General features: G+C 43.5%; 1 protein-coding gene across 2 annotated transcripts; it reads right to left on the reverse strand.

The window, feature by feature from the left end:
• Nucleotides 1–266: 266 nt before the first annotated feature.
• Nucleotides 267–33986, reverse strand: LOC137157603 (inverted formin-2-like). Of its 2 annotated transcripts, XM_067554971.1 has the most exons (7): nt 33867–33986; nt 7175–7583; nt 5692–5807; nt 4877–5036; nt 3393–3426; nt 726–867; nt 267–590 (listed from the first exon to the last, which is right to left on the reverse strand). In XM_067554971.1, exons 2-7 carry the CDS (start codon nt 7569–7571, stop codon nt 336–338), a joined length of 1104 nt encoding a protein of 367 aa, XP_067411072.1. In that variant the 5' UTR covers nt 7572–7583; nt 33867–33986; the 3' UTR covers nt 267–335. The 2 variants fall into 2 exon arrangements, with proteins under 2 accessions (XP_067411072.1, XP_067411073.1); XM_067554972.1 differs by lacking the exons at nt 267–590; nt 726–867 and having other exon boundaries at nt 3389–3426.
• Nucleotides 33987–72089: the final 38103 nt, after the last annotated feature.

The following is a 72089-nucleotide window of genomic DNA, read 5'->3' on the forward strand; positions in this document are numbered from 1 at the left end:
AGCGTTCAAAAAATCACGCCCTCTAACCAACATAGCTATGCCAGCAAAAAATTTGGGAGAGATGCAACTATGTCAACAGAAGAGTGCTTCTGTAGGCTAAGTTAATATCATTCAGGGAGGTGGTGTACCTATGATGGCAGAACTACTTCTGTTGACCTATGCTGTATTTCCAGTAGGGGGCTCTGCTGCCAGAGCTATACTGGTAAAGGCTCTGTAGTATAGACAAGGCCAAGGAGTGAAATCCAGATTCCAGTGACTTCAACAGGGCCAGCATTTCACCCAAGGACTTCAGCATAGACTACATATTTATTTTTTCCTTGAGTTCTGTTCAATTCTTAGTGGATTCCATAATGGAAGTAATTTATATTTGTAAATTTGTAATTTAATACATTTGATTTTGGGGAGTTGTAAGGGGCAAAGCCTGAAGTATCAGTCAAGTTGTTCTTACTGTCATTTGCAAGCAAAATGGCTCTGTTTGCTAAGATTTCCAAGGATTCCCACAACAATAGGTTGGAGTGATGAGAAGGTTCCAAATGCAAAAGGGTCTGGAGAATGGACAGCAGTTGGATGGCGACTGGAGAGCTGCTTACCTGAAATGCAAGACAGTTTCCTATTAATTGAATCCTCTCCCTTTCAAACAGCATAAAGCACCAACTTCTGGTCTCCGGGGATGGTTCCTGTTATTGCCACTGCAGAACAGTATCCCCAAAGTAGGTCCTACTCACTTTATTGAAAAGACACGAAAAGACCTCATGGTGATTGTTCATGTCAATCCCATCAAATATCTTTAACAATTCCTCATCGTCTTCTGCCTTGGATTCCTCAAATGTCTCACACTGGATAAGCAGGTCCTCATCCTCGATATCTCTACAATATCACAACATTCGTTTTTAATTGGAGAGCATATAGCACCAATTCTAGTTGAAACTTCTCTGTTTGTGTTGTTTGTATTTCTTCACCCGCCAACCTGAGTATTCACTGCTGAAATTACCCTTCCCTTATTATTTAGAAAGGAGCCAATCCCACTGTGGAGGACCTTCCTCTGCAAGTAACCCCCTGAAATCAATGGGACAGCTTGCAGAGTAAGGTATTACACAAGGTAAAGAAGTGTGGCCAAATCTGATCCCATACGCATTTGTGAGCAGAGGCAGTAAAAATCTGCTTGGAGTTTTGACAATATTAAGACATTTCCCTTTTTAATTCTGGCATCAAGTGAAAGGGGAAATGCTTTGCAAAAACAATCTTTAAAACTGTCCCAGTTAAAACTGTGGTCAGTGTGGCTGTGGCAAAACTTGTTTTGTTTAACACCTCCCTGGCCCCAAATTAAAAACCAAAAAAGCCAGGTAAGCTAGGCTTTAAGCCATGTTGACTTAAAACTTCTTGAGTTTCATTTTACAACAGTTGCACCCTTTCTACACTAGCCAGGCAAGCCATGTTTAAAGAGTTACTGTAGATTGAAGAGGTTTGAAACAGTATTTAATACCATATGATTTCCATCCCTGGGTTATATGATCCCTGACTACAAATTCCAGTACATTCCAGTCAGGGCATAGGTGCTGGAATAGCGGAGCTGGGGGAAGGGGGATGGGCAGGTGCTGCCACACCCATTGGCTTGAAGTGGTTTCTATTATTTATAGTTTGGTTCATAGGCTCTCAGCAGCCCCACTATAATAAATTGTTCCAGCACTACTGAGTCAGGAGGGCCGGATCCACAGAAACAACTGTGTCTGAACATGGTGACAGCTAGCATGGGTCTGATCCTCTTGTTGGATGGGTCTTCCAGTCTACGGAATTGCAGAAAGTTCTAGAAAGTGTCTAAACTCTTGGATATATGGATTTTGCATTATTATTATTAGTAGTAGCAGTAGCATTCAGATTCAATGTGCTAGATGTTGTGCCGACATACTGGGAAAAACCCACATTTCTCACTCCACCTGTAGCTGTGAATTTTCACTATCCAGGTAGGTGGTAATTCTGTGCTAGGTGGTGATTTTTAGCTTATCTTTCAACAACACTAAAATGAAATTGTCTCTTAAAAATGGATTCCAAAATGAATGAAAAAAAAGGCAAAAAAAGATTTACATGAGTATTACAGTCTGAGTTCAATTTACCACCTCCGTTGGCTTTCTGTGTCACTGAGCCTGATTTTCTAGAGCAGGGGTGGCCAATCCGCGGCTCGCGAGCCGAATGCGGCTCTTTGGTCATACAAATGTGGCTTGCGGCTCCTTGAAATTGCCAAGCTTTTTGGTGAGGGTAAGAGAGGAGAAGAAACTGAAAAGGTAAATGTGGCTTTTTGCGGCTCTTCGTCTCTGACTGGTTGGCCATCCCTGTTCTAGAGCTTCTGTGCCATGGAAGCCTGATAGATTTTGAATCTGGAACCTCCTCTGTAGTATTTACAATGTGACAGGAACCAGAGTAAATTGGATGATGGGTTTCTCTCTCTCTCTCCCCCACGCCCTCCCTCCCTCCCTCCCTTTTATTTGTGGGATGTGGAGGAAGTATTCTTGTTGTTTTAAAGCACAACTGTGTTGATAAATCAGAAACAAGCCATAAAAGGCAAATTGGAGGGGTATGGCAAGGGAGAAAATCTTTTTAAAGGAAATCAGATTTTGGATTTTTAATCCATCTTTTTTATTAACTATGCAACACAAAAATACGTCAAAAGGTTGCCTAGAGCGAGAATCAAATCGTAAAAGGAAAACATTGATGCATCTGCCTCCCCTCACTTAGGGCTTAACCTGAAAGGTGCTGATCACTTTAGCTCCAATCCAGTAAAACACATCAGGACTGATTCAAAGCCTATGGAAGTCAATGGAAACATTCCCTTTGACTTCTATGGGCTTTGGCTTAGGCCTTTAAACATATTCTTAACTGTAAGAATGCAGTAGTTTGCTTGACTTTAACAGGACTACAGTCATAGGCTGAAAGCTAGGCATATGCACAGGATCAGGGCCTTACAACTCAGAATTTCGATCTGGAACTAGATTTCAAACACTCTGGAATTTGGGGTGCTTGGATCCTAGATTTTGATTTAGCGAAAGGAGCAATTTACAAAATTAAGATCAAGGTTCAGATCTGGAACACTGCAAAAGTTTGGGGTTGTGTGCTTCTTGGTTTTTTGTTCCGGCCCATGGTTAACATGAAGCGGGCAAGAAATTAAATACCACAGAAAAGTGAAAGGCAGTGGTTTTTATATCTCTAACCAGGAGAGAACTCAGAAAAGAAGCATTGAAAATATAGATAAGTCAAAGTTTTTATTTTTTAAAAAGATTCAAAATAAAAATAAAATGTGTATAAAGTGAAAGAATTGCTAAAATAAGTGCAAAGTATTTCTATGGTTGTATCAAAATGAATCACATTATAAAGTAAAGTTTAAAAGAAGAAAAACTTACCTTAGCTTAGTTAAAATATCCAACAACTGAAGGCCTGATGAAGGAAAATAAAAAGTGTTGTCATTCTAACCGACTGGCTGTTAGGCACTTCTATAAGGGGTTTGTATCTGAATAAAGCCTAACATTTCCCAGGTGCAAATGATTAAATTGCTATTTAAAGTAGCATTTTTAATTATTACCAAGATGCCTTAATTCTTCTCTTGGACTCTATAATCATTCTATATTGCAAAGCTGTGCAGAAAAGTTAAAAAAAATTAAGGCTCCTATTCTGCAAAGTACTACTGACTGCTGTGAGCAGTTGTACTGTCTTCAACAGAACTACTCAGAATGGGTAAAGTAAAGCATAAATGTTTGCAAAATTGGGACATAGAAAAGAGAATGTTCATTCAAAAGAGCTTTGGTCCCAATCTTGCAAATATTTGTACATGTGGGCAATACCCTTGAGCTAAGTATCTGCTGGATCAGGACTTTAGTTTACAATGTTGGGAAAAACCTAGGTGTATTATCCCCACGTGCACATAAAGTTTCTTAAAATGGAATATTTTAACATCTCTCTCATTGTATCCGACATTCCTTATGTTCAAGCAATTAGAGTATACTATATTCTTAAATCACAGGCTACACTTTATGGGCTAAACTGAGTCCTGGCAAAAGAAAGCACAACTCCCATTAACTGTGAGAGGAGTTGCATCAGATCTCAGTTTGGCCTTGTATTACCGAGGCCATGTCTACACTACAAAATTATGTTCACCTAACTTACGTCGGCTTACAGCAACCGCAGTTATCAAATCGCTTGTATCACTTGGCTCCTTGTGTCGGCGGTGTGTGTCCTCACCAGGAGCGCTTATATCGGTTGTATTGTCAGTGTGGGGCATTGTGGGACAGCTCCTGAAAGCCAGTCACAGTCGACATAAGTAACGCAGTGTCTCCACCAACACTGCATTAACCTAACTACATCAACTGTGACTCTATGCCACTCGGGGAGGGGGTGTTATTAAATCGGCACAGAGAAGCACTTACATCGGCAGGAGCCAGATTTAAGTGAAGACACTCCCACAACTAGGTTGACGTAAGGCAGTTTACATCAACCTAACCATGTCATGTAGAGCAGGCTTGAATAAAGACTGGGTTGCTCCAGATATGAGTTGATTATATTAGCTCATGGAATAGAGGTTACAGTATGTATAGGGTAGATTAAGCTGGAATTCTGTTAGCATACAAGAAGAAAAGATGAATTTTATGTGAAAAAGAAGAACAAAACTGGGAATAATGGGATTAAAGAAAGTTTATCAAAGCTAAAAAAAACAGGCAAAGGCTACTGCACTAGCTATAGGTTAGGCTCATTATTGGTGTCTCAGCAATTTGTGCAACTTTTTTTGTTTTCATTTAACTATTCACTGGTATTTTGAAAACCTAGCACAGAAGTGGCCCGTGTTTAAGGGTTTAATTCTTTTGATAAAGTTATATCCAGCCAACTTTCTTACCTATAAACTCATTTCTAAGTTGCGTCCTGGCTTTTAGTTCTTCAGTCCCCAGGATCACGGCATTAATAACACTCAGCAGCGTTATCATGTAAGGCACGTTATCCGTAGCTGAGAGCTCATTCATTATGACACTGAACCGATACTGCTGGTTCTTCACAGTCTGTTAACACACAAGTGATACTGTAGACATTCCAAATCCGAAACTTTTTTTCCCTTTAAAAGCAGACTCTAAAACAAAATCAGTATCTTCACTCCTCATTGGCATATCTCACTAAACATGAGAAAGGAAAATGTGTGGGAGAGACAACTCCTTCAATCACTGAGCAGACTTCTAGTCAGCAGAGAGAGTAAATGGAAACTGATCACTTGCATTGGAAAGCTTCTCTCTTTGACCTTTCGTGAGACTCCTTCCTGCTCCCGGATACAGCCATGCAGGGCTGGGTTTTGTAGCCACAGACACAGTATCTTTGCTCTTTTTGAGGGTTTTCCACTGATGCTGGTAGGCCTGCCACAAGGGTCCTTAAGACTTGCAGCCACCTGCCTCTAGCTGACATTGTGCAGCCACTCAACCTTCTGCTGACAAAGAAGGCAGCTTTTTTTTTTGGTGACTTGCTACAAAGCTCAGTCTTTAAGTCCCTGACTCTCTAACCAGAATGATGCAACTTGGTCCATATGCCTGTGCTGTGCCCCCAGGTGGAGGGGTGCATCCAACTGCAGGATCAGAGCCAAAATAAGAGATCCCCCTGGTCTACCTATCACATGGAGAACTAGATGATAACACTATATAGTACTCTATAAGGCAATAATGCACTTGCCTTATAATGGTCCAGAGCATCCAAAGCCAGGGCATGCCCATCCACTGAGTAAATGCAGAGTGCAGCTAGCAGGTCAAACACCTGTTTTTTGACCATGACATTAGATGTGTCCAGTGCTGCAAAAAAAGAGAAATTGTATATTAGTGTATACTTCTCTGAAACGCCATCAACATCCATAGTCTGTGACATACACCAGCAATAGACTTGTGGCTTGCATGGGTGCCAGTGGTACAGGAAGAGTTTGCAGTGAGATTCAAATACCTGGACACTGAAGATCTGTACATTTTATTTCAAATTCACAAAAATGGTTCGCTTTCTGGAAAAGCAGGAGAAATGTTGCAGGTTTTTGTTTGAACAGTCGTATTCTTTGAGTTTAAATGGGTCCACTATGAATTGCTCTAGTAAGCCATCCTATATTTCTGCTTCACCTTTCCCTGTGTGTTCCACAGTGCATTGGCCAGGATACCCTATTGATCTTTTACATCGCAGCAAAGAGATTGTTTTCCTGACTAACCCTACAAATACTCCTACTTCCAGTGAAACATGTCCATTCCTATATTTGTATTGCTGTTAGGAAGGACAAGCCTTTTCTTTTTTGGGAGGCTAAAAAGGAAGATCACTTTAAAATAGAAAAGCAGAGCAAACAAGCTTATCAAACAGTGGAGGTTTTAAATAGCTATAAGTAATGTGTTTCTAGATATGGCAATGATATTAGTAGTATAGAGTAACATTAGAGACCTGAGCTAAAATCAGGGCCTCCTTCTGGTTAGCACTGTACAAACTAATAGTAAGAGCTGCCTTGAAGAACTTAAATCTAAATAGCCAAGACACACACAGGAAGGAAGAAAGAATTATCCTAATTTTACAGATGTAAACTAAGGCATAGAGAAAGTAAGTGACTTTCTCGAGGTCACACAGGGAAATCTGTGGTAGCACCAGGTATAGAACTTGGATGTTCTGAGTCTTAACCACAGGGACACCCTTCTTCTTTGTCAATTGTAGCCATTTGATTAATTCTCCACACTCTGCTTTTTGACTTGATAAAAAAAAAGTGACAGATGTCTGCCTGCCAGATGAAGTTAGAGAGGTAAGAAACCACTAGTTCCTATGTTATCCAAGGACAGAGTATGTCCCTGACACTTTGTTGGCAAAACATGAAAGACTTTGGTGTGGAAATGGGTCCAAATATTTCTTCTCTGCCCATATACCAGAAATGGGGGAAAATGGTATTTAAAAGCAGTGTTTTTTAGAGGACAAAATCCCTGTTTTATTAAATTGGTAGACATCAGAATAGCCTCTAATGTCCTTGTGAGAAAGCTACTAAAGCCCTATGATATTTAAAAGGCAATAGAATGATACAAGTATAAAAAACTCTTTAATATGTGAAATAATATGTTCAGAGTGGAGCTGGTAACTAAGCAACAAGAAGCCTTATTGTGAAGCTGATGTGTGTATGTTTAAGAGGAACAATAAACGTTCTTACCTTGAGAGAGTTTTCTAACGTAGCCTTCATTGCTGACAATGTATTCGATCCCCTTGTGGGAGTTCATGAGAGCTCGCACACAGTTAATGCAGGTGAGCTGAAGCAGGGCATCAGAAATCCTGGATACTCCTCTTCCAGAGAGCCTGTCCAGGGCCTCTAAGAGCAGATCTAGGCCACTCAGCTCCAGGAACTGGACCATCCAGGTGTCATCGCTGCTCTCCAGTCGCTTCTTGAGACCAGAGTAGTTCACTACTGAGGGGATTTGTAGGAGGCGAATGCATAACTCTGGCTCTGCATTTTCCAGGTTGGCCTCTGACTGGTCAGTTTCCTGCGGCCCAAGTTTCTCCTTTATGGCAGCCCATTTCTTATGGGTACCTTCCTTCTTGAGAGACATCATGAATAATCTCTCCTTTAAAGGAAATGAAAAGACAAAGTGAGAAATATTTGGATTTGGCAACAGCTCCTCAAATTTAGGGCATTTCCCATGGTGATCAGAGACTTAAATCACAGATATTGAAGGTCTTTATTTATTCTCAAGCCAAGACTCAAGTGCCCAGCAGGTACACTGATCAGCTGGAAGAGTAGCTCTCTAGCTATTGGAAGAAGATACTATTGCATTTAATCCACTCACCTTACGACCAATCACTGCAATGTGTTCAGACTGGTTTAACCATTAGAACATCAAAGACAGTAATCCATGGTTTTAAAAGTAATTAATTTGCATCACTCCATAACCCCTTGCTAGGTTTCACACAATGGAAAAGATGGTGATGTAAGGGCTGTATTATCAGGTGTTGGTATTTTCCTTTAGTTTTGTGTTCTTGCAGAAGATTAAATGAGAGCATCTCCTAGGTTTTGTTGAAAAGAACTGGTTGAAGAATGTCTGGGTTCTCCTGCCCTTCTCCACCCAGAAAATTTTTCATCTAAATTTTCCACAGAAATTTTCTTGTTTCTTGGGCAAAAATTCAAATACTGAAAATTTCTGACAGAAAAGCAAAATATTAAGGGGGGCGGGGGGTGGGGGGGGTGGATTTTTTTTGTTTTTTATAAAAAATTTCCACAGAAAACAAACACTTGTTTTTGCAACACAAACAAACAAACAAAAAATCCCCCCAAATCCCACAGCTTTGGTCAAACCCTAATTTTCCATCATTAAATAGCTTTGATGGAAAAATTCTGACCAGCCCTCCTGCTGGATTTGTTTGGGTCAGATGTGGTCTTATCTATACTGTTTAAAAAAAAAAAAGAGTAAAAGAAAAATGCCAAATCTAATAATAGTTTATATTAATTGTTTTTAATTCAATATACACAAGGGTTTAGTATGTGGATTTAAATACCCCCCCCCCCCCCCCCATGGTGTTTCCAACCCCAATATTGCAGCATGGTGCAAGAGAATGAGAAATGAAAGCAGGTAGGTACTGGAGAGGGGTGAAGCCATTGTCCAAAACCCATGATGTGCCATATGGATTTGTGTTCTCCTTAGAGGAGACAGTGGAAAGAGGAACTGAGAGGGAGTGATGGAAACAGTGTAATGAAAAGCTGATCACACCCTCTCTAAAGGACACAGGCTGAGGAGGGAGTTCTCCTTCTCCTGATACATAGCACAGGCTTCCCTTCAGCTGGAGCAACATTCTTTTGCTTCGTTTTTTATATTTTTTTATATTTTTTTAATTGAACCACCCTTGGAAAACACTTGAGCTCAATTCTGAGACCTGCAACAGCTCCACTGTGCCACTCTGTTAGCACAAAGTGACTACATACCTGGCTTAAACTGCCAGCTGGGGAGTCTCCTAATGTAGAAAGAATATCAGCATGGTGTAAAGTGGACCTAGGGGATGTGCAGGAGCAAGGGGGAGTGTGGCCGGCTGTGCTGTGATCTGGCAGAGCATAGTCTGATGGTCACTGTATCTATGAGATAGTTTAGGCCAGGGCAACCTCATGGCTGTTCTAATCTATGCTGGGGGGCCAGACTTGCCCTCAGCTGCCTTAGGAGTAGCAACCACTTCCTTTATGGCTTCCCTACCTCTGCAACACTCAGCAGAGGTTGGACATAGCAGAGGATAGAACCCAGCAAGGCTTTAAATTACAGGGGAAAAAATGGTTTGTGAACTTCAACTAGTTTTGCAAATCCTCAAATAGATTTTCCAAATCTTTAACTCTACAAGGTTCATGCTTCCTTGCCAGAAAGAACAGTCAACCTGCTAAGCCTGGCTTCATTGTTCAAGCTAAGCCAAGTACACAAGGTAAACAATCAGCACAGACCTATCCTGTCTATTTGTCTGTCCATGCATTTATGAACATTGGAAAGTAAAAATTCTTTCAGTTCCAATAATCTCTGGTTATATTTCCATACATGCATAACTAATAATATGTTTAAAAATATATGATTATGGCATCTGAGAGTTTCCCTTTTACTGTTTTTAGATCCCACCAGAGCTGAGTTGTTTTACAGTTTGTAAGTGCTCAGAACATGCTCTTGAACTCAGTTTGATCATATGCTATTACAAATGTTTTCTATTCCTTTGTTTCTTTTTGACTGATATGGACAGTTAAGTTGGTAACGGTGTCCTAATGCCTTCCTCTTCTGTTCTAATTGGACATCACTTGCAAAATGTGCTATTTGCATATTATATGTGAAAGTGCAATGGGTTGTATGCTGAAGACCTGCACTGTCAGGATATTATAACAGCAGTAAGCCTTATGGGGTACCTCATTTTAAGGCTCTTCTACCATAAGGACCTAGTCTGCAGCAGGCATTCTATTTGCAGCAAGGAGGCAAAGAGATTGAATCCCCTCAGAGCAATGTCAAAATAGAATCAGGATCGAGTCACTCATGAGAGCATCGGACACCTTTTAAATGAGGTCAGTGGCTCTCAACCAGAGGTACGTGTACCCCTGGAGGTAGGCAGAGGTCTTTCAGGGGTACATCAACTCATCTAGATATTTGCCTAGTTTTACAACAGGGCTACATAAAAAGCACTAGCGATGTAAGAAGAATATCTGCATGGTGTAAAGTGGACCTGAGGATGTGCTGGGGCGTGTGTGAGAGGAGTGTGGCCGGCTATGATCTGGCAGAGCGTGGTCTGATGCTCACTGTATCTATGAGATAGTTTAGGCCAGGGCAACCTCATGGCTGTTCTAATCTGTATCTAATCTACATAATCAGTATAAACTAAAATTTCATACAGACAGTGACTCGTTTATACTGCTCTATACACTGAAATATAAGTACAATATTTATATTCCAATTGGTTTAATTGAGTAAAAAATGAGAAAGGAATCCATTTTTCAGTAATAGTGTGCTGTGACACTTTTGTATTTTTATGTCTGATTTTGCTAGCAAGTAGTTTTTAAGTGAGGTGAAACTTGGAGGTATGCAAGGCAAATCAGACTCCTGAAAGGGGTACAGTAGTCTGGAAAGTTGAAAGCCATTGTGCCAGATTAAAGAGTTTGTCATTTATGCTGCATTTTAGCAGGACAGTTCAAATCAAAATAATAAGGGAATTATCCACCGAGGTCACTGCAAGCTCCAAACTTTGCCATATGGAGTTTCTCTGGCATTGCTCTTGGAGGCCAGGGTTCAGTCCCTAAACTTGGCAGATCTCAGAGACTAATGCTGCCATACAGAGGCCCTGAGCCTCAACGCTGGCTTCTGGTTCCTCACCTGGCCTCCTGGAGTACCTCCCCGCTCGCTGGCTCCCCTAACAACAGCTGTGCTGCCAGGGAATCTCTACTACTCCCAGAATCCCACCTCCCTTGGATAGGGAATTCCATACAGAAAGAGGAAACCACGGTAAATCAGGGCAGTCAGGCCAACAAAATCGGGGAAAAGTGGGATGATGTTGTAAAGAGTGTTCCCCTATTCTAGTCCCTGATAGTTCCCCTTCAGCCACAGAGCATCAACTCAGTGAAACATCCGAAGGCTCACTTCCATACGAACGGGTGAGGGAAAGATGGCACAAAGGTAGCCCCCCTATGTCTATGCTGCTCCTGTTTCAATCCTCTGGGAGCTCATCCTCTCCACTCACAAAGGCAGAAAGACATCAGAGGCCTAGTTGTTTTATAATAATGGATGAAACAGTCACTTTGGTTACAGTAAGTAGCATTCTGTATCCCCACTCGCTAACGTTCTGCAGCACAGGCCACACGTCAGCTGCAGGGCAGCTAGAAACTGAACTGTCCTATGAAAAAATATATTGGGTTGCCAATTTTCGTGATTTGTACCATGTCTTGAATTATTTGAGGTTTCTCTTAAAGTCCCAGCTCCTGGAGTCAAATGATTATACAAGAATCTCCGCTTTCATTAAAATAACCCCAGCAAAGCAATACGGTTTTAGCTCTCCTGGTTGCGGACAAAAGTTTGAAAGCATGAGCCAAGTGTACCCTAATGATTCAAAAGGCAAATAAAAAGCACCCAACATTTATAATTGTTCAAAATAGTCTCATGATTTTAAAGCCAATCTCATGATTTTCTGATGCCTGACTTGTGATTTTTTGAACTTCTGAACAGTGATTACCCCTGTGTTCATTATGCCATTGTACATACAGCCAGGTTTTCAGATTCAGAGGGAACTTTATTGAGGTTGCCATGCCTTTGGAAACCTATATATGTATATATAATGTGTGTGTGTGTATTCACCAGCAACAGGCATTTAAAGCATGCTTTCAGATGTGTCTCCTTGCAGTACGGATGTGTCATTGGAATGGAATGTACTAGATTTGTAACTGCTTGAGCTTTTCAGAACTTTTCCACTTGGATTGACTTCTATTTACAGTAGAATAGCTCTGATTATGCAGCTTGCCAGCCACACCAAAGTCAAAATGTACCGCTTTTAAAACGCCATGCTGGTGAGGGTCTAAGAAGGTGGTGTCGCTGTGCGGAGTTTTACAGAAAAGTTCCCGATATCAATTGCTTATTGGAGCTACAAAGAAAATTTCAGCACTGCTTCATCTCTGTCCCCTTCTCTCTGAGTTCTGCTGACTGAAAAATCGATGGTAACATTGTGAAGAGTGAATAAGCCATTTCAGCACAAACTGTACAGCTAAAAATACACAAACACCAAAAATCCCTTTAAGTGCATCCAGCCTTTTATGATCTGTCATTAGCAACTGAATTCTGTAGTCCTAACTTGGGCAAAATTGCCATGAAATTCACTGGGATGAAGCATCTCCGTGTGCCTCAATTCCTGCCCTATGCTGTGCATCAAAACCACACTCCCTGCAGGGTCTGATGCTAAGCCCATGGAAAGGCTCCAGCTGACTTCAGTGGGCTCTGCACCAGGTGCCCGCTGCAGGCAGGGCTCTCTGTAGCTTTACAGAAGGAGGCAGGGTTCTCCCTAAGGGAAGTAAATAGATAAAAGCACCTCTCCAAATTGCCAGATGACCTCAGTGTTTTATACCGAAGCAGATAAAAGCAAGCCTGCCTCCTCTGCCTGCAAAGCAATGCTAATGGGCTATTGTTTTCCTCAAGCACATATCCTGCTGCTGCAGTGTCTCTTTGGGTGGGGAAGGGTGTGACAAATGGTTTCTGAAGAATTCAAACTATTATGTAAGTTTGTCTTGGCACCTGTAATTGCTACCCACACCTTAATGTTTGTCTAGCTCTAGTTCTGCACATAGAACTTCTCCTGGGAGGAAGGAATGGTCTAATACACAAGGCAGAGGGTGACAATCTGTAGATCTGGGTACTGTTCCTGGCGTTGTGTGACCATGGCTGAGTCTGTGATCTTTCTGAGCCTCAGTTTCTCTTCCTGTAAAGTGGCCGTGATAATACTTTCCTAGATCATCAGAGTGCCTTGAGATTTAATTCCTAAGCATCTGTAAAGTGCTTTGAGATCCTCAGGTGGAAGGGCAAACTCTTACAGTATTGCTCATTCCTATATTTCAGTAAAATGCAGCGTTTGTACAAAATGTAACCGATAATTTCCTTTATATGCCAAGCATATATCTGTAGGCCCAAACTATGCAACCCTTCCTTGGTCCTGACTCACGGGGTCTGACTCCCCTCTCCTTTATTCCAGGGTAAATCAAAACTTACTCCTTCATTGAACTCAGTGAAATTACATGGGGATAAAACTGCTGTTAAGGGAGAGAAGAATCTGTGGCATTGACTTTAATGGGAGTTTTGCGTGAATTAGGGTTGCAAGTTTTAACCCTTTATGTACAGTGTAGAGCCAAAGCTGTGCAAAGACTGGAAAATGAACATTGCACTGGAGATCTCCACAGGGCTCAGGGAATGAAATCTCTGACTCCACAAAGGGGCTGTGCTGTAGTTTGGTGCTACTCAGCCTTGTGGCTGCAGAAGCAACCAACCACCAATTCTGCAGATCCTCCTCTTTCTCTGTTAATATTACTCTCTTTTAAATTGGGTGTAAATGGCTTTTCTTTTCTTTGCACAGCAATAAGCCCTTTGATATCAAACCTGGAAATTAATGCCATTGTTTTTTATATATTTTTGCTTTATCTATCAAAATATATTGTTGTTATAAAATCAATTTAAAAATCATCCATAGAAGTCTGAAGATATCAGAATTGTGCTGCCTTTCTGGTATTTTCAAGTTAATATCTGAAGCTAAGCCAGCTCCAAGCTCAGTCAGGAAATCCTGATTACAGCTTCCTGTTTATCAGTGTTTTGCTCTTAAAGTATCCCTTCCTCCCCACCTGTGCTGCACAGATCTGCAGAGAAGACGTGCTTAGCACAAATCCAAACAAGTGCATCTGAAAAGCATAAAGTCTCATTGTTGTGCATTAAGCTGAAAAGTCTGGATTTATTAAAATAACCTCTCATCTTTAACTGCAATATAGTACAGGGAGAATAAACTCTTTCCATAAACCAGAAAGTGCCTGTTATTGTGTAAACATCTTTAGTTATAAAAAGAAGGGAATAAATATCCAAAAAATATGCTATGTAAATGGGAAGAGAACAAACAGAGAGGACAAAATGGTCCCATTATACTGATGATGTGATAAATGTGCTAACACAGATCACATCAATGAGATGTTATAAATGGACCGTCTTTCCATATTTTCCATGAAGTACCAGCAGTTTTTTAAATCCATTTAGCTAAAGAGCTCCTCGTTTTCCTTTTATCTCCTGAGCACAAGGGCAGATTAGCAGGTAAAAGATCTAATCAGTGGGTGATGCATGACGGATTAACAGACAGTACATATTTTTCATGTCCTCTAAGGAGAAGAAAATTGAGCTGTGTTGGCTGGATCAAGGAGAATTCCCTGTGAAAGGAGACAATATACCAGGTTTAGTTCTGCCTTGTTCTGCATGGAGAAAGGAGAGGAGCCTCATCTCTTCCTTCCTGGCCCTCACAGTGTAGACCCCGGCGGGATGAGGACAATACTGCTTCCTAGGTGCCGGACAGAGCAGGGTTAGTGCATCTAGCCGAGCAAGGTGGCTCCACGGCCCACATTCCATGCTGCTAGTGACTGGCACCAGGTATTTGGGGATGTAAGCAACACTCTACAGGGGGCTCCACTTGAGCTCTAGGAAGCATTCTACTGGTATCTCTGCCTTTCCCGACCACTTCTAGCCAGCTGGGCCAGCCTCAGGATATTCCCATTCTGAGAGTAAATGCAGTTGTGGTGGTCTCATGTCTCGCTCCGTATGGCCGGTTAGGCCCGTGTGCAAGAGGGAGCTCACAGGGGACGTGTCAGTGCAGAAATACTCTGCTAAGATGTAAAGAGCGTAGCTGTCCTAGTGTCCCTACTCCTGCGTGTATCGAGGATAGTGATGTTCATGGTGCCAGACGTTCTTCTGAGCAGTGGGGCTCTGCAAATCCATTAGGCCATGCTGTGTGCTCTGAGTCCAACCAACCCAGTTTGTTGAACCAACTGCCCGTTGTTCTCCCCTACTGACTCAGACTTAGTTGCCTGGAAGGAAATCCTTTATGTCCTGTGCTAATTAAACGTTCTCCTTAATACGAACCAGTGACTCACAGGGAGTTTATTCGTCACTGTCTATGGGAGGTAACTGGGGGAGAGAGAGGAGTAAACATTTCCTTCTGGTTCTGAGCTTGGGTTGGGGAGACTGGAGCTGCCTAGCAGAGGATCCACTCTGAGTCATTACGGGTCTCACTCATGGCGTGAGGGATGTAACAGCTGAGTAAAGCCACCTAGAAGGGCAGCTGGCAGCCAGCCTCTAGAAACTGAAGGGGATGGGACGTTGTAGGCTGAACTTGGTCTATTTGTTTCTTGGTCCTGATTCGTTCCCTGAACGCAGGGTCTGAACCTCCCATGACAGAAAGTCTAACAGGAGTGTGGGTGCAGCGCCGTGAGCCACCCACAATCCACACAGCTGGGCACCTGGAGTTTGCTAGCACAGCACAACCTGGAGGGGTCCCTTAGGTGTAACATGATGCACTCTGCTGTTTTAACCCTCAGAGGCCCCTCCAGCACATCACTGGCTGGAAACACCATGGCTACAGGCGGCTCTAACTACCAGCCATGGCGACTGTCAGTCTGGGGTCTGTGAACCACAGGGGAGGAGGGGCCCAAACCATGTGCTCTGCTAAGGAAGCCGGGGCAGCACAGAGACCAGCACAGCCAGCCATGCTGCTTCCTCTGCTGGTGGAGAAGGAGCAGCTCTGCACTGAGATCTTTGACCTGTCTTGCCCGGTGGATTTCAACCCTAAGTGCTGCTTTTCCTGCCTGTGTTCCCTGCACTCCTGCTCCCTCTTGTTCCTAATTGAGAACAGTGACAGCTCCTCTTAAAGGCCCAGATCTTTCCTAATAAGGCCTCCTGCGCATATTTAGAGCAGTCAGAACACCGCTCTGTTAAAATGAATTTTAATTATATGGTTTCTTCTGTGCAAACCCTGTGCTCATCCAGCCACAGAAAAGAGGTTGAACCCTTTTATTTTTCAGCATGCCAGACTACTTAGTCACGTAAAGGAAAATAAATTATGGCTTTAAGCTTTCTGTAAACAACTTCCACAGGCATGATGGACCTGAATCTCCTCCCCCTCGATTTGGAGAAGTCTGGCTTCAACGTGGCTAGCTAACAGAGCTTTAAACGTGTTATCTTAACGGGGTTTTTCAACTGTGTTAAACTAGTTCTCTTGAATGAGTCAGGTTGCAAAGAGTGAGTGGATTTCCTGCTAGCTGATCTTGCTGGAGGCTCTAACACTGGCAGGGTCAAACCCATGGTACCTTAAGTGGGAGCGGGATACCAACTAGGCCACAAACCCAATATCCCATTCCAACCTACCTGTAGTGCAACCCAGGTACCCTTAATGGGTTACCAATAGGAGGGAGCTGCACACACTTGAGGTGGCTGGCCGTCTAGGTACTTACGCAAACCAAGAAACCAACAAAATGAACAAATGCGGCTCTACTTAGCCTTGGTGTTGGGAGAAGGAGAAGATGATGATGATTGAAGTAACACAATCAAATGAAGCACACACTTTTCCCCATTAAGACACACCCACCATAACTCAGTAAGACACAGCCTCCTTCCTTCTAACCCTAAAGGCCAAATATCTTGCTGCAATGTTTAAGGACCATAATCTAAAATCTCACTCAAATCCCAACAAACTATACCATACATCTGCTGTATATAACCTGATTCCTTCCTTTCCCAACGCCCTCAGCATTCATTCTCTCTCTCTCTCCATGAGAATTTAATCTATATGTAACAAGGTTTAAGGCAGCCAGCATTTCAAGAAGCAACTTGTTACAGTTAATGTTTTGATCCCCTGAAGAAAATAAATTGTTTGTTACCCAGCGACATAGAAAGTGCTTTTGTAACTTTCTAAGACAATTATATTAATTTTGCAGCAGGAAGCCGTTGCACAAACACCTATTCAAACTAGTGCCACAAAGCATCTTTGGTAGCATTTTTACTCCTTGCAAAGGACGACGGTGAAACTGGCAGAGAGGAGGGAATTCATGTCCAGGAGCTGAAGCCAAATCATGTTGCAGTCCTTTTCTTACACTGAAGCCAATCAGCTTCCTTTAAAAAAGCTGTGTAAATTTTCGCTTCCAAAGCTCCATCATTCTTGCTCCGTGCCAAAGCAACCTTTTGCTAATAAAGTCTTGATCCCTGAATGTGTCTGCAAGCTGCACTGTATCAGAAAGAGTGGCAGGATATCGGTGCTTATGATTATGTAAATATCAGTCTTATAAAGCTTCATATGAGAGAAAGCAAGTTCCTTTCATGTAAGCTACAGGAAGGGCTCAATTTTGCACTCCGATTCACATCTGAATGTCATTTAAATTCCTTTCTGCCTCATTCCTTTCTGTAAAATAATGCCTGCCATACAGGCATGTTGTTCTTGTTTACAATACCAGCACTACAACAGCACAGTTTCAGCTATGCTACTGTAGTGTAGACACTTGCTACAGCGACAGAAGGGTTTTTTCAGTCACTGTAGTAAATCCACCCCCTTCAGAGGTTGTACCTAGGTTAATGAGGCTTAGGTTGGGCTTCGCTTCGTCTCCCGGGGGTCTTAGGTTGACCCAAATTTTAGGTGTAGACCAGGTCTTAGAGTGCTTTGAGATCTTTGGATGAATAGCACTATTTACGTGCAGAGTATTATAGTGATGACGGCTGACTATGAAGCCATTTCTGGCATCTGCAGCTAGAAGAGGCATGTAAAAAATATCCAGGATTTAGACAATGACCCAATTAGTCAGATCATGAATATGGGATTCCTATAGTTACTTTTGTACACATGGGAGTCAGATTGATTTGGTACACTGTGGACGTTTATGCCAGCACCTCTTTTGTAGTCTAGTCAGCAGCTGCAGAAATTAATATCTAATTTTAAAAGAAAAAGTTTCTAGCCCCTTGTGGCTGCAAATAAAACTCTCCAAAATGTGAGCAGGTGTAGCTGGAGAGAGTCTGAACCAATAGCACTTAAAGGCATGGAATGCATCCATTCATTTCATTGCAAGGTGTTAGCTGAAGCCTAATGATTATTTAAATATGAACACTAACTATTTCACTATTTATCATTTTAGCAAAAGCCTCCAGCTATTCTGGGACAATGGACTGTGGCTGTAGTTTGAGTGACATTTTTTCTTCCCCCAGTCTGACCCATCCCACTGAATGATAAAAGTAAAAAATTGGAGCATAATATAAATTCTGCTGATCTCATACTGCAAACATCTTCCTAACATTTCATGAAGGGCCAAAACCACAGCTGGTGTAAACTGACTTTAGGCCTCAACAGAAATACATCAATTTACACTTGCTGAGGAGCTGACCCTTTGGGCTAAATTCAGCCTATCTTAACCAGAGTTGAATTTGGCCCAGGCACTCTCTAAGCAGGGCAGTTTCACCCTTATAATTCAGGGAAATGACTTTGCAAAGTATTTCATCCTGCCATAGGAAACAGTCTGAGGCTTTATTTATACAACACAGGAAAAATGTTAATCCATGATGGATTTCACATCAGTAAATGTATTTTCGTTTTATGTTAGGCTCATTTCAGAGGTGTAATCCACAAATCCTGACAATGTTGACTGCTGAGCCGATTCTTAAAGCAGAATTAGTTTCACAGTAGATTATGTTGACAAAAAAAATGCACAGAAAGGAAAATTGACGTTGCAAATTCCATCTCTCACTTCTGCAAGAGAAATTTAAAGGGATATCAGCTACCAGGAGACCTCATTTTAATTCTGAATTGGTGTGATCATGCCAAAACCATTTGTGTTCATGCATGGAGGAGAACAAATTAATCCAAAAGCTCCATGGCTGTTGACATACTGCCACTGGCTTGCAAATTTCTCTCCCCCTGCACCAGGAGCACATATCCAGTGAAGGGACGCGCAGGGGACAGGGGTAAGGAACAAGAAAACAATCAGAGGTTAAAAATTGACCCCAAGCCTGTGGCTCATCAGTCAGACATGTTCCATTCTCGTGTCTCCAACACTGCCAGTATGACTGATGGCTGCCAGTACACTGACTATGCTCCGTCTCCTGTGATGAGTCACCAACCCTGGTTTAATAATAGAAGCTTCAAGCAACATCCATTGTGAACATGATTTTAATCTGTGATGGAAAAGTAGCATGCTCCTCTCACCTGCATACCTTACACCCCAATCCTCCCCCCCCCCCCCCTTTTTTTTTTTTTTTTTTTTTTTTACATGTATTGCCTGTTTAAAAGACACGGAAATTCCCACACTGGTCTACACTTAAAAATTAGTTTGAAAAATGAAAAATGTCACACCCCTGAACTCCATAGTTAGGTCGACCTAACTAACCCCTGGTGTTGTCATGGCTAGGTTGAAGACGGAATTCTTCCATCGACCTAGCTACTGATACTCGGAGAGATGGATTATCTGCACCGACAGAAAAACCACTTCTGTCAATGTAAGAAGAATCTACACTACAGTGGCACCGCCGCAGCACCGTAGCTGTGCCACTGCAACAGCTGTAGTGTAGACATGGCCTGAGTTATCTTAAGTTAAGGTTGCTCAAGTGATCTTCCTCTCAGCACAGTCACTTAGGGCTGGTCGACACTTAAAAGTTTTGCTGCATAGCTATGTCAATTAGGATATTGGAAAAGGGACACCCCCAACTGACATAGCTGTGGCAGCAAAGCCCTACAGTAGATGCAGTTATACTTGTAAAAAAGTCTCATTGTTCAGGGAAACAGTATATGCTACACTGGGAAAAGAACTCTTCTGACAGTATATAAGGTATGTCTCCACTCGCAGGGTTTGCCGATATAGCAAAACTGGTATAGCTATACTGGCAACCCCCACTATAGTGTAGACAAAGCTGAACAGTCAAAGCCGTCTACTGTCCTCTATTAAATCACTCCCTAAAACTCCCCTTTGCCGTGATGCCTACAAAAATCTCAACAAGGGTGAGGCAGCTGGTGTGCTGTGACCACCGCTTATGGAACCGCTTATGGAACCGACCACCGCTTATGGAACCACCTCCTTGCTACTCCCTCTGTCTGCTCTCGTTCGTCTCTTGTTGTACACTTGATTTCCAAGCTCTTGGGGGCAAGCACCATTTTTCTGTGTTTGCACGCTGCCTAGCACAATGGGGCCATGATTCTTGACTGGGGTCCCTGAATAAATACTAATAAGAGTAGTCAAAGAGAGCACCTGTTGAGGCAACATTGAAATCCAAACCCAATTCAATTCACTGGTCTTGCATCATAACAGCTACCTGAACTTAGGCACTCCTTAGCTCCACAATATTTATTGTTAGTAGTAGTAGTATTTATTAGTATTATTTTAGAGTCTAGGATCCCTAATCCTGGATCATGACCCCATTGTGCGAAGGGTTGTACAAACATAATAAAAAGACAGTCCCTGCCCAAGGGGCTTGCAATTTAAATACAAGACAAGTGACAACAGATGGAAATAGAATATAAGGGAGTACAAGGCAACGATGAGACAATACTGGTCAGAATGGGAGGCAATAGTCTCCCAAGACGCACTGAGCCCATTGCTCAAAATCACACTAAATCCATGACCTTCTCAAGATTAACATTTCTTACAAGGCGACCCACTTCTGTTAAATTCAGTAACACTTTCCTGCTGTTGAAGAAAACCTCAGCTCAGAGGTAAATTGCCGCTGCCTTGGTTCCCCAACTCCACGGCTTGAGTAAAACTCCATCCATTCCCTGACACCGAGAAACGAGGCAGCTGAGCTGGGAGCAGCACCCTGTGTGACGCAGTTCAGAGTGCATTGTTTATAAGTGAAGAAACAAATCAGACTGATTTTAGATAGCCAGATATCAAAGCTAGAAAATACCCCATCTTCATTATTGCCTCACCCCTGTAGCACAGACTTCCCTGTCACAGGCCATTCCCTATCTGTCACCCAACCAACTACTCTAAGGAGTTTCCTGCCTCCTTGCTCTTTCGGTGGGAATGCTAGAAAAGAAGTGCAAGAGTTATGGTGCCAAGGAGAGCTCATTCCTTCCCTTCCTTGCAGGTAGCAGGAGTTGCACCCTCGCAGTTTCCCCTCCATGCACATTTGCAGAGAAGGCACTTCATTTGAAAATAGCCCCGCTAGCACCACCGCTGGCCCTAATGGTTTCAGAGTCATTGTTTCAATGCTCAGTCAGAGAAAAGAGTGCCATCTACTGAAGCAGCAAGATTACTTCCTGCAACACCCCGGTTTTTCCCTGGTGCTCTCTTAAACAAGTACTTACTCAGTCTGACCTGGTTTACCCCTTAAGAGCCATAATGAGTAGCATTCCTATGGCATTGCTAAGGATTGGGTAGCTTGCTACAGAGAGGTTTAGGGAGATGTATATTACTTCTGTAACTCTCTAACTCCAATCTGGGCAAGTATTTGACAGCAGGTCAGTCCTCTGCATAGAACACCCATGTTGCATCTGCTGAGTTATTAGGTCTGTGCCAGCTGGAAATGTGCTATGCATCTAGTTTCTAAAATTCTTAACACTCAACCTACAAGAGCCATCTAAACCACTTGGACAGTGCTGGTTAGTCATGTAAATCTACAGTGGCAAGAAAACACTGATTGCTATAATTAGAAATAATCCAATTTTTAAAGGCAAAATTGGCTTATTTATATGTAATTAGTTTATCTCAGGTCATGTATCCATTGTGTAAGTGGACAACACAGTAAATTAGGGAGGCAACAGTGGAGATCCCACAGTTAAAGAAGTACCAGGATTTTTGTTTAAAGCAAGATTAAAATCTCTCTGTTTCACACATTGATGATTGAATTAAATTACCAAAGCCTACCGTAATTAGTGTTTAGAGAGCAAATACATTTTCTTCAAGGGCTTTTGGAAAAAATATTTGCTAACTTTTCCAGAGAAAACAATTAGAAATGAGTCACTATTGAAATGTATCCCTGCGTGTCTCACATTTTTGACTAAATAACCTCAAGCTCATAAATTTCACACACACACACACACACACAGATCCATTGTCATCATCACATCAGGGGGAAGGAGATCTGTAACCGGCAATTTGCCTGAAAAACAGTTTAAGCAGCCTACAGTCAGGCCTGATCTACACCTAAAAGCTTAGATCGACCTATCTATGAAAATGTTACATCTGAGCGCAGTACTTAGGTCAACCTAACCCCTGGTGTAGACGAAAGGATTCTTCTGTCAGCCTAACTACATCAACGGAAAAATCCCTTTCCATTGATGTAGGAAGCATCTATACTACAGTGCTACAGACTGATATGGGAGAACTGAAGGCGCTAAGGGTGTGTCTATGTGTATGTCTGTGCTACAAGCCTACAATGGCACAGCTACAGCGCTACAACTAGACCACTGTCGCGATATAGTGTAGACACTTACTACAGCGACAGCACGGCTGTTCCATTGCTGGAGCAAATCCACCTCCTCGAGGGGCAGTAACTAGGTCAGTGGAAGAATTCCTCCAATCGACCTGGCTGCGTCTACAGTGGGAGCTAGGTTGCCCTAACTGGAAAAGGAAGCCTGAAGGAGGAACATAGACGGGCTGTAAAGCCAGTTCTTCTCTGTTCCACCTACTGAATCTCTCTACCTGCTTTCACTTCCTTTGGAGATAGAACCCATGGAAAGCAAGGAGATTCTGACCTATGTATGTGCTTGTACCTTGGTAACATGACAACCCTCTCTTCACAATCATTTCTCCTGCCACCTTTGGGTAAACTAACTCTGTATGTAAGGAACAGTAGAAGAACAAATTGGGAAAATTCTTTATCTGATGGATAATTAGGACTAAATAAATTACAGTGGCTTTACTGCTGCCAGAACGTGCATGGACATTCATACAGAGAATAAGCCACTCCCCAAACATCACTATGAACAAAAAAAATATTTGTATGGATGTTCACAAATGAAAGGGGCACAAAGAGAATGGAGCCAAATAGCCACTCACAATTTGAATGAATATTTATGGACATTATATTGAATCAGATCTGTCGGTTATCTTACTTATAGTAAGTGGCTTAATTACACACGCCCTCTGAATACACACTTCCTGTTCAAACAAGAATGCCATGACACACCTGTTCTTTGAAGTGACTGGATGGATCCTTTCTCTTTTCCATCCACTTTATTGTTTGCAGTGCTGTTGTAGCTGTGTCGGTCCCAGGATATTAGAGAGACAAGATGTGAGGTAATATCTGTTATTGAACCAAATTCTGTTAGTGAAAGACACAAACTTTTGAGCTTACACAGACCTGAAAAAGAGCTCTGTGTAAGCTCAAAAGCATGTCTCTTTCAACAGAATTTGGTGCAATAAAAGTTATTTCCTCATCCACCTTGTCTGTTGAATGCACTTAATTGGAAGTTTTGTTTGCATAAGAACATTATGAAGAGTAGCTACTGAGCATGCTCAGCTGCTAATTTTAAAAGTGAAGCATCTGAGCTGTTTAAAAACATTTCTTTTATAAAGTAGAAAAGGAGTTTAGTATGGCTTAGAAACTAATCCCCTCCAAAAAGATTTTTAAATTAATCCAATTACTTTCTCTAGAGCAAAATGGAAAAGTTTGAAGCCAGTTTAAAAAACTTATTTATGTTGCAGTTCTGTAATTCTAAAACATCTTGGCCAATTTTAACTCTTCCACTGCTCTGCTCCAGAATTTATATCAATGGGGGATCAATTATTTCAGATATCAGTTTTGTGGGGGAACTCCTAGAATTGTGTATCTCAAACCATTTTTAAACAATCTAACCCAATGTTTTGTAACTGAGGTGATAGGCAGGGTGGATTGAAAGCAAAGTGGTTTATGAGTAATTTTTATGTTCAAGCTGGAAGCAAAATGTCTGCTATAAATATTGTTTAAAGTTATATACAGTGTGTTTCTATTAGTAATAATAACATCTTGCTCTTCCATAGTGCCTTCTATGCAAGGATCTCAAGCACTTCATAAACAGTTTGTTGGCATTAAGTTTTATTATACTCTGTCTTTGCAAATAAACTGAAAAGCGGAAAAGTTACCTTAGCCAGATCCTCAGCTGGTGTAAACAGGCAAAGCTCCATTGCTATTGTGGAGAAACAAAATGAATTCTTTGCATTGGTCTTCCCAGCTGAGGATGTGAGGGATTCCCAAACCTGAACCCTTTTTTTTAGGTGACAAATCTGTGTAAATGTCCCAGATTGAGGTGTCATTAGAAGAGGTTTTGGAACAAATTGATAAATTAAACAGTAACAAGTCATCGGGACCAGATGGAATCCACCCAAGAATTCTGAAGGAACTCAAATATGAAATTGCAGAACTATTAACTGTGGTATGTAACCTATCATTTAAATCAAGTTCTGCACCAAATGACTGGAGAATAGTTAATGTGACACCAATTTTTTTAAAAGGCTCCAGAGGTATCCTGACAATTACAGGCCAGTAAACCTAACTTCAATACCAGGCAAACTGGTTGAAACTATAGTAAAGAACAGAATTATCAAACACATAGATGAATATGATTTGTTGGGGAAAAGTCAACATGGTTTTTGTAAAGGGAAATCGTGCTTCACCAATCTACTAGAATTCTTTGAGGGGTCAACAAGCATGTGGACAAGGGTAATCCAGTGGATATAATGTACTTAGATTTTCAGAAAGTCTTTGACAAGGTCCCTCACCAAAAGCTCTTAAGCAAAGTAAGCAGTCGTGGGATAAGAGGGAAGGTCCTCTCCTGGATCAGTAACTGGTTAAAAGATAGGAAACAAAGGTTAGGAATAAATGGTCAGTTTTCAGAATGGAGAGAGGTAAATAGTGGTGTCCCCTAGAGGTCTAGGATACTGGGCTAAATGGATGACTCAGCACGGCCGTTCTTACTGAAGTCTAAGAAGCTGCACCACTTTACACCAGCTAAGTAGCTATCTCTCTCTCTGTCTGGCCTAGTATATAGAAAACACAAGACTTGTCCAATATCTTTAAATGAATAAATAGAATGACATGTTTTATTAAAGCAGTACAGCTCTATACATATGAATTGCTCCAATGCTTTCTTAGGAGTGTACCCAGAACAGTTTTGGGCTTGTTGACTTCCTAGTCAATTTGGGAAAATTTAAGTCACTTGGCCATGTGATAGAGCCCCTCTCACTCTCTTAAGGTATGTCTGCAGTGCAATTAGACACCTGCACCTGACCCAGGCCAACTGACTCAGGATAGCGGAGCTTGGGCTAAGGGGCTGTTTAATTACAGGAGCCTGGAATCTAGGACCATGTGAGGTGGGAGGGTCCCAGAGTCCAGGCTGCAGCCTGAGCCCGAACGTCTATACCACAGTTAAATAGCCCTGCAGCCTAAGCCCCGCAAGCCCGAGTCAGCTGGTCCTGGCCATCCGCAGGTGTCTAACTGCAGTGTAAACATACCCTTATGGTATAGACCTTATGGGCCGCATTTAGCATTCAGTTACAGTAGTGTAAATCCAATGTATCTCCAATATCTAGATGGAAATAACAGTAACATTTGAGAAGAGTAGAATTTGTCCCCAGACTTTCAAAAGCAGCAAGTGGATAAACACGAAACAGTTAAATATTGGACATTTTGTTCTGTCGTTTGGAGTCTGGGGTCCATTCTTGTATAAGCAAATGCTGAGCGCTAACTCCTGTCATCTTCAATGGGACCAGGTTTTGGCCCTTAGGAAATCATTGTAATTGAAGGAAATGGAGTAATTCAGCCTCGCTACTTATAGAAACTGCAACTGAATGAGCTTAAAGTCACACTTCCATGATTAAAATGATTTAGCTGGTTCTGTTCTATAACATTAGGTGCATTTATTCCTGCAGTTCAGCCCAGTAGAAGGTTTGATTCAGTGCCCATCTGTGTGTTAGGTCATATGAACAAGGTAAGTCAATGTTTGCTTCACAATATCTTAGTGTGACTCACTAACATCCTGCATAAATATTACAATCTACTTTTCTTACTCCCAACAAGCTTTTTATTCCCACTGTGTCTACATTCTAGATGTGGTTGAGACTTAAACCAATGATTTCCAAAGTTTTTAATGGCAGAAGTAATTAATCTAATTGATGGAGTGATTATTTTTTGGCAGCTGTTAGCCATTTTTGATCTAAGAATACACAAAGGTACAGACTGTAGAGCATTCGCAATGGTGAGCAATTACTCACACAGACAATCCTCTGGAAATCAATAGCAGTACTCACTCAAGTGCTCAACAATCTGAGCAAAAACTCCACAATCTGGCCCAGAAAGCACCTGGAATCTCTGGCTATTTTATTTATGTAGCACCTATAATTTATTATAAACTGCTGGACGGACCTCAGTGCAGTTTTGAGCTGCAGCACTATATGTTGGCTGAAAAACACAATCCACATCCGGACTGTAAACGCTTTGAGGCAGGAACATCTTTTTGTTATCTTTATTCAGTCTAGGGATGTAAAATACTTAATGTTTAACCGTTTACCGTTAAGCATTAGTCTATTTAGACTAATTAAGATTAATACTTATCGGTTAACCAGCGGTGCGGGGATTAACCGGCAGTGCGGGCTCTCCGTCTCCATGGTAATGGTCTCAGGGCATGGTGGAGGTGCCCGCACTGCTGCTGCTGCCCAAGGAGGCCGCAGTCCTGGTGCAGGCGGTGTGCAGTGCTCTGCTGAGGAACACCGGGGACCACGGGTCCAAGATGGGGATCCCCCGCAGAGCTGGGGTGACGGCATTACCTGGGGGCTGAAGGGAGGAGGCGGGTGTGGGGGACACACAAAATTATATCGGTTAAACGGTTAACTGATATAATTTTAATAGTTTAAACGGTTACTTTTTGTAACCGATATTTATATCTTTAATTCAGTCCCTAGCACAAGGGGCTCCTGGCCATGACTAATCACTAAGCAGTGTTATATTAGATTGTATTAGATTGGTGGAGTTCTGTTAGATGTGTGGAAGTCTTATGGAGTAGCTACCACCCAAAAACCTGCATTTTACAATAGAAACTGTGACAGAGAATGGCAGGCACCTCTCTAGAAGAGTCAATTAATTCAGGGAAGCCTTATGGCCTGTGTTATACAGGATGTCAGATTAGATGATTACAGTGATCCCATTGCTTTATAATCTATGAATGACTATCACATTGCTGAAGTAACACCAGAAAAGTACAATTCCATTGACTGGCTCCTATAATGAGGTTTTGAATGAGAAACTAAAGTGGGAGTGGAGGTTGCTGGGTATGATTAAATAAAGATGGTGTATACAGCCATTGGAGAACAAGAGGTCCATGCTTACAGGAGAGAAAGCTACTGCTAACTGAAAGCAAAATAGCTTCTGATAATTAACATTAGGAAAAAAAAAAAACCTAGAAGATGACAGTTCACATAGATGAAGTAGTGGTCTGGGAATCAGATGTAAGGCAAAGAGGCCTAGACTGATGGGGGTATCATGGCCTTCTGGAAGATAACATTTTGGTTTGGATCAGATAGGGAAAGATGCCTGATTCTCCAGTGCTCTGCACCTTCCGGGGTCATTTATACCTGTGAAAAATGGGTGTAAAATACTACCCAAGCAGGACCTGTCTATACACAGAGGTGCACTAGTTCAACTGAAGGTGTGATTTTAAATTAATCTAGTTAAACCAGTGCAAAAGCAGTTTAACTAACTCAGTTGAATTAAACAGGGTCAAGTTGGTGTGTAGACAAGCCTCTGAATGGTAGTTTTTTACTGCCACCATGCACTATTGTAAATGACTACGCAAAGGCAATGGATAGTCAGGCCTTCTGGGTGCAGAACTATAGAAGAAAATCTATTTACAAAATGAAACTATCTTGCATAGATAAGCCTATGTTTCCATCTGGAGGCTCTAACAAATGATGATGCAAATGTTTTCTTCATACAGAAAATACAACATATTCCTTTTTGGGGTGGATGTGCATGACTTGATAGAAGAGAACGACATCCAAAGGGATAAGGAGAAGACAGCTTGCAGATAGATAAAACCAACATGGAATAAGAAGCACAGGGAGAGAAACCTTGTTAAAAATAATTCAGTTTAATTGCCAGTGGATGGAGTGTAATGAAGTTACTTCCCAGCTATATCAAGACAAACAGACCTGGCTCAGCTAAGTAAAAAACGATGTCATCTTCATTCATTTCCTTGGACAGCCAAGACGGCTGGGGCGTCTATGTGCAGCCTTGTGCTGGAATTGGTGCAGAGACACACGGCTGCATGTAGATGCACGGGAGGATTGTGCCTCAAGCCTTTAGGAAGATGCTGCCTGTGTGCGCTGGGAGCACAACTTAATTTGTGCCAGGGCTTGCCAGGGAGGAGCCCTGGCACCTTTAGACTTGCCGCGTCAATTATGAAAGTAAAAATATTGCTCATGCCCCAGTACCTAATTGCTTGAGCCCCAGCACCTCTTTCATTACAGATTAAGCACTAGCGGGGAGGTCTAATACAAAGGGGGGTGGTATGATTGCCCTACCTCCTCCCTGCCCCTTTGGAAGTGGTGTATGTTCCTAGGAGAACAGGAAGGAATTAGTCCCTTTGCTGCTCTGGCCACAAGGACTGTAATGTCTCTGGTTCTACCAAGAATGTGGGAAATCTACTTCCAGCCCTTCCAACTTGTGCAAGGGCCGTGGACAAGTCTTGCTCCGTATATTGAGTCTCCTGCCTTGCACACTATGGAGCTGGACTGCATTCTGCCTAACTCGCTTCTTGCGACTCCTATCCTTAGGCTTTGATGTCCTGGCTCACTAAAACATGGTTCAACTTTCCAAAGCCAGAAACACTCAAGTGAACAAAAATCCTGTGGTGGTCGGATGCTTTGAGATACTCATTGTTGCCCCTTCTCCTGACCCCAGTCTACTGTTCTGATAACAGCATTGCCCCTTTGCCAAGCAGTAGCAGACTCGACTGACAGGTTATTGGGCTCAGTACAAGGGTAACTAGGTGGGGATTAGGTGACCTGTGACGTGCTGGAGGTCAGACTAGGTGGTCTGGTGGACCTTTCTGGCCTGAAGCTCCATGGCTATGTCTATTCCACGGGTGCTAAAGCCACACAGCTACAGTGCTGCAGCTGTGCTGTTGTGGCGCCTAAAGCCTTGTCTACACTCGCGGCTATGCCAGCAAAACTTTGTTGCTCTGGGGTGTGAAAAAAAAAACACTCCCCTGAGCGATACAAGTTTTGCCGGCAAAAGTGTGAGTGTGGACTGCGCTATGTCAGTGGGAGACACTCTGCCACCACAACAGCCAATGCTCGTTTATGTGGTTTTATTATGTGGTTTTATTATAACACGGCTACACTCATGCTTATGCCAGCAAAAATTATATCACTCAGGAGGGGAGGTTTTTACACCCCTGAGCAACAAAGTTTTGCCGGCATAACCACGAGTGTAGACAAACCCATTTCGTAGACTCTTCCTACAATGACAGAAGGGGTTTTTCTGTCAATGCAGGAGCTCCACCTCCCTAAACGGCAAGCTAGGTTGACAGAATTCTTCTATAGACCTAACTCCACCTCCACCGGGGAGTAGCTTGGCTTAACAACAGCACTCAGCTGGGTTAATTTTTCACACCCCTGAGTTCCATACCTATTGTGACCTAACTTTTAAGTGTCGATCAGGCCCATGACCCTAATCGGACACCAAAGCAGAGAACAAACTCTTCATCTGCTGGCATAGTTCCCTCTACACAGAACTTTATATATATAACCCAAAAACTAACACCACCAAAAGCATGTCTTCTAAGACTAAAAATGTGCTCATGTACTAAGACAAAAAACTTGGGAGATGATCTTTAGCAGTGACACCTGTCATAACTATAACCACAATGAGTGGAACATACCTGGGACCCTTTCAACCATACTTGGGACCCATACTTGGGAATCCTGGTCCCACTGAAATCAATGACGAAACTCCAATTGACTTCAGTGAGCCAGGATTTTATTCCTTGCATCCAATTCCTGCCCAGTATAACTCCATTGACTTTGTTGTCAGGCCCTCTATGCATTCACAGGCTTCCTAAGATCATTTAAAGTATATCATGAAATCCTATGTTTTCATTTATTTCTGACTTCAGTGTTTTGAAGCATTTCGAAATGTCAGGTAGGGTGCCAGGCTGTTAGAAACAGCTTCACTTGGAAACAATATTGATCATTGTATCAAATGGAAAAATTATCATACTGGTAATCAACAAAGATTAGTAAACTTTCTGTAGGGATAAAAGACTACGCTGACGAATCACAACTAATGTTCATCTGTCACATTATACAGCCAGTTATATGCAGCTACAATAACTCTTGCATATGCATGTGCTATGACTCAACAGCAGATGAATACATACACCCTCTTTGTACTTATTTCTACATTCAGTTCCATAAAATTGGCTACGCAGCCACAGTTGTCGACATCTGGAAGCAATTACGAAATTTGTATGTTATACAGCAGTCACTTTCCCAGGAAAAACAAATGGTGCCCAGCCTCTGATTAGAAACTTTACTTGCCTGGTTAACTCACACAAGTATTTGATGCACCTCTTTTACAAGATTCTTTTAATTGTTCCTTCATTAGTATTTTACCAGCACAGCTCCGAAACTGGAACAACTAGAACATGGCGTCAGAGCCCACGCCCAAATCCACAGCAGAACTAACAGAAACAATGCCAGCCAAATTAACTATAATCAATGGGATAATGTTAAGGGCAATAGGCCAAATCTCAACCTTACTGATTTGATCTAATCGTCTATGTAAGTATTTGCATGGCATTTTACACCATAGTATAGGAGGGCCTCCCAAGTATCTTAAAAAAGAAATGTTTGCAAAATCCATGTTGTACTTTGTGCTTTCAGTACTTTTTTATCCACCTTATAAGACAAAGTCAATGTTGGTACTACAGCACTTATAAGCATCCCTATTATACCATAAAACAGGAAAATAAACCTGAGTTCTATTTCTAGCTGTGAATTAGAGACATATAATAAAGTGGTGTGAAAGCGACAAGGAAAATACTTGGATAATGTTATAAGAATTAAGTGGTGAGTCCTTCCCCAAAGTTAGAAAGGTGTTAAATCACATTGTCAGACTACAGTTAGAATTTACAAAATATTTAACAATTTTACTCAATCAGGTAAAAAGTAATGCAGGACCATAAGTGTATCAAAAGCATGGATAATTCCTAGGCTCTGTGGTTTGTCAACACTGCAATAAACCATCTGTGGCTGGCCCACGTCAGCTGACTTAGGCACGTGGGGAGTGGGAGGTCTAGGGCTGCAGGGCTATAAAATTGCAGTGTAGACATTTGGGCTTGGGATATAGACTGGGCTTCACCCTCCCCTTAGCACGGTCCCAGACTCCCGCTTGAGCTGAATGTCTGCACTGCAATTGTATATTCCCGCAGCCTGAGCCCAGTGAGCCTAAGTCAGCAGGCATGGGTCAGCTGCAAGGGTTTTGTTGCAGTGTAGACATACCCTGCATGTGTGTATACGGTGGTCATAACTTGTGCTGTGTTGCTGTCAAACCTAATAAAATTAGGCAGGGACGGGTCTGTGCTGTATTTGAATGTTCAGACCTCCATGGGCCAGTTAGATGCCGCATAAAGTGGCATTGGTGATTCAGTAGATGGCAGTCTGTTCTGAATCGTTACTGATAGAAACCCATAAACACTTTCTGTAAGTACAGAGGTAGTAACCCTGGCAGTTGAACGGCAGCTCAGATAATTACATTCTGCCTCCTAAAACATCAGGGGAACTTTAACTGGATATGTTGTTTATTCCTGATCCATTGTGAAGCTATCAACGGCTCCCATCTTCTACACCAAAGGGGGCTCCATTATATAGTGGTGGAAGAAATCCTTCATCTATTAATGGTCATGTGAGACTTTAAAATTAATGTTTGTAAAGTGAGATCCTTTGATGAGTCTGATAGAACTATTAATTTATTACAAGACAGAAAAAAGTTTTCAGCTATCTTGATACATTTCTGCATACCATGTTTCTAGTTCTTATCTGACATCAACTACTTTGCCTCCGTATAATGGAAAATCAAGCCAACAAGGATCAAATAGGGTTGAGTCTGACTATTGAGAAACAGATGTCAGAGTCCTGGCAAATGCAGCAGGCCAAATTCATTCTTAGTGTAACTCCACTCACTTCAGTTCAGTTCCTTTACACCAGGAATGAATGTGGCCAACAGTGTGAAGCCTGAGTACTGTGCAAGCTACAAAATATTTTGTTTGATGTGCTTCTCAGATTGGGGTTTGCCCACCCAGAGGAGTTGTCACCTCAGGTCTCTTGGCATGTATGTATTCTCAGTCCAAGGAGCCTGTGGCAAGTGCCATGAGTCTCATAAAATGGGTATAACGCTGGGAATCAGAACCTCAAGCAGGATTTTGGAGAGTTTCTCCTGCCTGAGACTATAGTTAGGATGTCAAGAGAATACCTTGATATTCCTCATGGCTCTGGAACTCATCTTAGGTTGTTGATGATCTGATGAAGTTATCCCTTCAGAAGCTAGGATGTCAGCAAAAACATCCTGGGAAATGGCAATGTGGGGGTGGTGGTGGGGATGTGTATGTGCACACGCGGGAATGGGTGGGGCAGGATATGGGAAAGCTGCACTGAAAAATGCCAGACAGGATACATTATTTCAAAAACAATTTTTGAAAGCATGGTGTTGATATGGTATGTCTCTGGAGCTAGCACAGAAAGCAGAAGATGAAACTTCCCTATATTCCACAACCAATGTGCCTCACCCTATTCCAGAAGGACCACATCTTTAGAGACAGCAAATCTGTCAGCCTATACATCCATTTAGCCGTTCATCTAAGACTGGCTCAAACAGCACCTACTAGTGTCATTTTTACTTTAGAAATGTTTCCAGGAAATCTGCCAACTGTGTTTTCGATCACAAAGTACAAAAAAAAATAAATAAAAAAAAATTCAGAGCAGCTTTTAAAGCATTCACAAATTAAATCCTACAGGTGATTGATTGCTCCCCACTTGGAAAATATTGCAAAACTGAGTTGTTTAATTTTAAATAACGTATGGCCTTTGCAATGACCCTGCTGTGCTGTACTCTAGAAAGTCAGTAATCCAGTATGAAGATCATAATAGTTCTGATTTAGCCTGCAGCACAGAATGAGTAAATTATGATAATATTTTAAAGCATGTAATTACATGATAGCCCATAACAGTGAATTACGGCATTTGTAAGGGGTAGATTCTGACACTTTACCTGAAATGAATGGGATCACCCGCAGGGTAATACCCCCTGGGTAAGGTGCCAGAATCTGGCCTTTCATATAGGAACATTTTACAAAATACAACTGCAAAAAAACCACCCCTGCCATACAAATTCAAGTCTAAAAATACTATTTTTTACACTGTATCTGATATTAAAAAAAAAGCAACAAAATCGGGGGGGGATTAACGCATAAAACTGACGGTACAGGCGAGCTACCAGTCAATCCGATTCTTTTTCTTTTATTTGGCACGCCACCCTGAATTAAGGAGGACGTGCCAGCCCGGATCTTTTTTACCCTCGACTCTGGAATTCTTTGCACAGCAGAGTGGGAGACAAGCAGACCTTTCACAATTCTCTCAAAAGAAAACAGAAATCCCAGCGGACTGCATCGCTCGGATGAGAATCCGGCAGGGCGTACTGCAGGGAACCGTGCTGCCTCCACCGGGCGCCGCCGCGCTGAACACGTGCGGAGCTCCTGTGCGTCTGCCCAGAACCCAGTCTGCAGCCCCAAGCCCTGGAAAACCCAAGTCACCGGCTCGCTAGCCACTTTCCGACCCCCCCTCCCCGTCTCTCGCAGCAGCAGCCCCCCAAGGTCTAGGGGGAAGAGGATGGTCTTACCCAGCTCTCCCTGCGCTGTTTTTCTCTCCTTCACAGCAGGCGGCTGCTGCTGGCCGGGAGTGCAAGGCTCATCGTCTCCCTGCTTCCAGTCCGTGCCCGGGGGGGTCCCGCCGGCGGGCGCGGGGCAGCTCTGGAGAGGCAGTCACAGAACTCACAGCCCAGCTGGTACCAGGCGCTGTGCTGGGCGATCGCCTCCGAGCCCTGCCCTGCCCTGCCCCTGCCCAGCCAGCGTCCCACGTGGAAGGAGCCCCACCCCGCCCGCCCCGCTCCTGCCGACGGGCCCCCAGCCCGGGCCCCGCACAGGGCGGGTCCTACCAGCCCAGCCCAGCCCAGCGTCAGCCGCTCCGGTCGCCGGGCACCTCCGGAGATGTGTGCAGGGAGCGCCGGGTGCCGGGCACCTCCCAGCCGCGGCTGCGGCTCCCCGCGCTGCGGCAAAACTGCGGTGCAAGGGCCTCGCTCGCAGCAGCTGGGAGAGAAGAGACCTCGGTCCCCCCCCTCCCCCGGGCCCGGGAACAGGAGAGGGAAGAGACAGGGAAAGGAGGGGGGAAGGGGAGGATGGGGGAAGGGGTGGACAGATGATGGGGAAAGGATAGATAAAGCCTGCTCCACAGGTGACAGAAAATGATGGGGAACTTGTGGCATCCACAGGGGTGTGGGCTGGGCAGCCAGTGTCTCCGCTTCCCTGGCCATTGCTGGGATATCCAGAGCTGCCACCTCACCAATGTTGTGTGAAGCAAACTCAGCAGAAGAGCCAAAGCAGTAGGATGGATTTCTTCTTGTCCTCCTTGCATCTACCATGCACGGGGCTGGTGCACCTATGGCCGTGTGTCTAGGGTAAAGTCTCCTCTTCCCGAGAGAGGTTTTGTTTTACTGATCAGTGTACTGCCTCTGTTGGGGCCTGCTTCTGAGCCAAAGGAGGTGAGACAGTGTGAACACAGCTTGATGTGCAGCAGAGAATTCCACTCCTGGATCCCTTTCCCTGAGGATTTACCTAGGCCCCTGCTCGAGAACTTCATCTCTCTGCCATCCATTCTGTTATTCTTGTTGATCACTTGAGATTGAGCAGAGGGAGACATGATCCCCAGCATAGTTGCTCTCGAGCTAATTGAGACCCTTGAAGGTTAAGGCCCTAAACCTGGGTCTGGTACTGAATGGGAGTCCAGTGAATGGTTCACGGCAGTGATCTGTTCCTCTCTACCTGTTCTGCATAAGACCTGGTTTTGAACCACAGCAATGCCCTTGTATCTTCCACAGTTATCCCAGGTATCACCTTGTCCATGTCTGAGAGGAATGAGTGGGATTTTTATGCTAGTCACAGATGGAAAAAGGCATTTCTGGTCCCTGCTGCAACCACGTCTTGTTGAATCTGGTGTGACTGCAGGACTGCATGCCACTTTGATAGTCAGTGGGCAGATGGATAAGGGTGAGCCATGATTCCCACAATCTTTCTCTTCCTCCCAGGTGCAATTGTCCACACCAGGGAGGAGCTGGCTGGCACCTATGTGCTTATCTACTACTCTGACACTGACTCACTATTCTTTTGGGCTCCCTCTGACTATGGGGCCTGGAGCCCTCTTTAATCTGGTGCTGGAGTGGAGGGGGGATAGAGAGGAGAGGAAAAAGGAGGTGAGGGGGAAGTTGCAGAAGATCGGAACAGGCTAAATAGATTCTGTGAGGCCCAGTGGGTAGGGTAGCAGATTAGGATTCTAGTGGTGTGGATTCTGTGCCCACTTCTGCCATTGGCTGTTGAATGACCTTTGGCAAGTTACTTCAGTCCCTCAGTTTCTCCATCTGTAAAATGGGAATAAGGCTTAATTTACCTTCTAAGCATTATTATTATTAAAAGGGATAGGACTGGGGAAAGAGGATGCATTGCCCTTTTCTGCTTAACAGAGGGGATGAGGACATTTGTCTCCTTTAATAGGGGAGTTATGGGGAGCTGACTCAATCACAGCATAGCAATCCTAGCCTCATACTAAGAGCTGATGAGCAATTCACTCATGACCTCACATGACAAACAAATTCTGGAGAAGGAGAAAAACTGAACTGAAAGGCAGGATAAAGCTGTTTTGCAATGCCTGAATGGTAATACCATTGCTGTGGGCTGGGGAACACTCAAGTCTTCTGACCCTTGATTTACGTCATGCGATGATTACAGGATAAGTACGCAACTTTTGGAAATCTGTAAAACTTGACTATGGCAAAAGTGGATCTGTGAGATTTTGATGTTAGCATTTGCTTGTATAAAACACTTTTTTCGGGGGGGGGGGGGGAGGGTGACTTTAGTTCTTGGGGTGGTAGGGGGAAGGAGAACTGCAGCTCTTAGTAACAGCTCTTAACCTTCACATTGTTGTTATTTTTTGAACAAAGTGATGTATTTGGAACTGCTCTGAGCTGTACCAGGGACTCTCTGAGTTTTTTCCTCAGCTGCTCTTAGTTCACCCATTCTACTGTAAAGTTTATCAGTGGCCGTGCTGTTTCCTATCCAGGATTTGAGGTGCACATTGCACACCAGCTCAGTGCATCAGTTAGGAAAGAAAGGAAACGTGACTATGCAAAAGAATGACTGGGCTGTGAGAGAACCTCTCTATCATCCAATGTAGAAATGAAGGACAAGGCTCACCAACATCAGAGAAAGGAAAAAGAGTTAAGGACTATGACAGTTATAGAGTTGAGATGTGTCTGTTTGCAACAACATTGGCCATTACACTACAAAATTCTGCCCCACTGAAGTGAAATAAAAGGAGGAATTGGAAGGAAAACAGGTTTCCATGTTAATTTGTTGAAATAAAGTACTCTCTCTATGTGTGTGTATGAGAAAGAGAGTGAGTGAATAGGATGGGAAAAGCTGTTTCCCTTTTTACACACACATGTACCATTTGAGTCCGGGGTTCCTCTGTAATTTTGTTTAGCCTTTGCCTTTTTTCTTATTATTCTACATCCAAAAAGAGTGCAGGATCATATTTTCATCACCATCTATGCCTCTCATTAGTTTGCATGAAACTCTATGGAAGGGTGTGGGTCCTGGATGCATTTTTTTTCAATCCTGCCTTTCATTGGCAAACACGATTCACTATGTTTATGAAGCACTCATAATCAGTTTATTTCCCTATACCTTTTGTCATTGTTTTCTCAGTGCCAACCAAATTAGAATAGTTATGGAATTGACTTCTGTACTGCATTGTTCATGCAATAATATAATAGAATAATAGAAGTATAGGATTGGAAGGGATCTCAAGAGGGCATCAGATCCAGCCCCCTGCGCTGGGACAGTACCAAATAAACCTAAATCACCCCAACAGTTGTTTGTCTAAGCTGTTCTTAGAAACCTCCAATGATGGGGGTTCCACAGCTTCCCTTGGAAGCCTGTTACATAATTTAACTACCCTTATAGTTAGAAAGTTTTTCCTAGTATCTAGTCTAAATCTCCCTTGATGCATCTTAAGCCCATTACTTCGTGTCCCACCTTCAGTGGACATGGAGAACAATTGATCACCATCATTATATTTGAAGACTAACATCAGTTCCCCCTCAATCTTCTTTTCTCAAGACTGAATATGTCTCATTTTTAAACTTTTCTTCATAGGACAAGTTTTCTAAACCTTTTGTAATTTTTGTTGCTTTCCTTTGGACTCTCTCTCATTTATCCACATCTTTCCGTATGTGTGGCACCCAGACCTGGACACAGTACTCCAGCCAATGCCTCACGACTGCTGAATAGAATGAGACAATTACCTCCTGTGTCTTATACACAACACTCCTTTTAATATACCCTGACTGATATTAGCCTTTTTTGCAAGTGCTTCACATTACTGACTCATATTCAGTTTATGAGCCACTATCACCCCGAGATCCTTTTCATTAGCACTACCGGCTAGTCAGTTATTCCCCATTTTGTAGTTGTGCATTTGATTTTTCCTGCCTAAATGTAGTACTTTACACTTGTCATTACTGAATTTAATCTTGTGGATTTCAGAGCAATTCTCTAATTTGTCAAGGTTCTTTTGAATTCTAATCCAGTCCTCCAAAGTGCTTGCAACCCCTCTCAGTTTGGCATCATCCTCAAATTTTATAAGCATACTCTCCACTCTATTATTCAAATCATTAATGAAAATATTGACTAGTACCAGAAACAACTAAATATGGCCTTCCAGGTTGGTAAGCCATAGATAACTACTCTTTGAATACGGTTGTGCACCCACATTACACTAATTTAATTTGGACCATATTTCCTTAGTTTGCTAGCACAAAATGCATCACTGCTGATTACATATATCTGCAAAGAGAATTATGCTACGTGGGCCAAATTCTCCCTCAATCACACTTGAGCAACTCCTATGCAGATGATGTACCAATGCAATACTAGCTTCTAGGTCACATGACATTGTTCAGTTGGATGCTTCTCTGTTCCAACATGGGACCTGAAATGCCTGAAATCTTGGTTTCATAACAGTTGTAGCCCAATTTTGCAAACTAATAAGAGTTGAATAAGCACCAAGGCTCTGATTCTGCCACAATGGAATCAATGGTCAAATGCCCACCAAGTTCAATCGGAGCAAGACTGGACTTTCCAAACTCTTGGCTGCTTATCTGAATGAAATGTGAACTCTGATTCTTTTGAGGTTTGCCCATCCCTGTTAACACATTTTTTTCTCATGCTTTGCTGCTCACCAGCCAAGGTTTGTTGTTTGTTTTTTCGCCATTCGCTGTTTATGCAGTGAATCTTTGGCTTCAGAAGATTAGTTTATCTGCCCTTAAATGACCCTTCCAGCTGAGGGATCCTGTGACTGAGCCTCCCAATTGAAGGACCCAATGATCCTGTGTTTGAAACTAGGGGTGAAATCCTGGCCTCATTGAAATCAACTGGGAATTTGCCCCATTATTCTGGGCCAGGATTATATCCCCCAGGTTTATGAAAGCATAGACCTAGTAATGAAAAACCTAGCCTATGCTGGGAAAATCCATTGGTTTAGAAAACACATTAACTAATACAATGTAAACATGACAACCCTCGGTATAGACCAGGACTATTGTTTAAAATTACATCAGTTGGTTACTCAACTATTACTTTTTAATGGGAATTAAGCATCCATATCTCCTAGTCAGCGATGAAAATTTCAGCCTGTATGTTTTTTATAGTGTGTTCTTTAACAACATGTGTCAATTTAGCATGTTTTCTAACATGATGCCCTTTCCCAGTATAGACAGTGCCCACCTGGCTTCATCTCCATTCAGTCCCACTCCTTCTGGTATGAAAAGAGCGTCGGGCAAGTATTACTTGCAAACATTTGCATTCAGTTTTGCAGCAATGATCACAAAGCCTTGTGGTAGTTCTGGTGATACACTTTGTAAAATCTGCCTGGTGGAAAGTGACCTGTGCTGTGTGTATGTAAAACTGACAAAAAAGCTAATATTGACCTGATTTGCTGGTTGTGATAGTCATCAGTCTTTGGGCTAGACTGACAACTGCTGGCACAAGGAGAGGCAAACTCCTAATAGCTTTGTACTAATAAGGGCCACTTGACAGGGCAAGCAGCATTTCCAGTGTTGTTCTTCCTGGGAAGGGCATCTTTAGTTCCTACATAAGAACTCAGTGCTTAATTTGTGCCAGGGCTGAGCCCCAGCACCTCTAGGTTTGGCAGTTCATTGCCCTGGCACCTATGGGGCTTGCCGCATCAGTTATGAATGTATAAAAATTGCTTAAGCACTGCCCCTGCTAATGAATGCTGCAGAGGGGATGCACTGAAACGGCTGCTGAGGGGAAACACAGCTGCCAGTCACCCTTCTTGGCCAGCACTGCCCCTTTTTCTGGCTGCCCGCTTTTTTCCCCTGAGGCAAATTCACCCCATGGGCATTCTGCCAACCGGGGCCATGAGCTGGCATAAAGCAAGGCTGAATTTAGCCACTCAAGCTGACTTTTCATCTGTATTGGGCCCTGCTGAAATGTTTGCTAAATCCCTCAGCAAACTGCCTCAAAATAAATAACTACTGGTTCTGGGTCACATAGTGTTTCCACTGAACAGGGGAATGTAGCTTTCTGTGGAAATTTTTCCATCAACGTGACTTGAAGCTGGATTGGACCCAGAAAGGGGAACTTTCTCAGAGGAGAAAATTGGGAAAAGAGAGAATCTTGTTCCCAAATGTTATTTAACCAGTGTTGTTCTTTGTTCCCTTTTAATATTTATCAGTACAAACATTTTGTCTGAATCAAAGCTTTTCCCCTTCACGCTCAGCTTTTCCCTTTCTTTCTCCAGCAGTGAAATCTTAAAGACTCGATTCTCATCTCACCTGGTTTTGTATCATTGTAGCTCTATTGACTCTATTGAACGTTTTTCCACCAGAAAATGCAGTTGTGTCAAAATGATTAGTGGAAAAATGTCGATTCTGATAACATTTCATTTGGGGGGGAAGAGGGGGAATTGACACGGTGCATTCTGGTAGGGTTGAAATAGAACGTTTGATTTTCCATTTCAAAATGATTTTTTTGTTCAATTTTGTAAAGTTTAGATGATATAATAACAATGTTTAAAAATGGAAATCTAAATGAAACATTTCAGTTTTGTCAAATGTTTTGATTGATTCAAACACATTAGTTTTCAGAATTTCATTTTTCAGGAAATTACAATTGTTTGGTTGTTGTTTTTGTTCGGTTTTGAATGGAGATTTTTTCAAAATCACTGAATTTCCAGTTTCCGCAGAGCTCTGCTAATGTCTTCAGAGGAGCAACAGCAGTGTAAGTGAGATCCGATGTAAACCCATAATATTTTACTTATAACAGCACCGCTCACTTTAAAATTACTGAATTCTCTTAGCCTTATGGCTTCAGGGCAGTCTCACAGGAGCCAAGGAATGTATGCAAGGGAACAAACCCTTGTTTGAACACTCCTCCCTTTAGTAATTAGCTTGTTTAGAAAGGGATCTGACATCTACAGCACTTCTTACTGCACAGCTGTATAAATTGTAGTCCCAAGGTCTCATGGCATGAATATTATTTTATGCTTTTCTTACCTATGTATTATTGAATGTTTTTCAAACAGAACAGGTCTCTAACACTGTTTCAAGCTAAAAGTCATTCGTGACATTTCTAAAATGTTATTTCTTTGCTTAATCCACATGGAACTGATATTCAAAGTGAAGGTCAACACATACAACAAAAGATTTCTCTAGTTCTAAGCTGCAAAGTAGTAAAAAAATATTTAATTTCCTGAAGCAGGAAACATAGTAAGGGATATAGGTAGCAAAGGCAACGATAATGTCCACTGATATTTCATAATATCTAATAGAGCAATCTTTGCTTTTTTGTGTTCCCTAAACTACAGGAGATTAAATAAGAACAGCTGTGCTAATAAAGATTGGAGAGACGTATCTGAAGATCTGGATTTGGTGCTCTCTTTCACCCTCTCCCCCCACACACAAAAGGATTTAGGTGCAAGTTTACAATGTCAAAGCAGATGTTGAAATGGGAGGAAGATAAGAATTTAAACCATTTATAAAGCATGGATTTACAGAATGGGTCAAATGCGTAAAAATATGTAATTCAGATAAATTCTTTTAAAACCTGCTCATGCCTCTATTACATAACATCGCTCAATCAGAGGCTATATTTAAAGATTTTTTTCAGTCATTCTCATCTCCCCATATTTTATTTTGATAGATACTGACTTGCATGACAAGAGAGGCTTCTGTTTCTTTAGAGTTCATCTGCCCTTACTGCTTAGCCCCCAGTTTATGTGCCCTTATGTTTATTTCCACAGTAACAATTATTACAACTCAAACATGATTTCAAATGGGGTGAAAGTGGCAGGAGATAGGTCTAGTTGATTTCAGTGCAGTTACAGTGCAGATTAATTTCACATATAGTATTTAAGATATTTCCCCATTATTTACACCGTTGCAATTCCCACTAGATATATAGGGTTAACTGACACCAGAATTCAGCTTAATGGATCTCTAAAGAATCACAGTTGTTGCAATTTCAGACTGTACCTTCTGTTTGACACATCCGGCCGTACTGAAGCTTAGATTAACTGAAGGTAAAATCTTACAGATTCAGTTCTCTGACTTTCTTAAAAACCCTTCATAATCAGTAGTGCAGCGGCTCTCACACTGTGGGTCAGGACCCCAAAGTGGGTCACAACCCTGTTTTAATGGGGTCGCCAGGGCTGGTATTAGACTTGTTGGGGTCTGGGACTGAAGCCAAAGCCCAAGGGATTCAGCCTTGGGGTGTGTGGCTCATGTTGTGGCCTCCCCATCTGGGGCTGCAGCCTTTGGGTGTTGGCCCCCTGCCCAGGACGGCAAGGCTCAGGCTCAGGCTTCGGTGCCCCACTTCCCCGGGTCATGTAGTAATTTTTGTTGTCAGAAGGGGGTCGGAGTGCAATGAAGTTTGAGAACCGCTGCAATAGTGCTTCTCCTGCTGATCCTACACGTTAATCTTCCAGGCACACCGCACAGCACATCTTTCTCTCTTTGTCCCCGGCTACTGGGGAGGGAGGGAGCTAATGGCTGGGATGGTCACGTTCACAGACAGTTCCTTTCATGTTATTTTGTGTATTTTAACCTATGGGTTAGACATCTAAAATTCAAACACACAGATGTAAGCCACGTTTCCATAGCTGGGCTCTCTATTCCTGCCTGCTGGTTGGCCCACATGCAGGCTGATGAGCCTGCTATGCCCTTTGAGCTAACAGAATTGTTTATTTTAGCACAAGCAGTATAGTCTCAGAGTGTCTGGCCGGTCCCTTTCCTGGGATTTGCCACTGGATATGTAGATGATGCAGCCAGCGATGCAACGGGGAGTGACAGGCACGGGTAAATAATCCTGTCCCCCCTTTGGGCAGAGTGCGTAGTGGAACCCCCTAGGTCAGTGTTTCTCAACCTGGGGGTTTAGAGGGGTCGCAAGTGCAGAGCTGGTATTGGGGGTGGCAAGAAAGGCAATTGCCTGGAGCCACAGGGGCACCATGAAACTAAGTTACATGCCTCAGCCCCGTGGGGGTGGGACTCAGGCTTCAGGGGTACAGTAGTTTGGAAAGGTTAAGAACCACTGCCCTAGGTGAAGGAAATGTCCTCAGAAAAGTGGATGGGCCAGAGCTCTGTTGGCCAGCTGTACCCACATTACTGGGACCACACCCATCCAGAAAAGGCGCAGACGCAGACACAATAAGGTGGGCGCTTTCTTCAACTCGGAGTGGTGCTCTGAGTAGAAGCTGCAGCAGGCCTATACCAGTCGTCTTGACCTTTGTCTTGCCAGTGGAGTACTATAATTCCTGCCAAGAAAGAAGGGGAGGGCCTATGGAAAGAGGGCCTTTCCTTTTATTTGCCTAGGTGTATGGGTCGAGGGTCTGTGCTCGATGGTCACTCATTCTGGTGGGGGAAGGGCCCAGGTGTTCAGCAGTGGCTCAGATGTCCAAGCAACCCTATTTAAGGGTGGCCTGCTTTCCCCAATCTGGGGAAGGTTCTACAAAAGGTGGGCTAAAAAAACTCCCATCTAACTTCTTTTCTGGCTCTAAATTAATCATTGCTTGTTGGAATATTTGGACTATGTTAACCGGACTTGAACTGAAAGACCATGAACTTCAGAAAACAGCCATAATTGATAGAGAACTACATCAACTGAGTGTTGATATTGCATCCTTCCGTGAGATGAGATTTTCAGAAATTGGATCACTAGATGAAGTAAATGACTACTTCTGCTGGTCTGGGAAACCTGACAGTGATCCGAGAACACACGGTGTGGGATTTGCTATCGAGAAGTCTGTCCTCAATGCATGTACCCCTCCAATACCTATCAATAAGAGGATCATGCGACTGGATGTGAACACCAACTCAGGAACCCTGACTCTTCTGTCCATCTGTGGGGACCAACATGTGATTAGGCCAAACAGCAAAAAGATGAGTTTTAATCTCAACTGGAACAAATCATTAAGAATGTCCCCGTGAGGATCAGACATGCTGTACTCGGTGATTTCAATGCCTCTGTGGATAAGGACTGGAAGTACCAGGGACACATCGTTGGTCAACCTATAGTGCAGGTAGCCTCAGCAAAAATGGCCAGCGTGTCCTTGAGCTTTGTGCCTCTTATGAGCTCATAGTCTCATGTTGCTGGCAGCAGCTGCAGCAAGGACACATGGAAGCACCCCTGCTCCGGACACTGGCATAAGCTTGACCTCATCCTGATCCATTGCAGAAACATTTGCAATGTACTGCATGCTCGATCAATGCATGGCTGCATTGCAACACTGATGCTCTTGTCAGGGCCAAGCTCCAACTACATCTTAAAAAGATCCATCATGTGACGCCAAAAGGCAAACTTCACCTCCACATCACTAATATGAAGGACTCTGACACTCATGCAAAGTTTCTGTGTGTGCTTGAGCATGTTTTTAAAAACAATCAACCTGATTCGCTTGATTGTGACACCTTGTGGGAAAATTTTAAGAACAAGACACGGGCTGCTGCCGAGGATGTCTTCGGAACAAAGAAAAACAAACAGACTGATTCACAGCCTCTGAACATCTGCTGTTCCCACTTATACAAACGGAAAAGCAAGCTTGCTTCAATTCTACTTCAACCACCAACTAAGCTCAGAACTCAAGTTTAAAGGGACTAAGGTGGCGGTTCAGAAAGCCACCAGAGAATGTGCCCAGAATTATTGACAAGACCTGTGCAAAAAGATTCAGACCTGCTTTGAAAGAGGGGACCCTGGTGGTACTTATAATGGAATTAAAGAGGCAGTTGGTCCATGTGACAGAGCAGAGGGTGAAAACCCCCTCACATGCCTCTGTCAGCCCTGGCCCAGGGAGCTGTGACAGTACAGGTAACAACTGTGGCCCTGATTAGGCCAGGGCCCTGACTCAGCCTAACGAGGAAAAGGGGAACAGCTGGTGACCTGGGCCTGGGAGATAAATAGGCCCACACAGGAAACCAGAAGAGAGCCCAAGCAGGGCAGAGGAAGACTGTGAGGCAGGCTGCCTGCTGGGCAGGAGGGATGTAAAACCCAGAGCCTCTGAGCCCCTAGAGTGCCTGGGGCCAGGAACTGAGAATGAGTTGTATGCACTGTAAATAAAGAAGCTTGTTTGCACTCACCCGTGCAAGGTGTGGTGAGTCGTTTGTGCCAGGGGAGGGAAGCCTGTGGAGATGAACAGGAGGGCCTGGCCACGCGACTTGCTACAAGTGGCAGCTTGTCCAGGACTTTAAATCCGAGCCATTGCAACAAATGGCAGCCAAGATGGAGGAGACTTTGCAGTGGTTGGTGAGGATGGTGCAGGAGCTACAATAGTCACACCAGGCGGAGCGGCAGCCGCTGCTGTCCTGGCAGGCTGTCCAGCAAAAGAGCCTGCCGGACTTCATGAGGGAGCAGGCCACCGTGCAACAGAAACTGATCCAGCAAGTGGTGAGTCCCATGAGCAGGGAAAGCGCCAGGGCAACTGGCTGGGGACTCTGACAGATGGACCCAAGTGATGACCCCGATGCTTTCCTCGGGACTTTTGAGCGGGTGGTGACAGCAGTTGGCTGGGAAAGGGCAACCTGGGCCCTGCGCCTTGTGCCCTATTTAGGGGGTGAGGCACAGGCGGCCTGTATGGCACTGGGGAAGGCCCAAACCTGGGACTACGATGCCGTGAAGGCTGCCATCCTAGACCGGGTCAGATTGTTGGTGGAAAAATATTGTAAAGAATTCTGGAAGGCCAAGTGGACAAGGAGCCTACAACCGTGGGCGTTCGCCCAGCGGCTGAAGGACTGGGCTACCTGGTGGCTACGACCGACCATCCAGACAGTGGAAGCAGTGTTAGACACCATAATTTTAGAACAGTTCCTGCAGAGCCTACCAGAGACTGTCCGGGTATGGGTGAGGTGGCATCAGCTGGGCCGGCTGGCAGAGGCCGTGAGGTTAACGGAGTATGTAGAGGTGGAGGTGCCTAAGAAGGCGGGGAAGCCCAGCAAGGACTTGGAACCAGGGGAAAGGACCCTGGGGCCTACGCCCAAGAAAGGGCCTGAGCCAGGGAGTGGTAAGGGCTGAGAACTGACAAGTTCATAGTGTGGCCGCCCAGGTCAAAAGAAACTGGACTGCCCAGATATGGAGTGTGGGCTAGCAGACTTGTGAGTGGGCAGGCAGCCAGGGGAGGCCGAGGGGACGGCCATTGGACACCATCCCTGTCTGGTTGGGGTGGAAACCCCAATGGGGTTTGGTGGACCCCACCTCCACCCAGTCACTGATTCGGTGGGATTTGGTGAAAGCGAGATGGGTAGTCCCAGGGGCCAGGGTAGCGGTGTGGTGAATCCATGGGGAGACCCGGCAATACCTGCTGGCCCATGTGCCCCTGGAAGCTCATGGGCATTTTCAATGGCAGCAGGTTAGGATAGTAGGGGGATTGCCCTACCTGGTCCTGTTGGGGGCAGATTGGGAACCCCAGCCCAGGGAGTTGGGAGGACAGGGAGGCCCCCAGGAGGAAGAAGGGAAGAGCAAGGGGAAGCAGGGCCCCACAGAAGACAAAACGCCTAGACGCAAGCAAGGAAAGGAGGAGGCAATTAACCCCCGAGGACTCAAGGGAGAGGGAAGGGGGCAGGAAACCCACAAAGGGGTCAGGACAGGTAGCCCAGAACCCTTCCGCCCATGGGCATGTCGGAGTGCTGGACTTGTGGGGGGGAAGGGACATCTATGGAAGCATTCCCAGATCCGGCAGTGCAGGGGTCCACCAGAGATAAGCCCACAGAGGTGGGGCTAGTGGTGACCTTGGCGGTACCTAAGGGGCCGGAGGGCTTCGTTGGCCAGGATGCCCACGGGGAAGAAAAGGCCAAGGAGGAGCCCCAGGAGAAGGAAAAAGCCCAGCCCACTTGGGAGTCAGTGTGCTGGCTCTGTGGGCTGACGGGACACCTTGGGGGAAGTGTCTGTACGGAGAGTGGGCAGGGCCAGAGAGAGATGAGCCTCAGGGGAGAGACCCTGTGCATCCCCCGGAAAAAGGGGATGAGCGGTCTCAGAGCTGCCAGTATAGCTGCCTGAAAAGAGGTAGGGGTTGGGTGAACTGGGTGGTTCGTTAAGGGGGGAGGTGTGTGACAGAGCAGAGGGTGAAAACCCTTTCACCTGCCTCTGGCGGCCCTGGCCCAGGGAGCTATGACAGTACAGGTAACAGCTGTGGCCCTGATTAGACTGAGTCAGGGCCCTGGCCTAATGAGAAAAAGGGGAACAGCTGGTGATCTGGCCCTGGGAGATAAATAGGCCAGCACAGGAAACCAGAAGGGAGGGTGGCCACGCAGGGCAGGGCAAGACTGCGAGGCAGGCTGCCTGCTGGGCAGAAGGGATGTAAAACCCAGAGCCTCTGAGCCCCTAGAGTGCTTGAGGCAGGAACTGGGAATGAGTTGTATGCACTGTAAATAAAGAAGCACAGGTGACTGCATTGTGCCAGGGGAGGGAAGCCTGTGGAGGTGAACAGGAGGGCCCGGCCCCATGACTTACTACAGTCCGCCTTGTAAAAGGACTGTGAAGCTGAAAGTGAAAGATGGCACCATATTGACTAACAGGTTGAGCAATGGACTGAGCATTACAAAGAACTCTACTCAAAGGATGCCATTATCTGTGATACTGCCTTAGCTGCCATTCCTCAGCTTCCACTATGCAGGAGCTGAACCAAACATCAACCCTCGAAGATTTAAGGAAAGCTATCAAAGAGATTGCACCTGGGAGAGCATCAGGCAATGATCAGATACCTCCAGAGCTCATAAAGGCAGGGGGAGGAAGCTTGCGAGTGACATCTTTGCCCTTCTTTGGACCTGTTGAGAAGAAAGCCACATACCCTAGGATCTGAAAGATGCAAAGATAATTACTCTATGTAAAAATAAATGGGACAGAGCAGACTCCAATGACTATTGAGGTATATCTTTGCTCAGTGTTGTCGGCAAGGTGCTTGCAAAGGTCGTGCTGAAAAGACTCCAAGATCTTGTTGAAAGAGACTACCCTGAGAGCCAGTGTGGCTTCAGACCTGACATTCTACAACTGACATGTCCTTTACATTGGGTTTGTTTGCAAGAAAAAAGCCGTGAACAACAGGCACCTCTTTCTGTAGCATTTGTTGACCTACAAAAGGCCATTGACACGGTTAGCAGGAATGGCATCTATAAGAGCCTGTTGAAAATTGGCTGGTCACAAAAGTTGCTCTTCCTATTCAAGGAGTTCCACAAGGGAATGAAGGCAACCATCCAGTATGAAAATGAAACATCATCCAAGATTAGTATTAATACAGGTATGAAGCAAGACTGTGTCTTAGTGTCCACCAGGTTTGGCATCTTCTCTATTCTTCTTAAGTACATCTTTGGAAATGATCAATCTGGCATACTAATTGAATCAAGGATGGATAGCAGCTTGTTTAACATCAGATGATTCCAGAGCAGAAGGCATGTCCCCCAGCTTACCATTTGGAATCTGCTTTTTTGCAGATGATGTTGCATTCATCTCTGATTCATCTGATGAATTGTAGATCATGATGAAGTTGTCTGATGCATGCACCAATTTTGACATGGTAATCAGTATCAAGGAAACAGTTGTCATGTCACAAAGTACAAACATTCCATCTCAAATCTACATCAATAATGAAGCTCTGGATAACATGAATCACTTCTGCTATCTTGGTTTAATTCTTACCAGCTCACTTAACCTTGATAGGGAACTTGATGTTAGACTTGCCAAAGCTTCTGTCACTTTTGGCAAACTTACCTCATGTTTTTGGAGCAACTTGTTGAACCTTGTACACAAAGGTGTCTGTTTATCAGGCTCATGTCCTTAGTACCCTCCTTTATGGTTGTGAAAGCTGGGTTATGTACTTCAAGCAGGAGTGGAGATTGGAGAGTTTCCACCTTTGCTATACTCTATGGCCAACTCAAGGTTGTGCTGTATGGCCAACTGAAGAACTATCCGTGATGCATAGGAAGGCTGAAGATCCAATACAGCGATAGGGTCAAGCAACATCTCAAGAAATTCAGCATTCCCGCTGACAACTAGGAAAATCCTGCCCAAAAAAATTGCTCAGTTTGGAGAAGCTGAGTTAAGGCTGGTGCAGTCACTGCATCTAGTCCAGGCTGAGGCCCGCAGGCAAGCCAGGAAACAGAGTATGCTCCAACATCTATCTGGCGAATGGACCTGTAGCCTCTGTGGGAAGGTTTGCTGCTTGTATATCGGATTCTTTTCCTATACCATTGCTAAGCACCACTGACGGACTGACTTTGTGATATCTCCTTTCATCTGTCAAGCTGTTGGACTGACAATGAATGAATTCTGTAGTCTCATGCTCTTAGATCCAAAATCCTGCATTCAATCCCTATTGACAGCAACCTAGCTACTAGCGTCATGTTACACAAAAATGTCTTTGTCTAAGATCCTGTGATAGATTTGCACCACGCTCCGCTGCCAGACTGGCGCCTCCAGCTGGTTGTCTGGGGATTATCTGGAAGCCAACACCCTCATCCCCAGTCCGCACACCGTCACTTTCTCCCAGTTCACCTTCCTGCAGCTGTTAGGACCAGCAGCGTCTTCTTCATGACTAGCCCTCTGGCCAAGCCACGATCCATGTTCCCCCCTACCCCTTCTGGGGGAGGTTTGGCTTCTCAGGAGTCCAGCCACTTCCTCTGCAGGATCTCATTCACCACTTCCTCAGGGGTGCCTGCAGTAGCTTATTCTGCCGCTTCCCCAGTGGTGAGGGCAGAGGACCCAGGCCTGCCCACTACTTCGGGTCCTGGCCCAGGGACCTTGTGGATTACAGCCTCCTGCTGTGCCTTGAATTCCTCTCCCTGTTGCTGTATCTCTGGACCATTTCCTCCAGCCCTACCACCGTCTCTGCCTGTCCTCAGGGTCTGCCACCATGCACTCCCTGTAGTAACACTGTCTCAGATGCCATAGGCCTCTCAGCCTGCAAGAGACACAGCCTTCACTTTCTGAGCTCCAGGCAGTGACTGCTCTGCTCTAGTCTACCCTGCAGCTCCTTTTAGATGGGCCTGCTGGCCTTTGATTGGCTGTTCCTACCAGCCTCTCTCTTATTAGCTGCCTCCAAGCAGCCTCCCCAGGGCTGCTTTTAACTCCTTAAGTGCCAGTGTGGGGCAGATGCCCCATCATAGGTCCCAAAGAAAGGGTATTGCATACCTTGTTTTCCTTATGTGACACCTTCGGCTGATGACTTACATCTCCTATCTCAAGCTATCTGAATGTGGCTCACTGCTGGGTCAGCTTCATCTCTTGTATCCTCTGTGCAGGGCCTTTTCATGCATTTTGAAAACTACAGTGAATTTTCACAGTATAGTTGGGTTTCACAGCCCTCTATTGCCATAGCACCTATCTTACTGGGAAGACCAGTGCCTGCATGTTCTTTATTTTCTTTCCCTGCACTGGCTAACTCTTTTCTTAAATACTCATAAGCATCCACAAATAACTTATAAGTGAAAGATGCAGGATTTCCTCTAATAGAGATGTCTTCTGCAGGGTTATGCAAACAGCTTGTTTAAATACATTCCTGCACCTATAACTTAATCAAATGGGTCAAACAATTTCTGAGTGCCAGCTATTTGTGCCAATTGGGTCAGACAATGCCAATCAAACACACAGAAGTAAGAGCAGACTAAAGACTATGGACATAATCCAGAAAAATAGTTCCTTTGAAGTAACAAGTGTCAAATAGTTCCTCTAACTTTTGCTGAGTCAAGAGCTAAATTTGCTTTGCTTCTTTCAAGCCTAATTCTGCTCTCCTAGAATTTAATGATAAAACACCTACTGATATCTATCTAATCCATCTACCTTAAGTTTTTATAATGAGTCCATCACTGTGGCATCTGAGCAACTTCAGTCAGAGAACGCTGTGGCCCTTAATGTATGTGTATAATTTATGAAGTCTGCAAGTGTCACATGGCAGTGAAAGATTTGTATTCAGTAGCAATTGTGCCATTTAATCAATAAAGCACCACTGCAGAAGGCAATGACATGTTTGTGCCTGACTGTTACATTAACATTAATAAAATAAATAATTAATCATGTACATAATGTTTGCAGAAGCCAGTGCAAAATTTCCTTGATTTTTTTCAGTACTTTTAAAAATTTAAATTCTGTGTGGTTTTTAGAGCAAACAAATTTGCAAGCCAGAATGAATGTACAGCAGGTAATAATATAAGGCCAGTTCATACATAAGCATAATGTCCTTCAAAAAATCGATTCTATACTTTCCTCTAGCCATGGAACAGGCATCTTATCTTGTACACTGCCCCAGGCTCTTAGACATTTAAAATCAGCCATATTCATATTCACCGAAGTCATATATTATAGGTACATGAAATACGTGGCAGGGGAATTCAACTTGCTCAAAATTTGAGCATTTGCACATTTGGTTGTACATTTGAAACAATTTGTTTTTACAAAACGTTCACACTAAAGCCCCAATCAGATCCATCTAGTCAGACTCTTGATGTCAGGAGGGCTCACTGGGGTGGAAAAGGTACACCAGTGCTAGTCTGCTTGCAGCATACAATAGCCACATTTGTAACTGCAATTGTGTTCACTGTGAAAGCACACAGACTTTTATGATTTCACTTATCCTCATAGTCTTGTAATGCCACACCACACCTTGGGTTGTTTACAGCAGGGAGTGAACCTGGGACTGCTAGATCTTAAGCCATTAGACTCTGTCTGCATTAACTAAAGCAGTAGCTTTCCATGTTAAGGCTGTAGCAGGCTCATCAATGTCTAGGTGGAGAAGCCACCACACAGGGGGACAGAGCACCACACCTAGTGGGAATGGGATACATGCAAGGGTTACAGTCAAAATACCCTATTTGTGACACAACTTCCCCAAAATGTTGGGGATGCAAAAATGGACAAAAATAAATTGCATTCTGTTTCATGGGAAGTGTTTTGCAAGGGCTCACTCCTGCAAGTTTCTGAGCATGCTAGCCCTGATCCAGCAAAGCACCTTTTTACTGAAATATAGTAGAACCCTTTGTGTGGATGTGGTTATACCAGTAGAGCTTATTCCTCTCCTGCTCAACAATAAATGGTACTGCTGAAAGACCCCTGGACTAGTATAATTGCATCCGCACTGAGGTTTGTACCTCTTTAACTACACTAGAGTAGTTAAAGCAATAAGGTGTGTGGACTAGGCTTTGGATACAAAGCTAGTGTTTTGAGAGAAAAAATCTGTGTTCGACTATAGTCACCTTTAACCAGCGTGTTCGAAGAAGTAAGTATAATCTGAAATAAAGGAACGGTCTTCCTTTTTTTCAGATTATCTGTTCCCATCATCCCAGTTTTCTGAGATGAAACAGAAGCAGCATGTTCCGCACATTGAGCCATCAACATGTCACTGTATTTCTTGCCCAGTTTTGCTAAATCAAGTCAGTGTTTGAAGTGAAGGCAGCCAAACAGAACCCCTTTGTGTGTGCAGCACTTAGGTTTAGTGTGTGATTTTAGGAAAAATGTAACCCTCCCCCTCTCATTTTAGTGATGGAATTGATACAAACAGCAATCCTTTTTCTTATACAAGGCTGCCCTTTCAAAGCTTATGCATTCAGGAGAACAAAGGCTGACCTTGCTTGTAATCTGGAGTGGATAATAGCCTGGAATATTTATGAATTTGGCTCTATTTTACGTGCGTATGTCCTGTTTGATTGTAGAGAAGAGGACTACAGCTAGGTCAGATGTGGGGATGTAGTCAGTCTCTTTCCAGTTCACACTCAGGCTTCTGCAAACAAGGGTTCAGAAAAGGTGGGTGCTCTTGTGTCTTTGCACCCCTTCTCCCCCAGCTGATGCCCAATCTTGCCAGGGTTGCAGGGGACCCTGGATTCCAAGCCCTCTAAAGGAGCAGATGTGGACTCCCACGGATAAAGGAGGTGCCAAACCTGCTTTACACCATCTGCTTCTTCCCTCATCACAGGGGGCATATTGGGAAATAGAGGGGACATAAGGGAAGGGCATAGCTGGAACACACACCGCACTCTGGCCAATCCTCAGATAACAGAACAGTTCCTGTTCTTGCTGGTGTAAATTTAGAGCAAGCCTGAGGCTGCTCTAAGCTTACACTGGAGGCTACACTGGCAACCCTGATAACCCCAGGATTTCAGGGGCTGGGAAATACTGTAATACCACCTCTGCCCTCTCCTCTCTATCCCTCAGGTATGCCAAGCTAAGGTCAGGTGCCCTGAGGAATGATTCTATTATAGCTAATCTATAGTACATAGGCTACAAATGAACACCCAGGAGAGGAAGGATGGTCCAATTGTTAGTATAATAGTCTAGTAGTTAGGAGAGTTCAATTTCCACCACCACAGATGTCCTTGTGTGACCAGGGACAAGTTACTTAGTCTCCATGTGCCTCGGTTCTCCATCTGTAAAATGGGGCTAGCAGAACTTCCCTGCCTCACAGTGGTGTTGTAAGGATAAATACATTTTAGATTGTGGTGTGCTCAGATGCTATGGTGACAGCATCCATACTAGTACCTAATATATAGCTATACATGCAGTGTATATACCTGAGCCTTTGTTCATGTCAGTGGCTATCTGGAGAGCTGAACAAGGTCAAATGATGATGGTATTTTTAAATCATCTGATGTTTTATTGGGTAAAACATTTTTTTTGCATGGAAATTGTGATCGCACACAGTAAATTGTTGGGGGTTACATGAGACTTCTTTTTGTGGCTGCTAACCACGCTTGACATGAGTAAAATAATGATATGACTCATGTATTGCGCAGAAAGTCCCGTGGAGGCAAAGCATTCTTTTACTATGCTGAGGAGTTGTCAGGAAAGAAAGGAAGAGTGACTCCTATTGCAAGAGAATTGTTGTGCATGTTTTCGCATTTAAGCAAGAGGAACAGAGAGGACACTCCAGCAGCAGGGCTAATCGCTTACATCTCACAGTATGGAATCTCCTCGGAGTATCTCAAGAACTCATCAGCACCTGCCTTATGGCTTTCTATCGTTCCCATCACTCAATTTAGGATTAATTATAATCATTGATTTGTATTGCACTAGTGCCCAAATGGCACATCTGAAGTCAGTGCCCCCTGTGCTAGGCACTGTACAAACATATAAGAAGAGACAGTCCCTGTCCTGAGGAGCTAAAGAAGAATCTACGTAGAAAATATAGACAAAGGGTGAGAGAAAGGTATTGTCTCAAAAGTCCTGAAGGGAAACTGAGGCACAGAGAGATTTAAGGCCTAGCTTTTCAAAAGAACTCAGCGCCCCCAGGTGAGGCCAGCCTTTCAGTAGAGCTGTGTGCCCATTGAACACCTAAGTGCAACGTCCAGATTTTCAACAGAGTTCAGGATATGGGGCACCAAGCGCTTTTGAATAATCTAGTTTTGGATTTAGTGCTGAGCCTTCAAAAATCTGCCCCTGTGTGACTTGTCCAAGATCACACAGGAAGTCTCTGGCAGAGACAGGTTCAGAGCTTAGCTCTCCTGAGCCTCTGTCCGGCGCCTTACCCAGAAGACCAGGAGGGATATTTACTGCAGTGTTAAGTGCTGCTCCTGTGCCATATGCAGGGCCAGCCGTAGGGAAAATGGCGCCCTGGGTGAACTTTCTTTGGTGCCCTTTAAGTACCGCTCCTTGAGCAGTGGGCACCACAGCCCCCTTCTGAAGCCTCTTGGCCACGGTGTCCCTCTGACCACAGCACCCTGGGTGGTCACCCACGTTGCCCACCCATAAGGCCGTCCCCGGCCATACGACGCTGTTACTGTCTAATTGCTTTCTTACATTGTCAACCATTTATCCTACTGCTGCTGACGGCCTCTGCGCTAATTGTGGAGTGGCTGTGGTGCTTGTCACGGGCTCTGTCCATGCAGAATGTTGCAATCCTGGGAACTTCTACTGCTGATGTAGGTATTGTGCTCTGGCTAAACGCCACTGGGCTTCTTATGACTCAGTTACTGGGGTGAGTGACTCTTAGAACTTCATAGCTACAGAAGGGGGAAAAAAGCCCTTGACTAACGTGATAATCTCAGATAAAAACTTGCCTGGACTCAGTCTGAGAGCGTATCGGGGCTGGGGAGGAGGGTCTATATTAAACTGGAATGGCAGGCTGTTTACTCAAGGCTAGAGTGTGACTCAGACCACATGCCTGCTTAAGGGAGTGGTCACTCAGGAGTACATAGGGCTGCATGCTTGCCTGCTCTGTCCAGAGCAGGTGGGCGTGGAGTGCGTGGGATTATCTTTGGTTTTGTCCCCCGTTCACTGGCCAGCTCAGCAAGTTTGGGAGGTGTTGTCATTTGCTGTTGGTATAGGCCAGCCTAGCAGTGAATGATGGCTCTCTTCCCACAACAAGGAGGAAGCAGAGAAGGGAACTGTGACTCAGGGGAATCTCAGTATATGGACTGTCCCTTGCTCAACGACGTGCCTAACGTCACAATCTAGCCCTCCATTTACCTCTGTTTGCAGACTGTGCTGCCTGGCCCTGGTGAGGGCGATGCACAGTTACAATAACATTTGTGGTCATGATATTATGCAGTAAAGTGTATTAGTGGCTGGTCCAGGTTCAAACCGAGTTCACTGCAGAAGCAAAAGTGGTTGTTTTAGTCTATCTTGAAAGGGCTTATAAAAGCAGCTACAAAACCAAACTACAGGACTGGTGCTTGATATGCAGATGAACTCAGCACGGCCTGTAACAGAGGAGTTGCAGGTCAGAACTGCCCACCCTTTGCCATAGCATGGCCAAGATTTGCTGCTGCACATTCTGCATAGCAAAAACCAGGATTGAGTCCAGAGGGAAGGAGAGAAGCACAAGCAGACTCCAAATTTTGAATGCTTTCTTCATGAAGGACTAGGGCCCAGCTCCTCAAATAGATTTAGGCACCTAACACCCATTGATTTTCTTCTGAAATTTTGCCTCTTAGGCCCAGATCCTCAGAGTGGTTTCAGTGCCTAACTCCCATTGTTTTTCATCTGAAATCAATGGGAGTTAGGCACTGAAACCTCGCTGAGGATCTGGACCTAGGAGGCTAGTTCTGACTTTTGTTACTGACGTCACCGAGAGAAGGATCAGGCCCTGAGAAAGAAAGGAAAGAAGATAATGTACTAGAGGCTGAAGCCCCCACTGGCATGCCTTACGTTTCTGCATTCCAAACGCGCACTGATCTACATGGGCACTGCACACGCCTGATGACGACAAGTTCACTGCTTTTAGCACCTTTTGAGGCTGAGATACCCTGCGGATTGTAAGATTCCCATTTTATACATAAATAACATCAAATAAGATCAGGGCCCCATTATGCCAGGTGCTGTCCAGACACATTATGGCACAGAGACGGGACTTACCAAGGTCACACCGCAGGTCAATGGCAGAACTAGGTCTCCCGACTCCTAGTCCAGGGTCCTATCCACTAGATAACACTCCCTCCCCACGCTCAGGTTGTTTTTAAAGGGAGCTGGCCCATCAGATGCTTTATTTGATTTATTGTACCAGCTCTCTGTGGCAGGCATAGACTTTTTGCTCTGTGTTTGTACAGTCCTTAGTACAATGGGGCCTGGTCAATGACTGGGACTTCCAGGCACTACAGTAGGATAAATAATAATAAAGATGGTGTCACCGTTCAGGGCAACTGCACCTGTATTTCCCTCAGTGGCTGAGGAAGGGCACCCATCTTCATGCTTCCAGCTTCACAGCCATGACCTTTCTGGAGGGAGACCTGTGTTCTTCTCACTTCTGACTGGGGTATTTCCAGGCTGCACAGTTCCCTCTCTGCACTGTGTATCTCCCAGCACAGGCAGGTTGCCCAGGACTCCTGCTTGCTTTCTCTTCAGAGATGATTAAGTACAGTTGCTGTGCTACAGTGATAAAGTACCACACACCACTTCCTATGCAAGCTTGCTTCATCCTTAAGGTAAAAGCACTACACAGAAAACATCATAAAAACAATAGAAGAACCTACGTATATGCTAATAAGCGCCCCAGAGTTAGCCCCAACCCTCACATGGGCTCCGGCAGGAGCAGTCCTTCGACGCCCCACCCAAGGGAACTGCTTTGTGGTCGCAAGTTCATCACCACTCCAGCTCAGAACCAGCACATGGTCTTACAGGGTGTCAATAGGCTCAGTCCTTCCAACCCTTCCCAAAGGTCTATCCAACCCTTCCAACCCTTCTCTCTGATCCTATCCATTTGCTGGATCAGGAAAAGGCTCTGAGCCTGTTTCAAACCAGGCTATTTATCCAAGGACCCTTTCTTTGTCGGCTGGTCCCTGGAGAATTCAGTTCGAACTAATACATGCACACCTCTCCAGGGGGTAGCTTCAAAGGGCTGATAACGGACAAAATACATTATCATCCACACTCCCTACTAGAAGTGATACGTACACAATTGCATTTTTATTACAATGTACCCCAAAGATATTAACCCTCATTCAATAAGGTTCAACTGAATTCAAGAAAAATTTATCTTAATTCCATAAGGTTTGTTGAGGATATTACAGGATATTGTCAGTCAGATAGCTCTTCCGAAGCTCTGCCAACTCTGCTTAAGAAATATCCTTCTATTCAGGGACCTTGCATTCAGATAATTGTGACACTATATAGTTATTTATTTGTAGACAAAAAGCAGAGCTATGGCTGCACCTTAATACTTGAATGTACTAACCTGGGAAAAACTAGCTGATCCTCTGGGTGGATCTACACTGAAGACTGGGAACTCCTGTCCCATGCGTGGAAGGAGTTCAGGGCATGCGTGTAGTAAAGGTCCATGCTTCAGATAAGAGATCCACAGTATGGACTGGGGAGAAGAATTTTGCCCTTAGGGTTATGGTAAATCATCAGTGCCAGTAATTTAAATGTAACGAAAAGCGTTCTTGCCATGTCTTCATGCTGGCGAGCTACCAAAGTGCTGACCTCTAGCATGCAGGGTTTGAATTATCGAGGCTAGATTGTGCCTTGGACATTGCCCTTGTGCAGGGACATAAAGCGGTACTTCATTCTCCTTATGCCTCTACATGGGATATTCAGTACCTGAGTCTGGGTGTGCAGGGCTCAGCAGAGTCACCATGACTGTTATGCATTCCTCCTCTAGCAGGTGCTGGGAATGGGAAGATCTTTAGCTTTACCCCAATGCACCAGCCAATTTTGATGAGCCAGTGTAAAGTGGGTGGGCAGTAATTTACTGCTAGTATACATTCACAGAAAATTGCTACCTCTGGGCTGGTGGAACTATAGCTCCCTGAGCCATGGCTTCTTCTCTGGGTGTGGTGCAGTTATGTGCTCCTTTTAGTATTGGCACAGACTAGCTCTCAAATGTACCCTAAATATTATTTCCATTTTATTCCTATGGATTGAAACAATTATGCCAAAGAAGTAAAACGAGCGGCTCTGAACATATGGTGAGTAGATAGTGCAGCATCTGCACTAATTTTTCACTTCAGATCTGAGACTCTTAGGTGACTTCATAGTGAACACAGTCTAGAGGGGACACAAAACAGTCCTAGGGAAACTAGCTTAGAGCCTGTAAAACTGGGGAGGGTTGTGGGGAACTGAGACATTTTTCAGGTTCATAAAGGAGGAATATTGCACTGGAACTGGCTAGACCGTCAGCTAAGTGTGACTGATTCAATTAAACAAAGGGCCTGGTTCCCTGCTTTGTTGTGTCTTGTGTAGCCACATGCACCTGTGAAAAATGCTTTCAAATCAGAACGGAAGCATGGTTTTACACCCACTTTGCCCAAGTGGAAATGGCTACAGGAGGCTCTAGACAGTGGAGAATGTGGCCCAAAGTCTTTCTTAGAGAAATACCATGAAATTTGGAGCCTTTTATCACTTCCTGAAACAGGATGTTTGACTGCAGATATTTCGGTATGGTTTCCCTAGGAAATGAAACATGTCATTTTCATTTAGTTTCACATCCAAGTGTTCCTGGAGTTAAGAATAACTTGAGTCAAGAGACTCTATGTGCTGAGATGTTTATTTTGTAAATTTCAACAGAGTGACTATTTCAGTGCAACCTCTTATGCCCTCATAAATACAACAAAAAAACCCCCCAGACCTATACTATGCATTCAGCTGTGCTTCCTTCACAGCAGCAGCAAAGGAATGGAAGAAATAAATCAGTTTTCTTGTGCCTGATCAAAGATAAAGATCTGAGTGAAATGTAAATACTCAATTTTCTCTGCAAACATGGTTAAATACACAACACAGTGAAGGCACACACTTATCCACCTGGGTGAAAATAACAGCTGGCAGGGCTGGTCCAGCTGCAGCAGGGACACACCCAGTTCTCCTTGACTCTCATGTCAGCTGGGATGAAACTATAGAAACAAATGTAGTAAATTGGGGATTGAGCTTTGAACAGATGCACGTGAAAATATGCCCAACACAAAATCTATGGGTTTGATCAAAGTGTAATGCTGGCACCTCGGTGCAACTATTGTGCTTGTAGTTTTGTTGGCACAGGAAATGTAGAGTGTGAGTCTAGTCAGTTGGCATCTTTCCACTAACTACAAAGATGTGTTGGATCAGGCCCTGGAGAGCTTTGTTTGCTTTTGAGGTTTGGTTGGGGCTTCTGATGTTTTGTGCATGGTGCAGGGAGATGTTGACAAACATTGTGTAACTATAGACAATCCTGACAACATTTCCTGTGTGCTGTGGTTGGTCTGAATATGCGGTGATATGACTGTGTCACTCAACTGCAGTGTACAAGCACTAGAAAAATATGTACTTACTGGATTTCCATACATCTGATGCACCTGAATGTACAAGCAATGAAGAGGAACCATTTGAGAACATGCAGGTTTTCTGGGAGTATGAACCCCCAAACTGAGTCTTAAAGGAAAAATACAATGTAATGGAAAAGAGATGATCTAATCTGTGTCAAGTTACAAATAAGAGTCAGTAACTAAAATTTATTATTAAAATGTCTGAATGCTAAAGGCCAGATTCTGATGTGAGTTACACCCATGGAAATCTGGAGTGTTTCCACTGATGTTAATGAAGTTACCCTAGATTTATGCAGCTGTAGATGAGATTAGAATCTGGCCCCAAAAATCAAAGAGGAACATGTGATTTTGACCACTTCCCAAATCAGAAAACAGATTAGGAAGGAGAAAACTCGGGCCCTGTTTAAAAACAAACAAACAAACATATTCCCCTGTGAAAAGGGGAAAGAAAGTGTCATAAGCAAGAGAGTCAGACAGATCATGTGATATCACTGGTACTGGAATATTGTCAATAATATGCCTCTGTGCTGCTGTCTCAGGAGACACAGCTTTCCCAGAAAGATGCCATGGCCTTATAATGATCATGAGCTGGACCAAGTTGGATTGCTTGGCTTTCATCTCTCAGTCATGATGTGCTATGAGAGCACCCCTGTATAAGGGAGTCATGTGATCCTGTAAATAGGACGCTGGCCTGGGAGTAAGAAGATCTGAGTTCTAGTCCTGGCTCTGCCTCTGACTTGCTGCGTGACCTTGGGAAAATCACTTAAACTGTCAGGCCCAGATCCTCAAAGGTTTTTAGGATCCCTAATTCCATGGGTGTTCATTGACTTCAAGGGAGCTAAAGCAATTTACACTAGGTGAGGATCTGAATTTAGAGGCATGGAATAGCCTAGCCAACCAGTTTGCTAGTGCAGGATTCTCTTGCTGTAGGAAATGATGGCAAAAATCATCTTGCAGAGAGCTGTCCTATTATTTCTGCACCATCAGCCAATAATGGAATCGCTAATGCAGGTCACTGCTGTAACTTTACTTGTGCTCCCTACTTGAGTTCACACTAATTTAATACGCAAGCTGTCTTGGATCAATGGGCTGAAGACAGGCCCTGCCAAGTCCCTGCTGTTTGTGACTTTGTGAGTGGGGCCATAGTACCAGCCAGCATCTCCCTCTTTGATATTTTTTGCTTTCTTTGTTATCACGTATTCTGTGATGCCAGCTGTAAGTACAGAAGTCTGTCAGCAGAGCTAGGGCCATGGGACATAAAATATCATTGCAAAAGCAAGAGCAGTGGGTTGGAAATCTGTGGTGCCTGGAGGGGGAGAAGAAAGTAGCAGGGAAAATGAATAGCTATTGAAAAAGACTATGGAATTGGTATCTGATATAGCCATTTATAGTACGATCAGTTCATGTGGCCTGATTCTTCTACTGCTCATGCTAGTGTAAATCAGGAGTATCTTCACTGAAGTTAATGGGACTTCTACCAGGGCAAAAACTGGTGGGAGAAGAGAATCAGGCCCACTGTTCTTAAAATAGACCTACATACACTGGCTTGGTGACAGTTAGTGCAGCCAGAGCATGAAATAATAGTTAGGGAGGAAGGATGGTTCTGTGGTTAAGGCATCAAACAAATAGTCAGGTAACGTGGGCTCTGTTCTTGTCTCTGCCACCGACTTCCTGTGTGACTAAGCCTGATCTCAGAGCTGCTGAACAGGGGCCACTCCCTTTGCAATCAGCTGGAGCGCTGGCTGCAGGCCTTCTGTAATCGCTCCATTAACCCCTCGGTTTCCCATCTTTTGAATGGGAATGCAAGTAGTCACCAGCCTCACAGAGGAGTTGTGAAGGGCTGACTCCTGCCCTCTTCACTCTGAAAGTCCCACGGGGGACTCATGAGAGTTCTGATCAGCAAGGATTGTAAGGTGGGCCTGTTATTAGCAGTAGCAGCCCAGAGGCCAGTTGCTATAACTCTGAAAACAGGAGCCATCCCTTGGGGAGAGGGAGTTGCTGCAAGCAGATTTTTCCATCTGGTTGGATATTCATAGCTGAAATGTGAGCGTGATTGGATCTTATTTCTGTTCAGGGCGGTTTGGATGAAGCATGTATCTGAAGGAGAAAACCAGATGCTGATAAAATCATTTCTGCTTGTAGCCTTCCCAGCTGCTGGTGAACTACGGTGCAATGAGGTCTCCGCCACACCATAGCTGGGGGCTGAGAATCCCATTTGCAGTATTGCCAACCCCAAGTGTGCACAAATCAGAAACCAGGCCCCCCAGAATCATGAGATTTCTTTAAAATAATCAGTGTCGGGTTCTTTGTTGTCGGCTTTGGGTTAACGAGCCTGTGAGGTACAGCTGGTTCATGTTTTCAAGCTGTTCTCCCCAGCCTGAGGGCTGGAAATGCATTTTTTTAAAATGTGAAAACAGATTCTCAAGCGCTTTCTTTGTGAATGACAAATCCTTGCTGATGTGACCACAGCTGGAACACTTCTGGTCTCCGCAAGGCAAGAAGGAGGTTGATACATAGGAGAGGGTTCAGAGAAGAGCCAGGAGAATGATTAAAGCTTTGGAAAACGTCGGGAGAGATCTTAAGGGCCCAAATTCTAATTCATCAGAGAGAAGGTTAGGTGATGACTTGACCACAGTCCGTCAGTACCTCCATGGGGAACAGCACTCTGATAACAGAGGGTTCTTCAGTCAATGGTATAACAAGTACCAATGTCTGGAAACTGAAGCTAGACAAATCTGGACTAGAAATACATTTTCAACAGTGAGGGTAATGAACCACTGGACCAATTTACCAAGGGTATCCCTTGACATTTTAAAATCAGGTTTGGACATGCTCTAGTTCAAGCACAGCCATTGGACTTGAAACAGGAATTAATTCATGGCAGGCCTATGGTTTCTGTTATGCAGAAGGTCAGATTCAGTGATCATAATGGTCCCTTCTGGCCTTAAACTCTATGAAACTAAATTCCACCTGCTGGGGCTTTAACTATCTCAGGACTCACAGTAAAGTCACAAAATGTCGCAACACTGTGAACACTGGGCAGGTGAGGGATGATTTTGCAGTTGGTGCAACCAGCTGTAGGAGAGGCCCAACGTTAGGATAAAACCTGCGCAGGATGTAGCTGTGTTGTAACAAAAGGCAGGGAGTATGGTCTAATGCAGAAAGCAGGGGACTAGGAATCAGGACCCTTTGTTCTGTTCTTTGCTCTGCTATTGACTCACTTGGTAAGGCCCCACTCCAGAAGGTCACTTCAGAGCATGCTGACCTTTAAGGTTGTGAGTAGTTGCACTGAAGTCAGTGGAATTTCCCATGTGCTTTAAGCTAATCATGTGTTTAAGCACTTTGCTGGAGCAGACCACGATCATCTAATCTCTTTGTGCCACATTTCACTCATCTGTAATATTGAATTCACCATCTTCACATGGGCAATGTGAGGCTGTGCTATTACCAGTGCCAGACTTACCTGAGGGTACGGAGGGATGCAAGTGCTACCGCTTCCCGCATGCCATTGGGGATAGCTGTGCTGGTGATGGGATTCCCAAGGGGAGCATTAATACTGTCAAAGCTGTCAGGGTTCCTATGCAATGCTGCTGCTGCCAACGGAGACTAGCTGGGACAGGCACTGAATCAGTGTCTCCTCGCCAGCCTGGCCCTGCCCACTTCTGTATTGCTCCAGCCATCTCTGGACCCCAGTTCCTTCCAGTAGAAAGGGAGTTTCAGGGAGCTTATGCTGCTATGCTCTAGTGCCAAGCAAATTTACTAGCCTGGGGGCCAGCAAGCTGGGGAGTGAATCTGGATGCACGTTTATGATCCTGGAAGTAAAGCCCTATGTATGTGCAGACTCATTCCAGTATGCCATGCTCATGTGCCCACAGACTGCCTGGCTTCATCCTGGTTCAATTTCCCATTTTGGCTATTGCAGCTTGATTGTCATGCAGCTATGAACTTGGTGTAAGCTGCAGCTCTTCTCACTCCAGCCCTTCTTCTCACTCACTCTGGCTGTCATTTAGAAAAGGGCTCCTTGTCTTTTGGGACTAGACGCTCAGATGCAGACTGCAGCTCAGAAAATGTCATGCCTCCAGAACGCAATAGGAATTAAAATGTTCACCCAGGTTCAGAGAGTAGCCTGGGGGTGTAGCTCCCAATTCAGTAAAGTATTTCAGACATGCCTACCTTTAAGCACATGCTTAAAGCCACATGCTGAAGTGCTTTGTAGAATGTGAGTGGCCAAGAGTTAAGTCCACTTTAAGGTGCAACTCAACCGTGCACCACTGTGACACGTTGGGGACTTTTTTAAGGGGTTCCATGCTTTGTGGGTCTTGACTCCATAGCACGGTGCAGCCTAGCAAAGAAGATGGTAGGATGCAATTTATGCTAAGTTTGTGCACTTGCATGTCCTAACACTTTCACCTAGATGTCTTACACGGCAAATGAACACCCAGTGCCATTGATAGTGTATCAGTGTCTCACTGATCTGGCTGTGACTCTATATCAGTTTAATGCATTGATGTTTGTTTTCACACTTCCCATTGGTAAAGGTGCTATTTATTATCTGCCAGGATTACAAGAGGGCAAAGTGGCTCAGGCTAACAGTGTAATGATGCTTACAGATCATTTGTTTCACAGATGAGAAAACAGCAATTACGCTATTTATCCCACAGTTGTTTTGTTTTAGTCTAACGTGTTTATTGCCCTATAACAAACTAGTGACGAAAAAGCACTGTTTCACCAGTGTCACTCAGCTGTATAATTAAACACACAGTGCCTAATTTATCAAGCAGTTATATGGGACTTATTCAGGTTTCCATGCAATGTAGTTAGTGAAAAGCAGTAGCTTATCAAAACTGGAAGGATTCCACTATGTTGAGATCCATTAAACCCAGGAATGGGTGCCTACCTAGTTATCCATTCCACCCAAAAAAAAAAGGAAAACAGGTCCTGGATCCCAAGCACAAGGTGCAAACAGTCAGGTTGTGCTTCAGAAAATCCTCCTGAGCTTCATTTCAACACTGCTACTCTACTATCATTTATGAGAATGGAACAACAGACTGTTCTGAAACTATTTTTTAAAACACAAAACACACCAAGGTAGTCCACAGAGGCAACTTTTGACTGCTAGAGTAGCTCTAACCCCAGTGAGTGAGACTATCAATTCAGATAAACAAAACTTAAAAGGGTTTGGGTTCTTTAAACCAGTTCAAAGTCAGCTATCGAAAGGTATTAGCTTTTTATTTAAAGATGTGTGTGTCTTACTTTAAACTTGTTTAATTGCAAGTTTGGTTATTTGGGATATTAAAGCAGCACTCTCTGGTGGTGAAGGATAGGCACTGCTATAGGTCACCTCTGCTGGCAGCTTCTGAATTAAATGGATGATGTTAAGATTTGAAATTAAAACAGTCCCGACCTCTTACATTTTTAATTCTGAAATAATTTGTAATAGGTAATTTTTTTCCATTCATGTTTTCTGTTTGTTTTTGCTTTTGATTCAGTGTGGATAGCACAGCTAGGCTGGAATGATATTTCTTTCCCTTTGTAAAGTACTGGGAGATCTACAGATGAAAAGTGTGATATTAGAGATAGGTATTATTAGCTTATTATAGTCAATTTAATTTTCTGATTTATAATAATTTTCACTTTCTGATTCTTATGTAGCACTTTTTTTGCTAGAACCTGGCTTACCAACACTGCAGAGAGACTTTTTTTTTTTTTTTTTAAATCTGTGTTTGTTTTAATTAATAATACATCTAAACAACGCTATTAATACTCTATTTTGTAAAACCCTATTTTTTTAAAACAAAACTCAATTTTGAGACTCTTGTCTTTTACTCTTTACACAAAGGTATACTGAAAACACATGGGTACAGCTGGATCCCAAATAACTGTGTCTGCTAAATATACAAAAACATGCACGTTCCAGCTACATAAGTATGATGGCTCTGACACGTTTTTTGTGGCTTTTAAAATATAGGACAAAGTAAGCACCACTAGAAGGCTCACAAACTATTTAAAGGGATACTACCCTATTCCTATATATTAATAGACCTAAACTGTTAGATTCACACTATGTTTAGATAGATTAGGCCACTTTGAGAATCTTGCTATTTATAATGGGTTCACTGCAGAGTTATCTGAGCACTTCACAAATAAATAGGTGGTTCATTGCCTCATGATTGTCTATCCACTTCCATCCCAGAGTAGAGAGAGGGTAAGGACAACACAGTTAATTGCTTATTCTGTAACGGATTCTTCCCACCCTTGCAGAATGATGTTACTGGGCCAGGGTTGGCCTAGGAGAAGTCACTTGTCCTATTATAGATGTGGCAACTTGGCGAGTGTTTCTTTCATTAGGGCAGGGGATGTATCTGGGTAACTCCAGTAATTATACTGCTTCCTCAGCTATATGAGTCCAACTTCCCACAATGATTGTAAAGCCTATGGCTTACTTGGAGTAACAGGGAAAAGATAACATCGTCCCAATGTGGGCCTTTCCTACATGTACCCTGTTCACTTGGGCTGAATTCAAGGGCCCCAATTTCTCCCTTAGGCCTCATTCCTATAAGATGCTCCATGGGGGCAGACTCATGCAGCCAGGTGGATCAGCTTGTAGGACCAACTCTTATCCTGTCTCCTTACAGCCCCTTGTTAACTTTTGCCCTTTGAATGGTCTGTAATGGAGCTGGTTGAAAATTTTCCATCAGAACATGCTGATTGGATGAATTGGAAATGTTTCCTGGGAGTGCATTGATTTTGTTGAAATTATTGAAAAGTTTCATTTCAATAAGGTCCAGATGTATTGCCTCAATTTAATTAGATTATAATTTAAAATATAATCTAATAAAGTGAAAGCAAAATATTGCATTTCATGAAAAATTCTGTGATTTTGATTTTTGGGATAAAGCCAAATTTCAAAATTTCATAATTTCCCATGGGGAGGAAAGTCCATCTTGCTGCCAGCTCTAGAGCTGGTCTACGCTGAAAACTTACGTAGGCATAGCTATATCTCTCAGGGATGTGAAAAATCCATACCCCTGAGAGATAGAGCTATGATGACATAACTGCTGGTGCAGACAACGCTAGGTTGACAGAAGAATTCTTCTGTCAGCCTCGCTTCTGTCTCTCAGGGAGGTGGATTAAACTACAGCGATGGGAGAATCCCTTCTGTTGGTGTAGTGAGTGTTTACACTGGAGCACCATGGCAGCCCAGCTGTTTTCAATGTGGACAATAGCCCTAGCTGTTAATCAGAAGATTTCTTTCTACTGTGGGATTGGCTCTCAGCCTATGTGACTTTCCATACCACAGTTATTGTGGTTGCCTGGATGGACATGAAAGCCGACTTTGGCGGTGTTTATCTAAACATGCTATTTGTAATCTTAGTTTAATGATCAGCTCTGTGCTCATTTATACTCTTTATCGCTTCAGTCTAGCAGGGTAAGATATAACGAGATCCAGTGGCTGGAAGCTGAAGCTAGAAAAAATTCAGACTGGAAATAAGGTGTACATTTTAAACAGTGAGAGTAATTAACCACTGGAAAAATTTACCAAAATTTACCAGTCATGGTGGATTTTCCATCACTGACAATTTTAAAATCAAGATTGGATGGAAAGATTGAATGGAAAGATCTGCTCTAGGAATTATTCTGGGGAAGGTCTATGGCCTGTGCTATGTAGGAGGTCAGACTAGATCAGAGGTCCCCCAAACTGCGGGGTGTGGGAGATTGTGGTGAGGCCCAGGCCAGGCCCCACTGAGGATGGGAAGGGAGCACCACCCAGCCCCACTCTGCCACAGCTTTGCTCCAGCCCCACTCCCCTGACCATGGTTCACCTTCCGGGCCCACTCCTGGACTCACCCCTGATCCGCCCCCAGCTGCGGCCCTGTCCTCAGCTGTGGCCACTGGCTGCCGGCTGCGGCCCCCCGCCCTGACTGCAGCATGGCTGCGGTTCCACTTTTGGCCTTGCTTCTGGCCCCAGCTGTGGGTCCAGCCCCAGCCTGAGCCCCGGCCCTGGCCCTGACTGTTGCCATAGCCCTGACCATGGCCCCGCTCCTGGCCCTGGCTCCTGAGGGAGAGGGGGTGCGGGCAGGAATAAGAGGAGGGTGCAGTATAAAAAGTTTGGTGACCGTTGGACTAGATGATCACAATGGTCCTTTCTAGCCTTGGAATCTATGAGCCTATGTTTCTCTGCCCTTTCACTGCTGCATACACCTAGAAATAGATTTTTTTAGATATTTTCTGTCACCATAATTAAAGAACCAGTTTTTCTGCTTGTGTGAATGGGTGCAAATCCATTGTTTCCAGTGGAATGTCACCCTTTATACCAGCAGAGGATTTGATAATCTTTGTGTTACAGAACTACCTTTTGTATATAGGAGATCAAAGGTGGGTGTGGGAGGAGAGAATAGAAATAGCAAGATACAACTTTATCTTTAGGAGTCCTCCTCAGTCCAAGTTCTGATGAACTGGAATTGTGAATAAATATATTTAATCTTGCAAGTGCACATGTGCATAAGTGATAAAGGGGCACATATGAAAAAATATCGGCAATGAGCAAATCCAGGTTTCTCTACTACAATATTATTACATGCCTTAAAGAAGCTACAGTATCACCAAATCTTTCTAAATCTTTCCCACTCTTTGACATGCAAAACACTGTCTTTTTGCTTATCTAGGGATGTTTCTTTAGCATTTACATTTAAAATATCTTTAAATATTTCAAGAAGGATAGTCCTGGTTCTCTATGCCAAGCTCTGCTATAGACTGTCAGTGTGACCCTGGGCTGGTTGCTTACCCTCTCCACAACTCAATTTCCTCATCACTAAAATGGATAAAATGTTACTTTTCTATTCCACAGTGGGCTTTTTTGAGTGTTGAAATCCTCAGCTGCAAAGGTCTTGAATGTGTGAACCTGATCCAAAAAGGTCATCGAAGTCAATGGAAAGACTCCTGTTGACTTGAATGGACTTTGGATCAGTGCCTACGCACAGCATTATTACCACGGTTACAGTAGGGACTAAATTGGTTTCAGAAGACATAAGAACACAAGAATGGCCATACTGGATCAGACCAATGGTCCATCTAGCCTAGTATTCTGTCTTCTGACAGTGGCCAATGCCTGGTGATGACAAGGAATGAATAGAATAGGTAATCATCAAGTGATTTATTCCATGTTGCCCATTCCCAACTTATGGCAAACAGAAGTTAGGGACACTTCAGAGCATGGTTTTGCATCCCTGACCATCCTGGCTAATAGCCATCGATGGACCTATCCTACATGCAGTTATCTAGTTCTTTTTTGAACCCTGTTATAGTCTTGGCCATCACAACATCCTCTGGCAGAGTTCCATGGGTTGACTGTGTGTTGTGTGAAGAAATACTTCCTTTTGTTTTAAACCTGCTGTCTATTCATTTCATTTGGTGACCACTAGTTAGAATGAGTAAATCACACTTCCTTATTTACTTTCTCCACACCAGTCATGATTTTATAAACCTCTATCATATCCCCCCCAGTTGTCTCTTTTCCGAGCTGAAAAGTTCCAGTCTTATTAATCTCTCCTCAGATAGAAGCTGTTCCATACCCCTTAATATTTTTTTTGCCATTTTCTGTACCTTTTCCAATTCCAATATATCTGTTTTAAGATGAGGCGACCAGATCTGCACACAGTATTCAAGATGTGGGTGTATCATGGATTTATGTGGAGGTAATATGATATTTTCTGCCTTATTATCTATCCCTTTCCTAATCATTCCCAACATTCTGGTAACTTTCTTGACTGCTGCTGCACATTGAGTGGATGTTTTCAGAGAACTATCCACAATGACTCCAAGATCTCTTTCTTTTTCTCTCTTGAGTGGTAACAGCTAATTTAGACCCCATCATTTTATATGTATAGTTGGGATTGTGTTTTCCAATGTGCATTACTTTGCATTTATCAACACTGAATTTCATCTGCCATTTTGTTGGCCATCATCCAGTTTAATGAGATCCCTTTGTAACTCTTCACAGACTGCTTTGGACTTAACTATCTTGAGCAGTAGACTAGCTGCCAACCTGGGCCTTTGCCACATTACAACCAATCTATCATTAGGGAGTTCCAGCTGCCACCATTATAATATGTGTAACATGACAGGGAAAGATTTAGAGCATATGACCTAGATGTGGATGATGGGTCAGGTGGAGAAGTGTTAGATATGCATGTCCATATAAATGTATGTATTCTTGTTAATTAGTATTTAAGAATCTACTTTACAACCTATGTCTGAATCCCCGATTTTACACATCCACATGGGTGCCTCTTTAGTTATTTCAGAGACTTTAAAAGTAAACATGGAAACATAGAAATTTACTTGTGTAAAGAAGGCAGCTCAGTGATCTGCATGTAGAAGAGTGAGAAGTATTCTGAGAGAGACAGAGCTAGACTTTGTCAGCCTTCCGATGAGTACTTCTTTACTCTACAAGTATCCCCATTCAAACTAATGGGACTACTCACGGAATAACATGCTACTTGACATGAATAATGATGGCAGACTTGGGTCCCATAGTGACTGTAGGTTCTTCCATGCATGTTTTATACATATTTTATTCATACATTTTTATACATATTTTATACATAAGTTCCATGTTTTATACATATTACACACAAAAAAAGTACATTAAAAACATTATTAAGTTTGCAATGTCAAGCACTCAAAAGTTAGGAAATACCAGAATTAATGTTGCCTGTGCATTATAATAAAGTCTTTAATTACTTGATTAGATGCTATTTTTTTCTATAGGACCTTTGCCTCAGCCTCTTCTAGAATATTCTAGTCCAGAAGTAAGTGTTTGCTCAATGCCGGTATATTTTTCTTTAAGATGTGCTTATTGTTTAGGCCCAGCTGCATTTATATGATTAAATATACTTATCCACAATCTTATTAGGTACTCCTTGAATGGGTGTGGTATTTTAAGAGAGTCTTATTTCACTTCTGTTTGCAATCCTCCAACCTTTGTTCTTATCCTTTTTTTTTCTAATGACAACAGAAAAATTAACCACAGAAGCTATAAAAGCTAGAACATAATTATCACCTAATCCACCATAGTATCAACGCAGAAAAACCTGAAAAGATGCAGCATATCCTTAGGCACTTATTTAAGAGAAGGGTCTAAGTATAAGTAAGAATTTTTTTACAGCAGTGGTTCTTAACCAGGAGTATGCATACCCCTGGTTAAAAATCACTGAATTAGATGACCACAGTAGTCTTGTTTGGCCTTAAAATCTATGATTATGTAGCATACAATATATTTATTAAAATAATTATGTCCCCTTTTCTGTTCACAAATTATCTGTGAATGGACTTTAGTTTTTACATATTTGCTTTTTTATTTAGTATTATCAATGAATGGTTTATGCAAATATATTTTAGCTTATGGACTACGGTGTTATTATTTGCAATATAACAGTGCCCAGATGCCTCAACTGAGATAAGGCCCTCATTGTGTTAGGTGCTGTACAAACACATACAAAGGGACCATCTCTGCCCCCAAAGAGCTTATAATTGTATGAGACGAGAAAGAGAAAAGTTGGAAGGGAAAAAAGGGATGAAATGACTTGCCCCAGGTCACATACTAGCAGATCTGGGAATAGAACCTTACTCTTGTGAGTCTCAAGCCAGTGCCCTATCTATTGGCCCATACTACCTGTTAATATTGGCTATGCTATTGCTTCAGGAATGCGTTATTTTAATGTATTATTTATAACTGATCACTAAGGACTGTTTCTGCTTCTTGCTTGGATGGCTTCTAAACCTCTAATATGATTTCAGTCAGAACATTCCCATGAATACAAATTCTCGCAAGGCTTTGCCACACTTTCTCACATGCAAACATTCTGTGACAGTAAATTGTCAAGGTTGCAAATACCATCACCCTGGCGTGTTTAAATGAAAGTTTGTGCTGAATTTTTTACAGCCCTGCTAAATAGCGTGAGTCCAGATGTTCAGACCACTGAGGAAAAGAGAAATTCTAATTAGCAAACACTAAGTCTGTGGCCTAAAAATTAGCTCATCCATAGATATGCTGTAATGATGTAGTGATTTTAAGATCCTGTATCTTGGAATCTTCCATGGATAGAGGCAACTATCTAATGAAACTCAGACTTTATACATGTGAAGGGAATTCCACCCTTAGTTATAAGTGTATAGATCTAATGAATTAAATTGTTAAACTGGACAACAGGGTTAATCAATCTGATTGTTGTTTTAATACAGAACGAGTGCATAGCCACAGACTGTAAATCAGCCTCTCTCTAGGCCTGTAACAGATGGTTTTTAGCAGCATGTAAACTACTTCAGTGTTTTAGCTGCCTAAGAATTACCTGTTCCTCTGAGCTAATATGTGGCTTGCAGTTACAGTTCATGCATGTTCTAATGACTCTTCTACTTAGGGGATGTGGAAGCATGGTCTAATGTTTGGCTTTTCTCTGACCTACTGTATGATAATTGTATAAACCCCAACTCCAAAATAGCATTTTCTGCCCCCTTGATAACATAACGCTGCCAGGGAGGGAAAAAAAAGGTAAAGCAATTCCAGATGTTTATCCA

Source organism: Emydura macquarii, unplaced genomic scaffold (assembly GCF_026122565.2).
Source record: "Emydura macquarii macquarii isolate MOO-44397 ecotype Brisbane River unplaced genomic scaffold, CSIRO-AGI_Emac_v2 contig_1551, whole genome shotgun sequence".
Lineage (NCBI taxonomy): Eukaryota > Metazoa > Chordata > Testudines > Chelidae > Emydura > Emydura macquarii.

What these genes read in the sequence shown, in the direction of transcription:
- LOC137157603 (XM_067554971.1), bottom strand. Translation starts at nt 7,571, where the DNA reads ATGATGTCTCTCAAGAAGGAAGGTACCCATAAGAAATGGGCTGCCATA. An exon ending in CGTTAGAAAACTCTCTCAAG is followed by an intron (nt 5,808 to 7,174) that starts GTAAGAACGTTT and finishes CTTTTTTTGCAG; the next exon opens with CACTGGACACATCTAATGTC. An exon ending in ATGCTCTGGACCATTATAAG is followed by an intron (nt 5,037 to 5,691) that starts GCAAGTGCATTA and finishes GTGTGTTAACAG; the next exon opens with ACTGTGAAGAACCAGCAGTA.